This window comes from Sminthopsis crassicaudata, chromosome 2 (assembly GCF_048593235.1).
Source record: "Sminthopsis crassicaudata isolate SCR6 chromosome 2, ASM4859323v1, whole genome shotgun sequence".
NCBI classification, from domain to species: Eukaryota; Metazoa; Chordata; class Mammalia; order Dasyuromorphia; family Dasyuridae; genus Sminthopsis; species Sminthopsis crassicaudata.
Window position 1 is genome coordinate 301,102,292 of NC_133618.1, and position 72,089 is coordinate 301,174,380.

A 72,089-nucleotide genomic window follows, 5' to 3' on the forward strand; every position below is an offset into this window, starting at 1 on the left:
TTTGAGAATGATGGACAAACAGCAACAAGAAACCTACATTCATGCAAAACCGATAGCAATTATAGCCTAGAGGAAGGGAGCAAATTCCTCATGGTGTCTAGGAAATCCCATTTCATATGTGTATGATGTAGAAAGGGCAAATCTCAGAGTTGGAAGACACCTTAGATGCGATTAGAATTGGCTGTCTATACCTAAATAGCTTCTATGAAGACCTCAACTAGTAGTCATCCAACCTTCACTAGAAAACCTGTAATGATGGAAAATTCACTATATCCTGATATAGTAATCCCTCTTTTGGAGTGAACTTATTGTTGGGAAATCCCCACTCATCTACTACCTCTACTACATTGTGCACCAATCTGTCTTTGTGCACATTCTGTGTATTGTTCATATTTGCACCAATTGAGAATTTTGTGATTTTCCTCCAATTTGACAAATTTACAATGACTATTCTTAGTATATGATCACTTAGTGCTATCTGTTGCACCTAATTCTACTTTCATGTTGCTCACACATGCCCCTTTTCCATGAGGATATTATGAAATGGCCAAAAGCTAGGCATTTTATATGTATGAATTATTTCTCTAATCTAGTTGTTCAATTTACTGTGTTTCCAAAAAAAAAAAAAAAAAAAAAAAAAAAAGAATTGCATAATTTTGTTGTGATCTTTCACACTATTCTTTGTTCTTCATTATAAAATTCCTCCTTAAATGATCACAGACTATTCAAATAATAATATTCTATAATTTTACTAGAAATTTAACTCAAGCTATATCAACTATAGTATGAATATCATATCCTCTTCCCTTTCTTTGACAACTAGTGCATTTGTTCAGCAACAATTCTCAACACCTACTATTTCTTAATGACATTGCTCAATAATGATATCCAGCTGTCTTTTATGGGTCTTGTTTGTTTGTTTGTTTCCCACAGTCTTTTAAATACATGGGGTATGCTCTGATCCTCAGAAATCATTGGGGATCATGAGATTCTCTCTTGACAGTCTTCTCATTCAAATGAGGACAAACGTTTATTTTCTCCTTTCCTGTTCAAAAATCAGATAGGGCCAAAATAAGGATTTGCTATCCATTATTATTTTTTAATTATAATTACTCATTTCTAGCTTTTCTCCTTAGAATTAAAGCTCTTTGTTTTATTCTTTGTAATTTAGTGAATGAATGGATAAAGCATTTATCAAACACTTACTATGCACAAAGCACTGGAGATACAATCTTAAAAATAAGAAAAGCCTTGTTCTCAAGAAGCTTATATTCAAATATACTTGTTTTCTGACCATCTCATGTGGTGTCTCATACATTATTGATATTTAAGAAATTCTTATTAATTTTCTTATACCATTTAAAATGGTTGTATAATAAACTAAGCATTGTATTATATGCAGAAGGGAAGTGGAAGCTGAAAATTTAGAAAGAAAAGGATATTGAGCTGAATTTTTTTTAAAGTTGTGCATGAAATCAGAGTTCAAAAAGTATATATTTAATAACTTACAAATATAAAACAAAAACAAATTAATTCTATCATGTGCTCGTAGTAATGCTAACTTAAATTATGCTTATTATTGCTTTAATTTTAAGCTTTAGAATATGTTTTGTGAGGTAAAATCTTATTTTACTGAAGATTTCATTAATCTATGGGCTATGGCTTATTTTTTTTTTATCATGAAAAAAAGTAGTGCACTGATGAATCACTAAAGCTACCAAGAAAGATGTTAACAATTTTTAAATAGAATACTGAGGAGATTTTAAACCAATCCTAGGTGGCTATTTTGAACTGCAATTGCACATTTAAAAGATTTAATTCAAAGAACTGAATCATGTAAAATTTCAGTGGACAATTTTATTATTTAAAAATAAAATCATACTACTTTATTACCTGTCTCCATATTTTTGTTCTTAGATATTAAGTGAAACAGCAATGACCCTTAAAAGGTCAAATTTTTCATAAACTATGTCACTGGCCAACCCTCATGCCTAGAGTCCACATCCTCCCTAACCATTCCAGATGGAATTCATCTCTTTCTTAAAGCTTCAGCTCAAGTATCCCCTTTTACCTGTAATCTTTCCTGATTTAGTGTCCTCCTCATAAGTTATCGTATTTTAAGCTCATTTTTGTGTATTTAAAAAATGTTTTCCTCCATATATTTTTGTTTGTTCCTTCTTTCTCCTACCCCATTAAAACAGGAGATCTTTGCAAGTAGACATTATTATATTTTTCTATTTTGTACTTTTATTCCCAGGTCCTAGTCATGTTTTGCACATAATAATATTTTAATAAATGCTTGTTAATTGATTGTTTCATATTTATAATTCATATTGCTTATTCTATACACATACATATATATATACATATATATACGTATGCATTTATGTATGTATGAGTACACATACATGCATTTGATGATATGAGTATAATTTTTGCTTCCTTCCCAAATATTATCTCCCATGGACTATTGCCCATCCATCACTGTTATTTGGTTTTAGGTCATATCTGTTATTTTTGAGGTAGGGATTAAAGAAAAATTGGGGTTAGACTTATGACTTTCTTGATGTAGAAAACTTACAGATAAGAGAAACCCATTTACTAATGTAAGTTAGCACTTTTTTGGTAATACAAAATTCTCATGATTTTCCTTAAAAAAAATCATACTTCAAAAATGCAAATACAAGTTTAGAAATTTCTAACACAGAGGGGAACTGTAACAGGAAATCCTGACTCAGATCAGTTCCTTAACCTTGTATGTACATGTGTGTTTGTGTGTGTATAGATATACGTGTGTGTTTATGAGTAATACACTTCTTTACTAACCATTGAAACATATAGAACCATCTTTACAATAAAGAGACTGTATTAGGAGAAATAATTTAATTGGTAGAATTGCTTTGGTTTTAGGAACTCATGTTTACAAATAAGTGAGATGCTAACTTTCAGTTAGAAGTTAGTTTTATATATATATGTGTGTATACACATATGTGTATATGTATATATATACATGTATGTATATGTGTTTGTATGTATTGTGTGTATAGGTCTAAATATATGCATATATGTATGTATATATGACTCTATGTATGTGCAGGTATGTATATTTTCCCCTTCAAAGTTCACAAACCCCCCCCCCCCTGCAATCTGTCCACAGAATCCTTGGCAGGTGTATGAACTCCAGAATAAGAAACTCTGTTCTATTTTATAACCTTCTATCATTCAGTTTCGACAAAAGTTTATTCCGATCTTCCATCTCAAAGCCTTTCTTTTCTATTAACTCCTTAAAGTTTTTACATATTATTAAGGTAAGTTTCATTCTTTCCTAGAAACATCTTAGAAGAATGGATTCCTCCAGCACAATCATGTTCTTTTTTTTTTTTTTTTTTTTTTTTAGAAAGACCAATCTGCATTTATACCCATACAGTTGCGCATAAAAAAGAGCAAGCTAGATGACACAGTGTATAAAGTGCTAGCCCTGAAGATGGGAAGATTCATCTTCCTAAATTCAAATCCAGCTTCCATCTCTGACTTAGCTCTGTGATCCTTGGCAATTCACTTTACCTTGTTTGCCTCAGTTACCTAATCTGTAAAATGAGCTGAAGATAGATAGATCAAACTACTACAGTGTCTTTGCCAAGAAAACTCTCAATGGGTTTATGAAGGATTGGACATGACTGAAAAATAATCACCATAATAGTTGTTTAATATTCTAGAAGAAATGAAAACCTTATATATATAACAAAGCCACTCATAAATGTACCCTTTTCTGTTCTCCTATCAAATACTTAGGACAGCTGGTGGCACAGTGGACAAAATGCCACATCTGAGGTCAGGAAGACCCATTTTCATGAGTTCAAAATCTGGTCTCAGACACTGAGTAGCTGTGTGACCATGCACAAGTCATTTAACCTTGTTTGCCTCAGAAAAAAATGGAAAACTCCTCTAGTATCTTTGCCAAGAAAATCCCAAATGGGTCACAAAGAATAAAACACGACTGAAGAAATTAACACTTAAAGAAACTTGCATGACAGGACATCATTGAATTTAAAGGTATTGGTGAATAGGGGTACAGGAAGATTGCCAGTCTCAAACATCACAGGCAATTACTTTGTTTTCCCTCATAGGTGAAGGGTAAGAGAAAGTCATTTACTCTAACTCAATTGAGAAGTTTGGAGACCATTTGTATAGAGAAGTCTTATATCAACAGCTGAGGGATGGATGTTCATATATAGTTTCATATTTATCTACTTTGCCTAGATACAAGGTGGGAAGAAAGACAGACTAAAGAATATGATAGTAAATGTCCTCTGGGGTCATTTCTCAAAGAGGTAATTTTTTTTAAAAAGTTATGAATTATAGAACCTAGTTATGTAGCCTGAGAAACAATGCAATTTAATGGATAAAGCAAGATCAATGAATATGAGAATAATATACTTTTTGAATTATTATACATATAGTTTTTTTTTTAATTTAGAGGGGGAGTTATTGATGCACTAAACAGGTAATGTTTCCTCCTCCCAGATACACCCAAGGTAATATATTTGGGAATATGGCATGCTTAATTGACTGCCAAGAGGATGCTCCTCCCTTCTGCTCATTGTGCCAGAAAGATGATTACTTAAACGTCTTGCAATCTGAAAGTATGATACATTTCGATTAGACTGGCTACCTTTCTCCTGGAGTTGAAGCATGGTACGAATGCAGAAAAATATAAAATAAGTCTCATAATGATATTGTAATACCAAAGAAATTCTGCCAACTAAAATTTGATTATCCTAATAAGCCTTCTTCAGTAATCTGAATAAAAGTATCTGAATTTTCATGATCCCAATTGGATTTTTCTTGACAAAGATTCTGGAATGGTTTGCCATTTACTTCTTCAGCTCATTATACAGATAAGGAAACTGAAACTTAAGTGATTGCCTTAGAACACACAGCTAGTAAATATGTAAGGCCAGATTTGATATCCGAAGATGAGTCAGGCCAGCTGCTCTATCCATTGAAACACCTAGAACCATGACATCTAGTCTACTTATGAATGATATGTTCAGAGATGCCTGAGGTTTGCTTACTATACTTTGTTTCAATAGCAGCAGCAGCAGCAACAATAGTAATAGTAACAGTATTAAAAGCAGGAGTAACTTTAAAATGACATTTATATGGCACATTAAGCTTTTCAATTTATATATATATATATATATATATATATATATTAGTTGATTTGATCCTCATAATCTTATGGTATAGATGTTAATTTTACTAATTACAACTTTTTTGTAATTCAATTACCTGAATCATATTTATAATCATTTGTATGAAAGGAGGGTTTCATGTAAGAGGAATGGTAAATAAAAAAATGGTAAATTTTTATAAGAAACTGATGAAGAGAGAGGTTAAGTGATTTACCCTTAGTCACATAGCTAATAAAAAAAAAATCAACTTTACAATTGCCTTTGGAAAGCCAAGTTTCCCTGTTCTGTTATGTAGTTCAATTCATCATCCTAGTGATTTTCCAGACCACCTGGTCATTTTCCTCACCACCAATATTCTCTATGAACTGCCGTCTCTCCTCTCCTTCTCCCCAGTAGAGTGTAATTTCCCTGAAAGTAAGGACTGCCTTGCTTTCTGAATTAATGTCCCAGTGTCTGGTACAAAATAAGGAATTAAATTATTTTGTTCATCCAATCATTCATTCATTTCCATTGTAAGAAACAATGATTCTGGAGTATTTTTTCTCGTAAAATACTAAACATTACACCACCCTGATGATATAACATCTGCAGTACTTATTTTATAGCGTTATTATAAGACTCAGAAGAAAAATGTAAAGTACTTTAAAAAAAACTTTATCAAAGCACTCTCTCTATATACAATTTATTATTATGTAATAATAATCATTCACATCAGTTGAGTTGAAATCCTTATGCAACCCTATCAGCATCAAAAGGGACTTAAAACCTTTGCTTTGAAGAAAGCCTTAATATTTTCAAAGATAATACATTGGAAATTAGCCAGATGCTTTCCTATATTTAAATGATATTTTTGTAACTTCATTGTGCTAGACTTCAGATAAAGCAGATATTATTAATTGACAGTTGTTGTCTTATAGGGTAAAATAATAGCCTGAATGCAGAATTATATTTAATTAGCTTCAAAAATGACAAATATTGCTCATTCTATCTGTGTAACTACGTTAACATTGATCCATGTTTATAATCATATGTGTGAATGGAGCATTTCATACAAAAATAATGGTAAAACAGAACTTCATCTCATTGTGGATTCTATTCCAATTTTTCTCAAAATGTGCAGGTCTTCTGTAAAAGAATGACTCTTTTAGGCTATTATCTGTCCCCAGATTTATCCATATTACTAAGTGAATACCAACATCATGAATATGAAGATAGTAAATTAATATGAGGAATTCAGATTCAAATTCCACAGACAACAATGAAGGGAAATAATTTTTCCTCCCCAGAAAAGTGAGAATTAAAAGTCAGGGTGGTCTTATCCATCGAAATTTTTCCATATAAAAGACCACACAGAAAGACAGGAAAAAACTGAAGTATTTTATTGTATTAATAAAAACAAATCTTTTAACAATGGTATTGTAGTTGCTAGAATTTAATTGTTTGCTTCTGGATATGCTACTTTCCCTATATCAGGAAGTAATTATGTTTCTCATCAATTGCTTTAAAAATATTGTAAAATATGCTATTAGAAGAAAATATCAGTTTGAATGTTATTTTTCTTCTTTTAAAACCAAACCTCCCCTATCATTTTTGAGGTCTCTATTTTTGTTAATAGAATCATCATTTCTTTTCCCAAATTCAAAAACTTTTACTTTGACTCCTTCCTATAATACTTCCCACCTATAATACCTTAGTCATTATATAATTACATAACACATAATTATATATTTCTTTTGCTATATCTCTCAGATTTTTTCCCAATTGCCATTCTGTGCTGCCAATCTAGTTTAGCTCTTTTTCTAGTATTTACATAAATAATTGGTTAACAAGTTTCATTCTTTTCAATCCCTTCTTTCTACTAATCTTCTTATAATATCTCTCTAAAATCAAGTAAATCTACTTCAAGAACCATGTATTAGACCTTTAATGGCAGTCAGTCAAAAAACATTTATTAAACACTTACTATGTTCCCAATAATGTGCAAAGTTCTGGGGACTCTGTATTCAAAGAAAAAGGCACAGAGATCCAGTTTGGATGTTAACAAGACTTGAATTTCAGTCTTCCTCTGGTAAGAGTGATACAATTTGGTGGCTCAGTGTATATGTCTGGAATCAAGAAAATGTGTCTTCCTGAGTTCAAATCTAATCTCATACACTTATTAGTTGTGTGACTCTGGGCAAGTCATTTATCTTGAGTTAAGAACCATGAAGGGGTAGGTGAAGGGGCAGGTCAGTTCTCTAAGAACTTCTACAGCTGTGAATCATAAACTTGAAGGAGTTTGCAAAGCAGCCTTCGCAGATGTTCCTTGTGAATTGTGAATGGAATAAATTGGAGGCAGAGGGAAGAGGAGAGAGGTCAGAGAATGCAACTGCCTCTTAGTCTCCTTGTATCATCATCATCCTCTCACATGAAGGGATCTATTCTAAGGTCTGAGATAGACCTCAGCAGCCACTGGCACTTGGCTCCAGTATCACAACACCTTGTTAACCATAGTTTGCCTCATTTGTAAAATGAACTGGAGAAGGAATGGAAAATCAGCCCAGTATCTTTGCCAAAAAAAAAAAAAAAAAATCCAAATGCAAACTCTAAGAATTGGACGTAACTGAAACGACAGAACAAAAACTATTAATATTATCCATGTGACTCTGTAGAACCTCTTAATCTTTTAGTTCCCAATCTCTAAGAATCCCTAAAAATTTTTTGTAACTTGCTACTTGCCTGGATTATATACCATTTCTTTCTATATACCTTGTTTTTACACAAAATAATTTCCAACATGGATGAAATAAAATGTCTAAAATGTCTAGAATACACACACACATACATATGTGTTAATTTGTGCATATGCGTATACATTTTTTCTTGCCCTGATAGAGTCTAAATGCCATTCCCATGCTCAAAAACTTTGAATGTCTTCCAAATTGTCTAGTCTTCTTAACCTCACATCTATGTCTCTTTAAAATTAACAACAATATTTTTGTTATATATTTTTAACATGTTCAATATATATACTGGATTACTTGCCATTTAGGGGTGGTGTGGGAGAAGGGGGGAATTTAGAACATAAGGTTTTGTAAGGGTCATTGTTGAAAAATTATCCATGCATATGTTTTGAAAATAAAAAGCTTTAATAAAAAACAATATTTATGTTGTTATTTATCAATACCTAGCTTTGTGAGGTGACTAGGATAAAAAATGTTTTATGTCCATTTTAAGGATGGGGAAGAAGAAGCTCTGAGAAGCTAGATCTGCTTATATTCATGCAACTAATGATTCAGATTTTTCTGTTTGACTTATATCACTCCACCCTTCCACACAACCTTTCTACTCTAACCTCCCTGAATTCAACCTATATGTTAGTCCCACTACATAGTTCCTTGTAGATTCCTCTTAACACAAATTTCCTCAAACAACTTCCATCTTGAAAGTTCCTATTTTTAACCTGTTAAGATGAATTCATGTTTTTAAATTCCAACTAAAATTTCCCCTTTTCTCTGAAGCTTTTCATGTTACCAAATAGAAGTGAGCCTCTTGAAGTGAGCCTCTAGTACCTAGCATAGTACTTGGGACAGAATTGGCATTTAAAACATCCCTTCTGAATTCCATTTACTCCTACATTCACACACTCTGCTCAGGCCCTCCAAATCCTCACTCATATTTGCTTCCCAGAAATTGGGATTCAAGGTTTTAGATTCAAGGTAATCTATGAGTCTGCCGGATAAACACTAGAACTTACCACTTGTTATTGGAACATTTACCTTTAACAGTAAGTTCACACACACACACACACACACACACACACACACACACACACACACACACACACACACACACACAAGAGAACACATTGTAAGACCAGAAATTAAAAAAAAAAAAATTCCCACCATCAATCAAAATGGCCTTTTCCATGACTATGCGCATTATTCAGGGGAAGAGTGGACTCATGTCTAAAATATATAAATGTAAGTTTACATTTAAAGTGAACATATGGTCAAGGGAACTCATATCTCCAATATTATAGTTTCACAAAGGCAATTCTCTTCTTATGTTATTGATGTTCTTCATTCTTCATTTTAAAAGAGAACTGATGATATCCTGAAGGTGATATCTTGACTCACTGGAATTAGACTTAAGTGAGGGAGAGCTGTGCAAAGTCATCAGCTTCACTCTCTCATCCAGACACATTGCAGTCCAATGGCAAGACAAAAATCAAGATGAGTGATAATGACACAGCATGTAATGGATTACCTTTGCCTTTTGTGTGTGTGTGTGTGTGTGTGTGTGTGTGTGTGTGTGTGTGTGAGAGAGAGAGAGAGAGAGAGAGAGAGAGAGAGAGAGAGAGAGAGAGAGAGAGAGAGAGAGAGAGAGAGAGAGAGAGAGAGAGAGAGGGAGAGAGGGAGAGAGAGAGGGAGGGAAAGGGGAAAGGAAGAAAGGAGTGAAGGAGAGAGAGGGAGGGAGAGAGAGAGCGAGAGAAGAGAGCGAGAGAAGAGAGCGAGAGCAAGAGAAAGGGGGAGAGAGAAACAGAGAGAGAGAGCAAGAGAAGAGAGAGAGAGAGAGAGAGAGAGAGAGAGAGAGAGAGAGAGAGAGAGAGAGAAGAGGGGGGGAGGGAGAGGGGGGGAGGGAAAGAGGAGGAGGGAGGGGGAGAGAGAGTTCTGTTGTTGTCTTAGTGCTTAGATCAATGCCTAGAAGACAGTGAAACTTAACAAGCAATAGTTGATTTGACATCATATGCTTTATTCCAATCAAACTAATCTACTCTTTTACTACTCAAACTTTACTCCATTCACTATCTCTGTTTCTATGCCCTTATTTTCTCTCATCCTTTATTAAATCCCTTTTTTTTCTCTTTCTCATAGAAATGTTTTATTTCTTCAAGACAAAATTCAAGCATTATCTTCTACAAGTACTCTTTCTTGATGCCTCCAACTGCTAGTGCCCCCTCCTCTGTCTCTGTCTTTGTCTCTCCTTTTTCTTCTATCTCCCTCTCCCTCTCCCTCCCCCCCCCCTCTCTCTCTCTCTCTCTCTCTCTCTCTCTCTCTCTCTCTCTCTCTCTCTCTCTCTCTCTCTCTCTCTCTGTCTCTATCTCTCTCTCGTATTTACCTACTTATTGCACAAGTAAATATTTTCTTTACTGTTATATATTGTATTGAATTCAAATTCTGAACCAAGGGCATTAGATTAGCTTGATTTAGGTCACTAGAAATTGTTTATTATGATTTGTAGTAATAGCAGCAGCAGCTGCAGCAGTAATAGTACTTTCCTACTGGTACTAGCAATACTAGCAGTTGCAGTAGTAATAGTACTAATATTCCCTGTAGTTAGCACAGCATCTGGCACACTATTGGTTCTTCATAATGGCTATTGTTTTTTTGATTAAATAGCTTGTTTTCTTTATTACTCTTACCTTCTATAATTTCATGAATTGAACTAAGATGAAATCAACCACCTCTTACTGTAACTCATTTAGGAAGTGTCAGATGACTGAATATTATTTTCGTGCTTTGAACTCTTTTTGTTCTTTGTTCCATTCCATAGTATTTGACATGTTTCCTTTGCTTTTTCAGTTGTTTTCTTTTTGATACCAAAGACTGTTTCAGTCACCTTTATGCTCCATTTCCAACTCCAGTTCTCTCCCCCAAAACAGACTCTATCATAATGTTTTGCATATACTTTGTACTTAGAGCCTATTTGTGAAACATATGAATAAATATATCATCTACACAACATGTTTCAAAAGAAGTTCAGAGTAAAATCTCCTAACCTAAATGGATTCCGTCCATATATTCACATACAAAAATAGCTGTGTGAATACAGCAATGTGGGAATTGGTAAATTCCTTTCTATGCTTGTGTTAAATGTTAGAAGCCACAAGGTTGTGACTTCAGTTATTTTTCCTAACCACCTGTTTTGACACACACTGTACTGTGTGACATATATGTTTTTCCTTAGGTATTACTCAATGATCAGAAAGGTTAATAATGAAACATGACAGATGCAACCCAATGCCTGTTTCTCATCTGGAACATGCTAAGTTTCAGGCTGTTATTTTTCCTGATGAAATGACAGTAGAACTCTAGAGATTTAATACAATTTCCTTCTAGAGACAGGGACAGTGCATATTAACTGCCTCTGAAATTGTCCATTGAGAGATGGCACTTGTGATTACTCTGGAATATAAATGGAACCATATTTCTCTATTCATTTCTATTCTTTGCATTTTACATAGAACAAAATCTAGTTTTTCATTCATTTGTTTATACTCATCTACCTTCTTAGCAGAGTCATAAAGATGTGATTCCTTAAGAATGAAGTGATATACAAAAAAGCAGTCCCCCTTACCCTAGACATGATTGCAGCCCACACAGGGGGCCTAACCTAGGGAATTACTGGGATCATCTGTTATCCTATTCTATATTAATCATATGCATGGTGCATTCCTTAACAGAATGGGTAGCAATTACAATTTTCTAATGTTACATTGGAATTTAGCAATGATCCTCAAACACATGCTGGGGTCTGTGTTGATTACAAATGAAGGCCCAACTTCAAAGCAGTTGAGACTCACATTCAGCACTTCTCTATAGTTCTTTATGAACTGCTTTTAGTGAAATTCGATTCCTGACACATAATTTGTACTGTGAAAACATTATGCACTACATGGGGAGATTATAACTAGGCAGTAAATGCAGATTGTATTTTCTTTATAGGTCCCTAGACCTTAATCCAATTGAGTTAGTATGGCATCATAGGAAATGCAGCAACTCTGGGAGAAAGTCAAGTTTAGAGGATGAGCTGATCTCCTGTGAAAGATGCTTCAAAAAGCTCCTTATGTTGACTACATGTTCTTACCACATTAAACTATTCATTAAATGTTCTCTTATCAAGGAGGAAAAATGAATCATTGAAATGAAAAGTATTATCTATAGACCCACCACCATCATCAATCTGACCACCATTGCCATCAAACACTTTTAAACATTTGAAGAGGAAATTTTCATCAATTTGTGTTTGATGCTAATGGAAAGACTTATTTACATTAAAAATTTGAAGCATATAACTGAAAAGCTAGATGATTAAATTCATTGTATGCAAGCTTAATAGATATAATATATATCTTGATAAAAATCAAAGATTAATTTATTGCCTCATAAAATAATTAATTTGCCCTATTTATCTAATTTTTATTCATATATTTTAAACATTAAATGTCATTATTATTTTTTTATTTCTACAACTAGTTAAAATATCTCAGAAATATTGTATTACCTCACCAGAAATGCCCAAATAGATAGACACACATACACAAATAAACATGCAGAGAGAAGTTTGGCCTTTCCATATAATATGTTTGATTTCAAGTAAGAAAGACTATATCAGAAAGTGTGATTTCATCTTTTTTGGAGGGCATGAAAAAGAAAGAAACCTTATGATGAATTGTATAATATGTTATAGTGAGGAGTTCTTTTTTTAGATTAGATAGCTTCTAAAGATTCTACTGCCCTTAAGATTCTCTGATATTGTCAACAGAATCACTGTAATTTCCCCAAAATAATCCAATTCATTCCCTTTCCCAATTCTAACTTTATCCCAAGTCATTATTCTGGGCAGGGTCAACATAGTTTAGTCCCCTGGTTAGCAGGTCCAGGATTGAAATGCAGTGAAATTACTTATAGTATATATAAAACTCAATAAAAAAGAGATTTATTTAACAATAAAAAGATTTAAACAGGACATATTCATTGATTCAGATGAACACTATCCCATTTCACTCCATTTATTGTAGTAAATCAAGGAGATGTATTGACATGATTGACAATTAGAATTATATAGGACTTGAACCTGAGCCCTTAATAATTTGGGTGGCTATGAGTCTATGCCAATATTTCAAACTCTAATTCCCTGGACCAATTGGGGAATTTCTTTTCCATTAAGGAAAAATCATCTAAAACTACATTAAACAAATTTTGCTTTTACAATAATTGTCCATCTAAGATATATGCAATGATAGTCCAGTTCTATTGGCTATCCATCTAATAGCATATCAAAGTCTGGATAATAGGCATTCTCAATCTACTAGATTTTTCTGTTGGAAAGCTAGTTCAAATTATTTTAGTAAATTATAGATTCCTTTTAGGAGCCTCTGCAAACTTAAAAGATTTGTTGCAAGGAACATAATGTCATCAGCAAATAGTAACACTTGGATAACTTCACTATTTCTTAGAAATATTTCTATAATTTGTATTTTGAGTTGAACATGCACCACAACAGGGTAATATATTTTTGGTAATAATACATATTTCTGTTTATATTTCAATTAATAATTGAAAATGTGCTAAGTGCCCCAAGAGAGTTAAGAGGAATAATAAACAGATTCAAGATGGCACCAACTTCTAATGCAAGGATGACCATAGTACTTAACCCTATTTCATTCCAAAGTACAAAAATCTTATCTGGTCATCAAGAATTGTTTCATTTTTATTATACCTGATATTTGGAACTAGAAAATTAAATCCAGTCAGGGATAAACCAACCAAATTATTGGGAAAGAGAAATTGTTGTATAAAGGAGTGGACCTTCCTTTCTTTACTGATAGTAGATCATGTGTTTTCATGTGTAAAGGAGAGAAATTGATAGGAAACTTTTTTTAAATCTAAGTTTCTTCATATTTTGATATGAGAGGTAAAAAAGAAAAGTGTCTTGGCAATTCTTGCCAGGTAACTTAAAGGCAGTTCAATGACACTTTTATAGGCGAATAGATGAAATGGTGTTTCAAGCTTTACATAGTAAAATTCGTGCATTTTAGAAATTGTCCTCGCATTAAAAATTATCCACACTTCTATAAAATCTAATCATTTCTGACAGGGCATTTCATGAAGGCATATGCTCTGTTTTATCTAAACCAAACGAGGGAAATTTCTTCCCCCAATGCCACTCTTATTTCCAACCTTTCTCTTTTTCTTCTTTAAAAGAAATATTTACTTCATGAGAGGGATGTGTGTGCATGTGTGTGTGTGTGTGTGTGTGTGTGTGTGTGTGTGTGTATGTGTGTGTTATGAAATAGAGGAGGTCTGCACTGATAGAGAACACAGGTTTGGATTGGGATTAGTTGCTTTTTTCCTGTGTCACCTTGTATAAATCACTGAAAGTCTTTGGACCTCTTTTTCTTTGTTTTCTCATATGAACATTTTGAGGTTAACTGGACCAGCAGTTCTTAAGCTTAGTAGTTTTAGGAAAACTTTACATTTTAGTTTTAGGAAAACTTTACATTTTATACTCTTAAATAGTTTTTGTTTATGCCTATTTTGTTTATATCCATTTACTATATAATAGATTAACTATAAAATGTTAGTATTTTTATGAAAATAGTTTTGACCTTGGGGACTTCATGAGAGGGCCTTGGAGACCACTGAGGTGTTTCTGGACTTCACTTTGAGGACCATTGGATGAAATGAACTTAAAGTTTCTTCCATTACTATCATCTATTCCCCTGGATACCACACTCATCTGCCTTTTTTGGCTAAGTCTCTAGGCATTCCTATTTCACAAACTTTTGGAATACATGTAGCATAAATCTAAATAGCAATTTTCTGAATAGTATGTAGCTTCCATTTCGCCATTGTACACAGAAGTTGTCTGTTTCCCAAAGGGACAATCAGGCATTATCCTTCTCCTGGGACAAAGGAAAATCAAGCAAGCTTATTTAGTCCTGTGTTAAGTGCCAGTTAGCTAGTTTAGACCAGAGAAGAATGCTGCAGGGTCCCTATCTAACTCTTCCAACAGATGTGTTCAATCTGGGTACATTTGAGAGCATTTAGATGTAAAAATAGGAACTTTTTTTAAAAAAAGTAAACAGTGCCTTGAATCCCATGAATAACCATTCAAATACGATTGTACATTTCAAGTGTATTGTGTACTTTTAATAAAGAAAGAACACAAAAATGTGCATCATTCAAATGGAAATTTTTTCCTTTCCCCCAACTTCTAATCTTATCTAACATTATGGTGGTGGTTTTAAAGTAAAAGAATACTTTGTCAAAGCTAAGCTGGCCTGTAAGGATTTCTATATCAATTCTAAAATCTCTGTAAATACAAAACCTGCCTCCATTTAAAAGTAAAATAGTATTACAACCATAGGGAGGTGAAGAAGGGGGAATATAACAGTATCTTAAGTAAAAGTTAAATGAAAAATTGCTTTCTATGAAGGCAGGCTTTTTCAGATCTATTGAGATCTATATAAATATAGATAGATATCTTTATATATCTCTAGTCCTATATTTCTAATGATAGTTATAGACGAAATATATAAAGATGTCATCAAATTATAAGGATATATATAAGAATGAAGATGTTAATTTCTAAGATTTCATTTCATGAGATAAATTGAAAGATTGCTTTACTGTACTGTTTGGTAATTTCAATTATTTTCCCCCTGAGGGACAGATGAGTTTAAAAAAAAATAGGAGTTTATTGTATAAAATACAAACTATACTTTATTTGATTTTTGTCTGTTTTTTCTTAATTGTTTAAATTAGATGTTTGTATTATATTTTTGATGGAATTCTCATAATGAATCAGATGACTGGAAAAAAGATAACTTATTCTTTCCTACTCCCAGGATTGAATTTGCAGAATGACATGGAGAAGAATAGCAAAGGAGAGCCAGACATGAATAAGTTGTGATAATTGCTATGTCCCAGGTAAGTGTATCCACATTGTTGTTTATGGTCTACAAGATGATTAAATATCATTATTAGGTAAAACATAGACTATGTATAGAAGTAGTGACTTAATTAAAACATATAGTTTGTTCCTTTATCCAATACTTAAGTTCTCAATTATTCAACTGAACTCATTTTAAGAAATTTTATTTCAATTCAATTCTCAGTGGTATTTTTGTCATTCAAATATTCTGTTTATAAAATGTTAACTTCTTAATTCAGGAAATCAAGGCTTTAAAAGTTCATTTTTTTTCAACATTAAAAAAAAATAAAATAAAGATAAAATAAAAACATAAGAAAGTTTGCACTTTTTTTTGTAGAGATGTACACATGTATAGAATTCCATAACTTGTGCTCTCAGAAATATGACCCTGACCAAGTATTACCAGTAACGTATATCAAGCACTGAAGAAGTAACATCAAGGTTCATACTTGAGGGACACATCTGCACACATTGACAATGATACTAGCCCACCCACATGGCAGGAGAGACTATAAGTACCATGGATGAAAATTATGTGCTCTCTAACTATTGTCTCCACAATTCTAGATCTCTTGCCTTCTGGATTATTTCCAGTGCAGGTGTACAGAATCTTAAATTGCCTTAAGCAAAGTTGGAGCATATATAAGACTTCTAAATAAAGAAGGTCCATTCCTTGCATCTGAACTTCAGAGAAATAAAAACCTTCATTTTAAAGATGTGTTTGCTGTTCTCTTCTTCACTCTTTCATTTAAATTTATGGCTATTGTGACTACTGTGGTTGTTGTTCTTATTGTGGTTATGGTTATGGTTGTCAATATGAAAGGTAGGTGCTCCTATTACTCATTTTTCCCTCATAAATTTATTTATTTTTAAGACACATTATGAATAATTTTGGGAGAGAAAAAAAAAACAGAGCAAATGGGAAAAACCATGGGACATATAAGAAAACAGGAAAAAGGAAGGGAACAGGGAATGTAGCATGTGTTGATTTACATTGGTTCTTTTACAGATGGCATTTTCTGTCCAAAGTTTATCGAGATTGTTTTGGGATCATTAAACCATTGAGAAGAACCGGATCTTTCATAGTTGAACATTTTTGCTGTTATTGTGTATAATGTACTTCTGATTTTTCTTGTTTTGCTCAGCATCAGTTCGTGTAAGTCTTTCTAAGCCCTTCTAAAATTACCTTGTGTATCATTTTTTTAATAGACCAACAATATCCTATTATCTTCATATATCACAAGTTGTTCAGACATTCCCCAAATGATGGGCATCTATTCATTTTCAAATTCTTTGCTACCACAAAAAGAGCTACTACAAACATTTGTGCACATGTGAGTTCTTTTCTCTTCTTTATGATTTCCTTGGGATACAGATCCAGTAATGGTACTACTGGGTCATAGAGTATGCAGTTTTACAGCCCCTTGGGCATAGTTACAGATTGTTTTCCAGAATGGTTAGATCATTTCACAACTCCACCATCAATGTATTAGTGTCCCAATTTTACCACAATCTTGTCAACGTTTGTCATTATCTTTTCATGTCATCTTAGCCAATCTGAGAGGTGTGAGGTGGTACCTCAGAGTTGCTTTAATTTGCATTTCTCTAATCAATAGTGATTTAGAGCACAAGCTATAGTTGGCTTTGATTTTATTATTTGAAAATTGTCTGTTCATATTCTTTGACCATTTATCAATTGGGGAATAACTTGTATTCTTATAAATTTGACACAGTTCTTTATATATTTTAGAAATGACAGAAAACACTGGCTACAAAGATTTTTCCCATCTTTGTACTTCCCTTTTAATCTTGTGTCTGTTGGTTTTTTGTAACAAAACTTTTTAATTTAATGTAATCAAAGTTGTCCACATTTCCTTCCATAATGTTCTCTAGTTTTTTCTTTGGTCATAAATTCTTCCCTTCTCCAAAGATCTGATAGGTAAATTATCTCTTTCTCTCTGAATTTGTTTATGGTATTATCCTTTATACCCAAATCATGTACCCAGTTTGACTTTATTTTGGTATGGGGTTTAAGATGTACATCTATGTCAAGTTTCTGACTTATTATTTTCCAGTTTTCCAGAAATTTTTGTGAAATAATGAGCTCTTATTCCAGAAGCTAGAATTTCGTGGTTTATCAAATACCAGATTACTATACATCTTGATTATTGTGTCATGTTTATCTAATCTATTTTATTGATTTAATACTCTATTCAGCTACTAAATGGTTTTGATAACTACTGCTTTATAATATAGTTTTATATTATAAAAAGCCACCAGAGTTGTTTTTTTATTTGTTTGTTTATTTTGTTTTGTTTTGTTTTGTTTTTTTGTTCATTAATTTCCTCCTATCACTGATTTAGGGCAATGTTAATCTTTGTGTTGCCAGGGTTTTTCTGGGACAACAAAGTTTTGCTATTGAGCCCTGCCTTTTTACCTGCTCAATTAAAGAGGGAAGATCAATAATTATATAAGGTCTCTTCAAGAACTCATAGTTATCAATGGCTACTGATCACAGCTCTTTTCTAGAAGTCCTGAAATTTCTATTTAGAAAATAATATACAAAAAATTGCTGACTTGTGTTAAAATAGTTATTGACATGATAACAAATAGAAAGGCAAGAACTATCATGATAAATAAAAGTTTATCATGCTATTTCATAACCAGACACTCACAGCTACATTTTTGGATCTTTTTAGCTTTGGCAGTCATCTCTTTTTTAAACAATTGAAAGTTAATAAACAGAGAATCTATGATTTTTCCAATCTCGATACGTCTTCCTTCAATGATGTAAAAATAGACTGAGATCATTTTTTTCAGTATTGATCTGGATTTTATTTTTTGACCTGGTTTGAATGCTCTTTAAAACAAAACTCCTTTCAAATCTATCTGAAACTCATTCTCAAGTCAACAAACTTCAAATAAATGAACACACAAATAAATAAAGTCAGGTCAATAGTTTAACCTTCTAATTTGAGGAGTTATAATATATTAGGTACAAGATTCATGAATATCAGAGTTGGTGGAAAGACTGGACTGATATTTCTTTTTGTTGTTGAAAGCAAACTTTTTAATGACATAGTATAATGTTATGTTTTATATGTGCATGATTTACATCACTTATATATTTTAAAAACCTTCTGAAAGACACTTGGTTTACTACCAAAAATATCAATTTATTCAATACATTTTAGTATCTTCATTAGAATAAATGAACAAATTCAGTTTGGAGAGGGAGGGTGAAGATATAGATTTTAAAAGATATTTTTAAAAGTATTTTAAAGTCCACATTAACAGTTTCTGTTTAATTCTGTTCTAAATTTTTAAACCATGCAACATGGAAAATATTTTCTTGAAAAAGTTTTAGAAGAGATCTTTCTAGTTTCTTTCTTTCAATGATCTTCATCCCTGTCCTTGAGATATCTAATTAAATAGAATTAATTTACAAGCAATTTTGTATTTTAAATTTCAGCTTTAAAAACAGCACAAACTTGTAGTTTAAGAATAAAAAAATATATATAGATTGAAGCTGCAGAAATTTCTTCATTCTCTCTTGGAAAAAAATTAAGGAATAACTAACACAATATTGTAAGAGGAAGAAGGATGAGATTTATTTTTAAAACTGAAATGAAATTACTTGATTGATAATAGACAACTTAGTCTGACTTTTACAGACCTTAATACATAAGGATAAAACTTAGAGTAAGAATTGAATTAAGTATACTCTTTCACATTTGATTTTTAGGATTTCCTGTTTCCCAAAAAGGCCAGATATAGGAGGTTGAAAGGAAGCCAAAATAAAAGACATCAGAAGATATGACACAGATCATAGTTTCCATGTAAAGAAAAATGAGTGTGATTTTGTAAATAAATTCATCAAAACCCTCCCCAAATAAGAAAAAATAAAATGGGTCTTTGGGAAAACAGAAGTTCTTAATTTTCAAAATTGTTTTTCAGTATTTAATCATATAATCAATTTGCTGGATGATAAATCTTTTCACTCTAATCTTCCCTTGGGGAGAGAGAAGACCCAACCTTCAGGAGACTTTTTTTTTTCTTAATTTGCACGGAAAGGAAAGGATACTTCCAGGACATCTCCAAAAACATGTCCAATACCATCTATCATCTTTATGATTTTTACCTCTACCTACTCTATATATTCAGCCTTCCTCTACTGGAATATCAATACCCTCAGGGAGAGAGAGAATATATAATATAGTTCATATTCACAAAACATTAAAATGCAAAATCTAGCAATCATTGTATCATTCTGTTTAAGCAAACTATCAGCAGTCTTTTGGACAAATATTCTGTGATAACTTCTAAGCTTATTTACAAGTCATGTTTATTAGCTCTTAATAAATGATAAACATTAGATAAGTTTGTTAAGTCCTTGAAGGTATGTTGCAAATCATCTATTTTGGGGCAGCTAGGTGATACAGTGGATAGAGCACCCTCCCGCCCTGAAGTCAGTAGGACCTGAGTTCAAATCAGATATTTAACACTTCCTAGCTGTGTGATTAGGCAAGTCTCTTAATCCCAAATGCTTTAGCAAAAAAAAAAAAATAATAATAATAAATAAATAAATAAAATAAAATAAAAATAAAAATAAAAATAAAAATTAAAAAAATCATCTATTTCAAACCAGTGTGTAGAGTGAGATTACTCTTCATCTTGTCCCTTTCTTCAGAAGTTTTCTTAGGTCTCATTTCTTCTAGGGACCATATTTAGTTTACTCCAATTTGTTTCCAGATTTTTAAAACTATTTTAGAAGTATTTCATTCTCATTTATTCAATAATTACTTAGTATTTATGTACCATTATTATATAGTATTGTGTAGTAATATTATGCAGTATTTATAATTAAGGTAGCTATATAGATTGCTAAGTGACACTTTCCTCAAAATACCTCTAAGGGAGAAGGTAGAGGTTCAAATGAATCAGGGATTTATTTATGGCATGGACAAACATGTGACAGGTTGGTGAGAATGAAAGCATGGGCAGGAATAAAGCTGATTATATTCATATACCATAACTTATTCAGCCATTCCCCAATTAATGTGCATATACTCAATTTCCAATTCTTTGCCACTATGAAAAAAGGTACTACAAACATTTTTGTACATGTGAGTCTTTTTCCCTTTTTTATGACCTCTTTGGCATTTAGACCAAGTAGTGACACTATTGGATCAAAAGGTATACACAATTGAATAGCCCTTTGGGCATAGTTTCAAATTGTTCTCCAGAATGACAGAGCAAAAACACATTCGTGTTCTAATTTTCTCATATTCTTACAACATTTATCATTATTTTTTCCTCTCATCTTGGTCAATCAAATAGGTACGAATTGGTACTTCAGAAATAGGTATGAGTTGGTACCTCAGAAATAGATATGAGTTGGTATCCCAGAAGTGTTTTAATTTTCATTTCTCTAATCAATAGTGATTTAATTTTTTATAAGATTATAAATGGCTTTGTTTTTTTTTATCTGAAAATTTTCATATCCTTTAACAATTTATCTATTGGAGATTTACTTGCATTCTTACAATTTGACCCATTTATCTATATTTTTTCAGAAACACTGGCTGTAAAATGCTGTTTAGTGTGGGGAAATGCCGAAAAATAGGATATCCACAGTGTTACAAGCTGTGGATAGTGTTGAGTGGGTATCATTGACAAAGTGAGAGTTTTCAGAAAGTGAGAGTTAAGGAAGGTTAGGATTCACAGAACAATTAAGTGATCAATAGAAGGAAGCCTTGAGCAAGCAAGGAATTGGGGGAGCTAGGAAGACACAGGTGGATTCAGCCAATCAGAACTCATTCTGATTTTTGAGAAAACCACAAACTTAAGATAATAGTTGATCCAGCCCAAACTAGTTAGTGTCAATGACCAGACTTGACCAAATTACTGCCTGCTCAATAAGTTAATTGAATATTAAACAGCACACCCATAGGCGTTTTTCACCATTTTTTAACATAGAGGAGTGTATGATGGGGGGGGGGGGGAGAGATTTTATACATAGATTGAGGAAAAAGTGGGCATATCAGAAAGATTTTAACCAGATGAAACATACCAATCTGTTCTCTGAAGGGAAATTTATTATATTACAAGTCAAATTTATTATAAATCTAATAAAGTTTTGAGAACTAATTAAAAAGTAATAATCTTAGCATTCATAGTTAAAAGGAATAAATAGGATACGATCAGGCACTTTTCAGATGAAGACATTAAAATTATCCATCAGTCATAAGAAAAATGTTTAAATCACTATTGATTAGAAAAATGAAAATTAAAACAACTCTGAGGCACCACCTCATACATCTCAGATTGGGTAAGATGAAAGGAAAAGATAAAGATAAATACTGTAGGGGATATAAGAAAATGGGGGCACTAATGTATTGTTTGTGGAGTTGTGAAATGATCCAATCATTCTGGACAGCAATTTGGAATTTTGTCCAAAGAGCTATAAAATTATTGCAACCCAACAGTGCCACTACTGGGTCTATATCCTAAGGAAATCATAAAGAAAGAAAATGGACCCACATGTGTAAAAATATTTGTAGCAGCAATTTTTGTGAAGTCAAAGAATTGGAAAATGTATAGAAGACTATTAATTGGGGAATGTCTGATTAAGTTATGGTATATGAAAGTATTGGAATATTATTGTTCTATATAATGAAAAACAGGCTATTTTTAGAAAGGCTTGAAAAGATTTACATGAACTGATGCTGAGTGAAACCAAACAGAACCAGGAATACATTGTGTACAGTAACAGCAAGTTTATGCATTGATCAGTTATGAAAGACAGTTCTTTTCAGTGGTTTAGTAATACAAGGCAATCGCAATAAATTTTGGATGGAAAACACCATTGGCATCCAGAGAGAAAAAAAAAAAAATATTGAGTTTGATTGTAAATCAACACATACTGTGTTCACTTTTTAAAATTTTTTTCTTGTTTTTTTTTTTTTTTTTTTTTCTCTCTAATGGTTTTCCCCTTTTGGTCTGATTTTTCTGTCCTAATATGATAATAAGGAAATGTGCTTTTCTTTTAAATGAAGTACATGTAAAACCAGGAAAAATTTATAAAAAAGGAATAAATATTCCCTCTCAGCTATCAAGGTGATTTGTGATTATTATTTTTTTTCCTTTTTTTTTTCCCCCCCTGAGGCTGGGGTTAAGTGACTTGCCCAGGGTCACACAGCTAGGAAGTGTTAAGTGTCTGAGACTAGATTTGAACTCAGGTCCTCCTGAATTCAAGGCCGGTGCTCTATCCACTGTGCCACCTAGCTGCCCCTGATTTGTGATTATTATAATCTTTGAGCTGAAAGGTAAGACTTTCTTGGAGTATTATAGGAGATACAAATTCTGTAAGGCAAAAAATGATAAGTAGGAACCTGATAAGCAGTAATGAATTCAGACTCTCCTACTCAGTTTAATGAGCTGAGTTACAAAGAATAGACATCAGGGCTTCATAGAAGGCAGACAATGAAAGAAGGACTCATTTGAAGCAGGAAAAGGAAATTTTGACAAAAGTCATTGACCCTTATGTTATTTCAGAAAAGAAAAAAAAAAAAAAAAAAACTGAGTTTGACATTACTGTAACCATTTCTTTATTGACTGTGGGGAGTTCTAAGCAAAGATCTTTTCCCCACCAAGCTTGCTCTTTCTGATCGTATCCATTAATAGAAGTTGTAATATGTGCTACTCACTTCATTATTCAAACATTTCTAGTAATTTGAATTTTTTTCTTTAATCTGGAAGATATATAAATATATATGAAAAAGGAAAACAAAATCCCTTGAACCTGAGAACCTTTTTCATTACTAGACTTAAAAAATGAACTAATTGTAACCAGAAAATGTTCTTTCAATCTAAAGAGAGAAATGAGGAAGGAAGAAGAGATTGTTAATGATTATGGACTGACCAATATTTCTACAGGAAGGCCATAACCATTGTTCAAGTGTGTTTGTGGGTATGGGCATGTGTGTATATGTGTTTGTGTGTACTTCTATAAAACAAATTTGTGATTTCATGAATAATACTCTTCTTGATATTCTGTTTTATACATGAAAATACAAATTTTACTTTATATTTGTTCAAACTATAATAAAATAAAAAATATATTTTATGTCCTAGTATACCCCTTTTTTTTGGCTTAAAATTCTCCCATTGAATCTATCTGCCAAGGGAAAATCAGGAACTATATGAGCAAAACTATAAAACACTTTCCACACAAATAAAATCACATCTAAACAAATGGGAAAATATTAAGTGTTCTTGGATAAGTCAGGTGACTATAATAAAGATGACAATACTTTCTAAACTAATCTATTTTTTTAGTGCTATACCAATCAGACTCCCAAGAAACTTTTAATGACCTAGAAAAAAAATAACAACAAAATTCATCTGGAAGAATGAAAGATCAAGAATTAGAAGGGAATTAATGAAAAAAAAAAAAATGAAGGTGGCCTAGACATACCTGATTTAAAACTATATTATAAAGCAGCAGTCACCAAAACCGTTTGGTATCGGCTAAGAAATAGACTAGTTGATCAGTGGATAAGTAGGTTAGGTTCATAGGACAAAATAGTCAATAACTATAGCAATCTAGTATTTGACAAACCCAAAGACCCCAACTTTTTGGATAAGAATGCACTATTTGACAAAAAGTGCTGAGAAAATTGGAAATTAGTATGGCAGAAACTAGACACTTTACACCATACACCAAGATAAGCTCAAAATGGGTTCATGATCTAGATGTAAAGAATGATACTATAAACAAATTAGAAGAACATAGGATAGTTTACCTCTCAGATCTGGGGAGGAGGAAGGAATTTGTGACCAAAGAAGAACTAGAGATCTTTACACAAAATAGATAATTTTGATTTTATCAAGTTACAAGGCTTTTGTACAAACAAAATTAATGCAGACAAGATTAGAAGGGAAACAATAAACTGGGGAAACTTCTTTGCAGTTAAAGGTTCTGATAAAGGCCTCATTTCCAAAATATATAGAAAATTAACTCTAATTTATAAGAAATCAAGCCATTCTCCAATTGATAAATGGTCAAAGGATATGAACAGACACTTTTCAGATGATGAAATTAAAACTATATCCACTCACATGAAAGAGTGTTCCAAATCACTATTGATCAAAGAAATGCAAATTAAGACAACTCTGAGATATCACTACACACTTGTAAGGTTGGCTAAAATGACAGGAAAAGATAGTGATGAATATTGGAGGGGATGTGGGGAAACTGGGTCACTGATGCATTGTTGGTAGAACTGTGAACGGATCCAACCATTCTGGAGAGAAAGTTGGAACTATACTCAAAAAGTTATCAAATTGTTCATACCCTTTGATCCAGTAGTGTTATTACTGGGCTTATATCCCAAAGAGATATTTAAAAAGGGGAAAGGGATCCACATGCGCAAAAAATGTTTGTGGCAGCCCTTTTTGTAGTGGTTTGAAACTGGAAATTGAATGGATGCCCATCAATTGGAGATTGACTGGGTAAATTGTGGTATATGCATGCTATGGAATATTATTGTTCTGTAAGAAATGACCAGCAGAATGATTTCAAAAAGGCTTGGAAAGACTTACATGAACTGATGCTGAGTGAAATGAACAGAACTAGAATATCATTATACACTTCAACAACAGTACTCTATGGATCAGTTCTGATGGCCATGGCTCTCTTCAACAATGAGAGCCAAGTCGGTTCCAATTGATCAGTAATGAACAGAAGCAGCTACACTCAGCAAAAGAACGCTGAGAAATGAGTGTGGACTACAACATAGAATTTACACTCTTTTTATTATTGTTTGCTTGCATTTTTGTTTTTCTTCCTAGTTTATTTTTATTTTCTTTCTAAATCTGATTTTTTTTCATGTAGCAAGATAACTGTATAAATATGTATACATATATTATATTTAACATATACTTAACATATTTATCATATATGGGACTAACTGCCATCTAGGAGAGGGAGTGGAGGGAAGGAGGGGAAAAGTTAGAACAGAAGTGTTTGCAAGAGTCAATGTTGAAAAATTACCCATGCATATGTTTTGTCAATAAAAAGCTATAATAAAAATCAATCAATCAATACAGTTCTCTCACTAACAAATGATTCTCAAAAGAATTGCATCCTAAACATACCCCTATGAAAAATAACCTAGAAAGTTCAGTGCCCAGCCAGAAAACTGGAAAATATGATAATAAGTAGAAATAGTCATTGATGGAATATTTATGAGAAATCACTCATAGCAAATTTTATTGTTACTATAAATTAGTAACTAGTCTGTAAATCAAAATTAATTTATATAACTAAAATATATAAAATGTTCACAGCCTTTCACCCAGAGTTTGTATTATTAGCTATGAACTCTAAGGAGGCTGGGGACAAAAAGAAAACATAAATTCTCTCTATTCCTTTTCAAAGGTGGGAAGATCACTAGTATGGACCATACTATATATTTTGAGATCCCTCCCCACATATATTGATTAGTTTTATTGATTGCTTTTTCTCTTTCTTTTTTCTTTTTTCATGGAAAATGATTAATTATATAAGATAGTGATCTTGGAGAAACAAAAAAAGAGAAAGATATTTGGAGAAATTTAATCAATATAAAAACAAAATATATCAATAATAATTTATTTAAAAGAAAAATCTTTCCCTAACCAGAATTTTGCAAGGCATTTGACCCCTTTTTTACTTTCTTTTGTTGTTATGGTTGGTGTCTCTTGGATTCAGGTATTTTTTTCTCCTTATGATGATATATAGTATAAGCCAGTAGTCTAATTTCTGTCAACTTGCTTTTCATTTGTTCCATCGGTACTTTTTTTTTTTTTTTTAAAGGATCATTCTTCCAGTAAGTTACATTCTAGTGTTCATTTTTTTGATCATGTCCCTCCCAAACCCTTTTCCAATAAACTCCAAAGGCTTTTTATTCTCTCCAGAATAAAATACAAAATGCCCAAACCCTTAATAAATTAATTCCTTCCTAAGTTTCTAGTGTTCTTATCTCTCATTCTCTGGTTGTTCTATGAACAGAGTTCCATTTCATCCTTCTGGTCTTAGCTTTCTCTCTATCTCCTATTCCTGGAATGCTTTCCCTCTCCCACTAAGACTATTGAATCTTCCTGGATTCCTTTTAGTACCAACCAAAATCTTGCCTTCTAAAAGGAAGTCTTCTCTAGAGTGTTTTAATTACAGTGTCTTCCCTTTCCCATTTATCCTATAAAGAAGCTTGGTGAATGTGAGTGAGTGTGTGTGTGTGTGTGTGTGTGTTGTGTGTGTGTTTTTCTGGTATGTTTTTGATGGGGTATAACCCAATGAGGAGGTCTATGCCTAAATAAAATTAGGACTAAGTGAGGTCTAGTGGCAGGTTTGGGGTACAGGGAGTCCAATGGAGCTCTCCTGCAACCCCTTTGGATTCAGTGCAAGGATACAAAGTTAAATGAGATATAGTGGCAGCAAGAGTCCCCTGTAAATGAATTTATAGACCTGAAAACCTAGATGGTTAAAAAGAGGTTTATTGTAGGGTTTGGAAATAAGGTAAAAGTCTGGTTAGTAAAAGGTATTAGATAGAGGAAGAAATACACTAAAAGTGGCGGGACAGAGAGTCTGTGATGTAAAGCATGGTTGCCTGCATGTTTCAACTCTCTGCCAAGAGATGATTCCAGCTTGCCTCTTTTATTTGCTTGAAGGGGCCTAGGGTAGAACCCAGGTTGATTCCTAGATAGCCAGAACCCACCAGGTGGGGGGTTGGGAAACCTGAGCAGATCATTAGAATGGGAGCTAGGTACAAGCCCAAACTGGCTCAGATCCCGATCTCTCCCCTTGGAATACAAAATGGTGGTTTTGACCAGATCTTGTAACTCAAAGGTCAGTCCCAAAGGAAGTTGGAGATCAGAAAAGGAATCTTAAAGGGGGCTATACCCTCATCATTTTCTCCTCCATTAGATTAAGCCAGGAACTATCTTTACTTTGATGTTTTCTTTCTTTCTCTCTTTCTTTCTCTCTTCCTCTCTTTCTTTCTTTCTCTCTTTCTTTCTTTCTTTCTTTCTTTATCTCTCTCTTTCTTTCTCTCTTCCTCTCTTTCTTTCTTTCTCTCTTTCTTTCTTTCTTTATCTCTCTCTTTCTTTCTTTATCTCTCTCTTTCTTTCTTTCTCTCTTTCTTTCTCTCTTCCTCTCTTTCTTTCTCTCTTTCTCTCTTTCTTTCTCTCTTTCTTTCTCTCTTTCTTTCTTTCTCTCTTTCTCTCTTTCTCTCTTTCTTTCTCTCTCTCTTTCTTTCTTTCTCTCTTTCTTTCTTTCTTTCTCTCTCTCTCTCTCTCTCTTTCTTTCTTTCTTTCTTTCTTTCTTTCTTTCTTTCTTTCTTTCTTTCTTTCTTTCTTTCTTTCTTTCTTTCTTTCTTTCTTTCTTTCTTTCTTTCTTTCTTTCTTTCTTTTCTTCTAAAAGAATTTTATCCCTAATGTAATTTTTGTTTCCACATTATTTCTATTTTTTCCTTTAACCCAATTATTATTCAGAATGACATTACTAGTCTCTATTTGAGAGTTTCATGTATCTTTCTATGATTTGTAATTGTAATGTATAGATATATTTTATAATTTTAATTTATAATCGCTGAATTTCTACATTTGGGATATCTTGTGATATATATTACTTGTAGTGATGTGGTAGACACCTATCCCAAGGAAAATTCTGCTTATTCCATTTCCCCCTACTTCTAGATCATGAATTTTAAAACCAGTAAAATATCATACTGAATTCTAACTATACTTTCTACTCACCAGATGAAGCAGTGACCAGTTTCAAAGGTGGAGACAATTAGATAATCTATACATAACTTATGAGGGAACCTAGAACAAAATAATAATTTCCCCCCCTTTCCTTAGTTCTCCTCCAACCTCCCAAAAATATAGGTCTGGTTTGATGTTGAGTTACTTAAAGGAAAGAGGCAATGTATTGCAATTTGTAGCTTAGTCATCTTGTATTGTTTTCTTCAAAGGGAAAATAAGCAAATATGCAAATTTAAATTATTTAAATTCAGAATTCACTCAGGAACAAAGGAGAAAAAAAAAAGAAATAAGAGGAGTTGATTTATCTCTTTATGAAAAGTAACTATTCATACCTTTGTGAAAGTTCAGTAAGCCTGTGACAAAATGGCATTTTTTGCCAGACCAAAACAAAATAAACTTGTTGCCAGAGGCAGAGTTGGATGTAGTTGAGATTTTTATACTCTGAGATAGAGAAATGAAAACACAAACAAAAACAAACAAACAAACAAACAAACAAACAAAAAAAAAACAACCTGGCTTTGTAAAAACCTTTTTTTTTTTTTTTTTAATCAAACTGGATTGAGCTATGCTAATTTAGCTCATTAGTAAATTAGTCTCTTATTTCCTATATGTTTATATCAATAGCTATAGATGAAAGTGTCTTAGGTCAATGAAGCAACTAAGCCATTTGCTTGGTCCCTTCAACAGAATCATGGTTGGCTTGAATGCTCAAAATGAATACTGAAGGGCAGGGATTGTAATTCTTTAAACTGGCCCCTTTCAAAAGAAATGTGATAAGTGAGATCTGGCTACCTCCTAGTATACAGCTGGTATTGCTTTCCACAAGTGTCAGAGCATTTGCTGCAGTTTTCTAGCCAAGTTAAGAGTCTGGTATTAGACCTTAGATTGAAGCCAGAGGATCTGGAGTCAAATTGTATCCCTGCCTGTAAAATGTTAGGCAAGTTACTAAGCCTTTCTGGGTCTCAATTTTCCATCTCTAAAATGAAGGATTGGAACATCATTCATATCTCCATTTCTAAAATCCCTTCCAATTCTAAATTTATTATTCGATATCATTATTATTTGCCACTGTAACACCAGTTGTATTTTTAATTGTAATTACTATCTTCTATATATGTATATATACATATATACATATATATATATATATATATATATACATATACCATCATATGTATATATATGTGTATGTATATGTATTTGTGTATACACACACACACACACACACATATATATATATATATATATATACATGTGTGTATATATATATATATATATATATGTATGTATATATATAATGTGTGTATTGAGGCAGTTCTAGTGGTAAAGAATTGGTCTGTGAGAATATCCCTTCTGGTTGGCACACAAGTCCATCATGAAAGAATTTGTGAACCCGAAAAGTCTGAATGGCAAAAGGGATTTTTATTGGCACTGAGAAGACAGCTTTGCTAGGAAGACAGTCTCCTTAGTGTCAAGAGGCCTGTTAGAGAAATAAAGGTTATCACTGAGAAGAGGATATCTTCACAGTGGGAAAGAGTCCTACCAGAACGCTGTGCCAAGAAGAAAGGTCTCTTGGCAAAGCATAATCCTGCTTTGGATTTCTGCAGAGATTTGGAGTTCAACATTGTCTTTTATTGGTGGTCTGGGGCTAAATTCCAGTTGGAAAAAACAGTCAATGGCCCCAGGCCTAGATACTTATCTTGGAATTTCAAGCCACTCAATAGGAATATCAAGCGCATATCTCTAAATGAATAAAATCAGTTTGAAGACTTTTTTCCCAGAGCCTGGAATTTCCTGAAGAGGATCCAGGGTCACCCCAAAAGATCAATGGAGGGTGATTTGACCAAGATCTTCAATTGAATGACACAGCTTAACTTGGAAAAAGCTTGTCTGGGAAAGTATGCTTTTTTCCCATACTTTTTGGAGTCTGAGATCCTCAATCTAATTTCAGGGTTCACTCTGGTCATTATGGTCCCCTGACAAGTGGCACTGAGGCAGGTGCTTCAAAGAGGAACATAATCTACTTAAAAGTCATCAGGGCTTCTTTTGTATGAGTTTTCGAGAACATGAAAATAAGATGACTTTGGCTGAAATTAATGGGCACTAAATGTACAGCAAACAAAAGGAAATATTGCTTCCAATGGTATTTAAGCTGCATACTGAAATCCTAGTAATAGAAGGTCACATAATCAAATATGCTGTCTGAGTCTTTTAAAAGGTTTGGTAGTTTTATGACCATCAATAATGTTTGTAGTTATGTCTTCAGCTAAGGGTAATCAAATATCATGCTTTGAGGAGTGAACTAATCACTAATGAAATCAAGAAGGAATTTTTTCCTCCTACAAACTAAGACAGTGCTATCGAAGTGAAATAGATAATTGAAGCAATTATCTATGTAATTCAAGGCAAAAAAAAAAAAAACAAAAAACAAAAAACAAACTAATAGTTCAAATGAAAGTATGTTTCTGATGATTTTTTCTTCATAAAATGATTCTACTACCTTCCTTTACATTCCATATTACAATTGGGATGGGAATTTGGTTTTTATCATGCCAAATGAATGACAGTCTGGCCCAATTGTGTTGAAAATTAACTAATAACTTATAGACTTCCTTCAGTATCATCAAGGTCAGGATTACTTCCATAACATTGAAATAAATGACTGACACTTTTAATATTTTTCCAAGGTACAAAGAAGACAAACATCATTTTGCCATTTCAAAAACTTTGCCATTTACATGGTAGATGAAAAAAACATCAAAACAGTGTATATATGAATCAGTTATAACTTGTTCTTTTCACTATGATAATAAAGATAATAAGTAATGAGACTAACGTAACTGCTTCCCCCCTACTATTTTTATCTTAACCTTAACAAACATCAACAAAAGTAAGTACTCCCAAATACAAAGCAGAAAAGAGAGGTCTGTACATAAAAACCACGAATCTGTCTTATATAAAGTCTGAATTTCTTTTAAAGGATATAATAATTTCAATTTGTTGCCTTCAAAGCTGTCCTTCTTGCCTGTGATTCCTCTCAGCCTTCCATAAAGTATTTTAAAGATCCTACTTCCTTTATGGAGACATTTACAATGATATGTGATGAAAATTTTACATTGTTATTTTTATATATAAAGAAACAGAAAATGAAGGGAGTGGAGATAAGATGGCAGGGGCTCATCCCAAAAGCTCTCCAACACTCTTAAAATGATTCTAAAAGCAACTCCTAGAGCAACAAAAGCTAAAAAACAAACACACACACACACACACACACACACACAAAACATAAGCTAAAAGATAGAATGAAATAATTTTCTAGTCAAAAAAAAAAAAAAAATCATTGAAGGTCAGCAGCAAAGGCTTGTCACAGATAGTGAGCATACTCCAGTGCAGACTGTGCCAGCCCAGATCTAGATGGGACCCAGAACACCAGGAGCAGGCTTTGGGAGCCACTTGATCAGTCCACAAGTAGTAAAGGGGTTGAACAACTGGTCAGAAGGAGATTACAAAACTGAGGCAGGACTCTGCTTCTTTGCCCATACTCAGATCTGGGTTGCAGTTGTGATTGAGTGGCAGTCCCAGACTAAGTACAAGTCCTAAGACATCAGAGCTTGCAGCTCAGAAAAGAGTGCTCATGTTCGTTCACAGCCAAGAACACAAGAACCAGGAGAGTAAATACACTTCTCCATCAATCACACAACCCTGGAAGAATTGAAGACCTACAGGTCCCTAGAAGGATCTCAGAAAACAGCTGCACAAAATCGCTAAAGCTTGGGACCTTGGAAACATAACCCTACTATACTAGAGTTAAAAGTAAAAAAAAAAAAAAAAAAAAAAAAAAAAAAAATTAGTCTGGGAAAATGAGAAAGCAACAGAAAAAAATTCTGACCATAAAAAATTAACTACGGAGACAAAAAAGATAAAAACACACACTCAGAAAAAATAGCTCCTACATCCATCACAGCTTCCAAGAAAAAAATAAGAATTGACCTCAGGTCAAAGAAGAAAATCAAGTAAAAAGATAGAGGAAAAATTGTGAAGAGAAATGAGAGTGATTTAAGAAAATTCTGAGGGGCAGCTAGGTGGTGCAGTGAATAGAGCACCAGCCTGAATTCAGGAGGACCTGAGTTCAAATCTGGTCTCAGACACTTAACACTTCCTAGCTGTGTGACCCTGGGCAAGTTACTTAACCCCAGCCTCAGGGGGGAAAAAGAAAATTCTGAAAAAAGGGTCAATAGCTTAGTAAAATTCACATACACACACACACACACACACACACACACACACACACACACACACACACACCCCAATACTGAAGAAAATAACACCTTAAGAAATTGAGATTCAGTGAATGACAAAGAATAGTACCAGGTAAAGAAACACATTTATAGTAGGATTAGGACTGGAACATGGTCCTCCTGACATTAAATCATATTTACTATTTTCTAGATTGTACAAAATTATATTTAATCACAAACAAAAGTTCAGGGCACAAAGGGATCTCTGAGTTCATCTCATTCAATGTGTATCTCAATAAGAATCAACCCTATAATATAGTCATCAAGTCTCCAAGCTTAATTCAGTATGATCTTACAAGGTAGAGGGTTTAGATCAGAAAGGATCTTTGGAATTTGTAAATAGGCATTCTGGGTATTGGAGAAAACAAATAAAAACAGGACTTGATTAGAACAGTGAGGGAAAAGTACTACACTGTGTCCCCTAGAAAACAGGCAAATAGATTTACTATCATTTCTAGTCTTATTACAGAAATGGTGTTATTGTCTCTACCCTGAAATTAATTCTTGGAAATGAGAATGGACTAAGAAAACAAATATTTTTCCTGGAGACAGAGACAGACACACAGAGATGGACAAACAGAAAGATAAAAACAAATAGAGATAGATAGACAGACACACAGACAGAAAAATATAGAAACACACAGGGATAGAAAGATATAGATACACAGAGAGACAGAAGGAATGAGAAATACAACATAGAAAAATCCTTCCAACATTTGTTGCTTATTGTTGTTTACTTGCTTCAGTCATGTCTGGCTCTTCATGATCGCATCTGGGGTTTTCTGATATTAGAGAGGTTTGTCATTTCCTTCTCTAGATCATTTTATAAATACGGAACTGAGGCAAATAGGGTGAAGTGACATGCCTATGGACACACAGCTAACAAGTGCCTGAGGACAGAGTTGAACTCAGGAAGCTGAGTCTTTCTGAATTTCAGACCAGAATTCTATCCACTATACCATATAGTTGCCATCCTTCTAATATTAAAGCACTATCTTGAATTCCTTCAAATACTTATACCATTTTCATTTGTTTATTTTATATAGGAAAATAGAGCAAAAATAAATATGAACATGCGGTGAGCTACAATGCTATTTTTGATAAGTCAAGATTATAAATTTTGCCGGTTTCACATCTACTAAGTTTACCCAAGGAATATTTTCTTTATGACCTAAAAATGACGTCTTTCATGGATGCTCTTATAGATTTTAGCAGACAAGAAATGTGCAAAAGATTGGGATTATATAACATTTGCCCAAGTTATCCTGCTCCTTACTCATAACTTTGAAATTAGCACATTGTGTTTATATAAATGCTTGTTTGTAGTTTATCTCTCTGAAAGTGTGCATTTAGGTAATTAAAGTAAGTTTTTATTCACTGAGGTCCTTTTGAAAGAGCAATCATGAGAAAAAACTGCTTGTGCTTGAAATATGGTATATGAAAGTAACTATAAAGTTTCATTTATTGTAAAACTAGTGACCCCTTCCTGATATGGAGCAATTATGCATTATTGTATTTTTCTGTCTTTTCTTTGTCTTTAACAATACAGAGAAAGGGTAGTATGGACTTTTGTAGGCATTACTATTAAGGAATGTTGCCAGATCTGGGCTGATCTTGTGGTTAAAGCTAACATCTAGTTCTCCTATTATTGGTTTTTTATTGGCTTATTCACAGGATAAGAACTGTGAAACTAAAAGATACAGGCATCTCACCATTTGAAGTGGAACCAGAAAGGATATTCCCAGTATTCACTGCTGGAGATTTGGTCATCATATCTACTTAGAATCCAGCTAGGAGTTGAAAGTAGTTTTACAAAGGGCAAGTGATCAGAGAGTGGTCTGATAAAGAGATACAAGGACACTCTCAAGGTTTCTCTTAAAAACTTTAGAATCGATTGTGGGAGATGTGGGACATACTGGTGTGAGACTATCCAGAATGATGTGCCTTCATCAGAGAAGATATTATGCTCTATGAGCAAAGCAGAATTGAATAAGAGCAGAAGAAACATGAGTTAGTGTCCATCCGAAATGTTCGTAACGACTATCTATTCTAACCTGTGGCAGAACATTCTGAGCTCATCTTGGTCTAATGAGTCACAATCAAACACACTAACAATTATAACAAGGAGATGTCATTTTGGTCTTTTTCTAGAACAAAGGACAATAATCAACCAACCAATTATAAGGTCAAGTAAAAGGAGTTGGAAAGGGATAAGACAATTTTTCATCTCCTCAATGGTGTTGATTTTAGGTAAACTTGAAAGATTTTTATTTTGAGTTTTGCTTTGTTTTACTTATGAAGGTTTTTATGAAGAATTTTCCTGAGAAAGGAGAGAGACATGCCAAGACTGAGGAGAGGAGAAAAATCTGACTTTTAGTACAAGTAACTGGTGCTATCGCCATAATTTATATTAGAGCTTTATGTTTTCCTGTCAATTGTAATGTCATAAATACAATTTAACCTAAATATTGGTTGAGCAACATCCAAGAAATAGACATAGACAGGAGGGGCATCCTTGCTCCAGGAAAACAAGCTAAGGTGATGGAGGCAATGACCCTATTGAATTATAAGTAATTATCATGATATCTCTACCCTTAAATAGGAACCCAGGGAGTCACTAAAGAGATTCAGAGTTTGGGAAAGCTGGGAGATTAGTACACATTTAATGAAGGTTAGTAGTTAACAGGTGTGTTCACATCTGTTCATTTGAATGAACTGATAATACTCCAGACTACAACACTACTTGGCTCATACAGATAGGCTTTCATAGCAGATATTCTAGTAATATTCTTTAGTGAATGTAATAGAAATACTGTCTTTAATAAGAAATAGAATTTATTGTCTTTCATGGAAGCCAGAATATTACTTAAACAAAAATAATTTGAATTTAATTTAAACCAAATAAAAATGAATGTTATTGTTCTCCAAGACGAACAGAAAAACCAAAGATTGTACAAGGAACTGATTTTTTATTTTATAAAGCTTGATTTTGATATTAAATTTATAGCAAATTACACATTTAACTTTCAAAGTCTTGACTGTTTCCTTCTAATCTTTCTTTTATTTCTTTCTATGCACTAAGTATGTATTTCAATTATACAATATTATATATTTCAATTATATATATATATATATATATATATATATATATATATATATTGCAGGTCTCTTAACAAGGGGTATTTAAGTATATGGCAGTAATTATCTTTTTTTTAATCAAGTCAATTCTTTGTTGTTGCTGTTTTTCAGTTATTCAATTCTATTTCACTCTTCATGACCTTGCAGACTATAGCATGCCAATACTGTCTATGTAATTTTCTTGGAAAATATACTAGAGTGGTTTGCCATTCCCTCTGCAGCATATTAAGGCAAACATAGTTAAGTAACTTTCTCAGGGTCATACAGGTAGAAAGTGTCTTAGGCAAGATTTGAACTCAGATATTTCAAACTCACGACCCAGCACTCTATTCACTGAGTCACCTAGCTATAATATACACACACACACACACACACACACACACACACATATGTATATGTGTTTTTATATATACATACATTCATGTATATATCATATGTATGTGTGTTTATAGATAAATACATATACTCAATTCTTAGGTTATGCAATTTTGCCATCTGAATCTTGAAATGTGTTTCCTACTTTACATGTTTCCTTCCTCAATGTTTCTCGTATCCATAGAGATGAACCTGTTTTTTTTTTTTTTTTTTATATTGCCAAAAAAGTGTGTATATAAAGTGTGTGTATGTTTGTGTGCTTTCATTTGCCTACTTGGGGCATCACATAATGATATAGTTCTTGATTTTATTAGCTACCTGAGTACCAGTATCCTAAAAATTCCCAAACTCAGGGGTTTTGGCTTTCATCTTAGCCATGAGATTGAATAATTCAATAGAAAATTGTACTGCAGGCATGATATAGGGATGAAATTTGTAGTACTCTTGAATCTCACCAAGGGCAACTATAATGCTGTGGACAAAAAGGGCTACCAGAATCAATATTTAAGGAAAAGTTATGAAAGATGTGAAAGTCATAGAACATTTTGTATTTAAATCTCAAAATCAAGAAGAGTTTTTCATGTTGTAGTCTTATTCCACATAGTCCATGATCCACAAACCTTTCAGGTTCATATTGATTATTGAGAGGCTCAAGTAGTTAAGAGAATAAGGAGAAAGGTCCTTATTGAATCAGGTAACATTCATAACTACTGCCAATTGATCTGGTAGGTGCACATAAACAGAGTCCAAGAATAGTTGAAGTAGATTATCCCTGAGTTCTCATAAGCCTTCTTTTTCTATTTTTTCTCAGCATGAACACAATCAGATGACACTGGGGTGCTGTGCAACTGAGTCTGGTTAGATATAAAAAAGCCAATTAAATAAGGAAATTCATTGTCATAGTGAGAGCAACACACATGGATGGGCATGTTGGGATCTCCATTAGAGAAAAACTGCAAAGGGATATTGAGGTGGTTCCATCTAGGCAAAATTCAGGTTGTTCTTGATCATCTCAAATCTGTAAAAGAAATATCATTTCCAATTTCCCTTTCAGCAAAACTCCAAGAAGGAATCAGCATTATTTAGCAAAGTCTTCTTTTCTAATGTTCTGGCCACCACTTCTAGAAATACCTCAGAAGTTACCTTCATCTCCTGGGCTATTATTATGCTTCTTAACCTAAAAAGATTCCCAGGATTCAGCATGAGGATCAGGGTCACTAGGTGTTTGAATATTATCCATCCTAAGGAATGGTCAGCTCCTCCCAAGAAACCATAATCCTGTAGTTAAGGAATCTTGATGGCTTAGCATTTGGGAGACTCCAAAGGAAAGTGTGGGAGAGGAGAGGTATTAATTTATAATATAAATATGCTCACAAGGTGGCCAGAAAAAGCAATACAAGAACACTCTCCAGGTTTCTCTTGGGAACTTTAGAATTGATTACATGGCATGGGAGACATTGGCAAAGGACCACCCAGCATGGTGTGCCCTCAGTAGGGAAGTTGCTGTGCTTATAGAACACAATTCTTTTTTGTTTGTTTGTTTGTTTGTTTTTGTTTTTTTAATTTTATAATTATAAATTTTTTTGACAGTATATATGCATGAGTAAATTTTTTTATAACATTATCCCAAATTTTCCCCTCCCTCCCTCTACTCCCTTCCCTAGATGACAGGCAACACCATACATTTTACATGTGTAACAGTATAACCTAAAGACAATATATGTGTGTAAATACAATTTTCTTGTTGCACATTAAGTATTAGCTTCCAAAGGTATAAGTAACCTGGGTAGATAGACAGTAGTGCTAACAATTTACATTCACTTCTCAGTGTTCCTTCTCTGGGTGTAGTTGTTTCTGTCCATCATTGATCAACTGGAAGTGAGTTGGATCTTCTTTTTGTTGAAGACATCCACTTCCATCAGAATATATCTTCATACAGTATTGTTGTTGAAGTGTACAGTGATCTTCTGGTTCTGCTCATTTCACTCAGCATCAGTTGATGTAAGTCTCTCCAAACCTTTCTGAATTCATCCTGCTGGTCATTTCTTACAGAGCAATAATATTCCATAACCTTCATATGCCATAATTTACCCAACCATTCTCCAATTGATGGACAGCCATTCAACTTCCAGTTTCTAGCTACAACAAAAAGAGCTGCCACAAACATTTTGGCACATGCAGGTCCCTTTCCCCTCTTTAGTATTTTTTTGGGATATAAGCCCAATAACAGCACTGCTGGATCAAAGGGTATGCACAGTTTGATGACTTTTGGGGCATAATTCCAAATTGCTCTGCAGAATGGTTGGATTCTTTCACAGCTCCACCAACAATGTATTAGTGTCCCAGTTTTCCCACATCCCCTCCAACATTCATCATTATTTGTTCCTGTCATCTTAGCCAATCTGACAGGTGTGTAGTGGTATCTCAGAGTTGTCTTAATTTGCATTTCTCTGATCAGTAGTGATTTGGAACACTCTTTCATATGAGTTGATATAATTTCAATTTCATCAATCTGAGAATTGTCTGTTCATATCCTTTAACCATTTATCAATTGGAGAATGGTTTGATTTCTTATAAATTAGGATCAATTCTCTATATATTTTGGAAATGAGACCTTTATTGGAACCTTTAACTGTAAAAATATTTTCCCAATTTGTTACTTCCCTTCTAATCTTGTTTGCATTAGTATTGTTTGTACAGACACATTTTAGTTTGATGTAATCAAAATCTTCTATTTTGTGATCGATAATGATCTCTAGTTCTCCTCTGGTCATAAATTCCTTCCTCCTCCACAGGTCTGAGACTATCCTCTATTCCTCTAATCTATTTATGATCTCATTCTTTATGCCTAAATCATGGACCCATTTTGAGCTTATCTTGGTATATGATGTTAAGTGTGGATCCATATCTAATTTTTGCCATACTAATTTCCAGTTTTCCCAACAGTTTTTTTCAAATAATGAATTTTTATCCCTAATGTTGGTATCTTTGGGTTTGTCAAACACTAGATTGCTATAGAAGTACCCTTTTTTGTCCTTTGTACTTAATCTGTTCCACTGATCGACCGGTCTATTTCTTAGCCAATACCAAATGGTTTTGGTGACTGCTGCTATATAATATAGCTTTCAATCAGGTACACCTAGACCACCTTCATCTGACTTTTTTTTCGATTAGTTCCCTTGAAATTCTCAACCTTTTATTCTTCCATATGAATTTTGTTGTTATTTTTTCTAGGTCATTAAAATAGTTTCTTGGGAGTCTGATTGGTATAGCACTAAATAAATAGATTAGTTTGGGGAGTATTGTCATCTTTATTATATTCGCTTGTCCTATCCAAGAGCACTGAATGTCTTTCCAATTATTTAAATCTGACTTTATTTTTGTGGCAAGTGTTTTGTAATTTTGCTCATATAATTCCTGACTTTTCTTTGGTAGATGGATTCCCAAATATTTTATACTCTCAAAAGTTGTTTGGAATGGAATTTCTCTTTGTATCTCTTGCTATTGAATTTTGTTGGTGATGTACAAAAATGCTGAGGATTTATGCGGATTTATTTTGTATGCAGCAATTTTGCTAAAGTTGTGAATTATTTCTAATAACTTTTTATTAGAATCTCTGGGGTTTTCTAAGTATACCATCATATCATCTGCAAAGAGTGACAGTTTGATTTCCTCATTACCTACTCTTATTCCTTTAATCTCTTTCTGGACTCTTATTGCTGAGGCTAGTGTTTCTAGTACTATATTGAATAGTAATGGTGATAGTGGGCAACCTTGTTTCACTCCTGATCTTACTGGGAAAGGTTCCAATTTATCTCCATTACATATTATGCTTACTGAAGGTCGTAAATATATGCTCCTGATTTTTCTAAGGAATAGTGCATTTATTCCTATACTCTCAAGCGTTTTTAGTAGGAATGGATGTTGGATTTTATCAAATGCTTTTTCTGCATCTATTGAGATGATCATATGGTTCTTATCAATTTGATTATTAATATGGTCAATTATACTAATAGTTTTCCTAATATTAAACCAGCCCTGCATTCCTGGTATGAATCCTACTTGATCATAGTGTATTATCCTCGGGATGATTTTCTGAAGTCTTTTTGCTAATATCTTATTTAAGATTTTAGCATCAATATTCATTAAGGAAATTGGTCTATAGTTTTCTTTCTCAGTTTTCAATCTACTTGGTTTAGGTATCAGTACCATGCCTGTGTCATAAAAGGAGTTTGGTAGGACTCCTTCATCCCCTATTCTTTTCAAATAGTTTATATAACATTGGGGCTAATTGTTCTTTAAATGTTTGGTAGAATTCATATGTAAATCCATCTGGTCCTGGGGATTTTTTTCCTGGAGAGTTGATTAATAGCTTGTTCTATTTCTTTTTCTGAAATGGGACTATTTAAGCAATTTGTCTCCTCCTCTGTTAATCTAGGAAGCCTATATTTTTGGAGGAAGTCATCCATTTCACTTAAGTTATCAAATTTATTGGCATAAAGTTGGGCAAAGTAACTCCTTATTATTTCTCTAATTTCCTCTTCATTTGTGGAAAGATCCCCCTTTTCATTTGTAAGACTAACAATTTGAATTTCCTCTTTCCTTTTTCTGATCAGATTTACCAAAGGTTTATCTATTTTATTGGTTTTTTCATAAAACCAACTTTTGGTTTTATTTATCAATTCAATAGTTTTTTTACTTTCAATATTATTGATTTCTCTTTTTAATTTTAGTATTTCAAGTTTGATTTTTGGTTGGGGGTTTATTTGGTCTTTTTTTACCTTTATTTTAAGTTGTAGGCCCAATTCATTAATCTTCTCTTTCTCTATTTTCTTCAAATAAGCCTCTAAAGATATAAAATGTCCCCTTCTTACTGCTTTAGCTGCATCCCACAGATTTTGGTATAATGTCTCATCATTGTCATTATCTTTGGTGAAATTATTAATTGTTTCTATAATTTGCTTTTTCACCCAGTCATTCTTTAAGATGAGATTATTCAGTTTCCAATTACTTTTTGGTCTATTTACCCCTAACTTCTTATTGAATGTAGTTTTTTTGCATTGTTATCTGATAAGAAGGCATTTATTATTTCTGCCTTCCTGCATTTAATTTTGAGATCTTTATGTCCTAATATATGGTCAATTTTTGTATAGGTTCCATGAACTGTTGAGAAAAAAGTATATTCCTTTCTATCACCATTCAGTTTTTTCCAAAGGTCTATCATACCTAGTTTTTCTAATGTTCTATTTACCTTTTTAATTTCTTTCTTATTTGTTTTGTGGTTTGATTTGTCTAAATCTGAGAGTGCAATGTTGAGATCTCCCACTATTATAGTTTTACTGTCTATTTCTTCTTGCAACTCTCTTAACTTTTCCTTTAGAAAGTTAGATGCTAAACCATTTGGTGCATATATGTTTAGTATTGATATGTCTTCATTGTTTATGCTACCTTTTAGCAGGATATAGTTTCCTTCCTTATCTTTTTTAACTAGATCAACTTCTGCTTTTGCTTGATCTGAGATAAGGATAGCTACCCCTGCTTTTTTGGCTTTACCTGAAGCATAATAGATTCTGCTCCAACCTTTTACCTTTATTTTGTATGTATCTCCCTGCTTTAAGTGTGTTTCCTATAAACAACATATTGTAGGGTTTTGACTTTTGATCCAGTCTGCTATCCATCTCTGTTTGATGGGAGAGTTATAGAACACAATTCAAACCAGAATTGAATAAGCCCAATAGAAATATGGGATAAGCAAAGTTAGAGAAGGTACCCCAGATGTTCATAGGAATCAGTTGTATCTTACCTGTGGCAAACAGATCCAGAGTTGGACACACTCTAACATAATAATATCATTTTGGATCTCTTTGAAAATGAAGGACAACAACCAACTAATCCTATATATGTATGTATGTGTATATATACATATATATATATATACATACATATATATATATATATGTATGTATATATATATATACACACAGAGATATATAAATAATTACACTATATATGTATATATGTGTGTGCATATATACATATATACATTTGTGCATATGTATACATATGTATAAATATAGTCATATAGATAGTAATGTACATCCAGCTTTTTTGAAAACATCTTTAACTGAAAACCCTATAGACATCTTAAGTGCAATAAGCCCAAAGTCTTTTAAAAAGAGAAAAAAATATTTCCCTTCAAAACTATTTTGTTCTTCCATAATTACTTATTAATATAGAAGATATTCTTATTATAGCCATCCAATGCTCTTGATCCCTCATTTCACTCATCCAACATATACAATTCATTTACAAACTTCATTGTTTCTTTCTTTATAACATTTCTTAAACATGTATCCTCTTCAGTTATATAATCCTAACCCTAGTTTAGTTTCTTTTTATTTAAACTTCCGCTGGAGCCTTCTACTGATTTCCATGTCTTTATTTTCTTATGTCCTTCTTGTAAAATATCACTTGAGCAGCCAGGTTTGTACCAATAATCAAAAGAAAGCTTTTTAACAAGTATTCATGGCCTAGATGAGTTAATTAGTCATATTTTCTCATTAAATGTACCCATAGGTTGCTGAATGAATGATACATTAAATTGAAATAGAAATGTGAAATCTTTGTATTAATTAATCATAAATCTGGAATGAACCTTATATAGCATCTAGTCTTGTTTTCTAATTTTTATGAATTAGTTACTAAGTCCAAGAGCCTGAGGTAAAGGCTTAATGAAGTGTACATTTTACATAATAGCATTTGAAATTATCCTTGATTTTACTGAAAACTTCATTCACCAAATCAGACAGAAAGCCTTTCAGCTGTTCTTCAAGATTTGTGGAGGCCATCCTCTTAAAGGCAAATTCCTGGCAACAAATCTGTGAATTTAGACTTTTTTTTTTGCAATCTACTATAAAACTCATATACTAAAGACTGCTTTATGTGATAGGACCAGATAAGAATTATCTTATTTCAAACATTTATAGAGAATTCTTTGTCATGTCTATATTATGATGAACTGTGGGTCATGGAGAAGTCACAATACTACGCCAAAATCCACATTTCCTTACTTGTATTTCAGATTATTTTCTACTACACTATACTGATATTATCTTTTAAAAATAAAACAGCAAGTGTCTACAAATCACAGGCATCTCAAATTAGAAGGCCAGTAGACACTAAATATATCCTAAGCTAAATATGTCCAAAATGGAACTCTCTAAGCTATCCTCTGTGACTACAGAGTGCAACATGATCTTCCCATTCTCCCATTCTCCCATTCTCTCATCTCAGAACCTAGCAGTGTTTCTGAACTCCTCACAATTTTTCACTCCCCATATCCAACCTGTTGCCAAAACCTGTCAGTTACATTTCCATCATTTTCCAAATATACCCCCTGCTTTGCTTTAACACACTTAGGGCCCTCAACACTTCATATCTAGATTCTTGAAATAGTTTAATGATGAATCTGCTTTCCACAAATTTCTCCCCATTCCAATCCACCCTCCATTCAGTCACTAAAGTAACTTTTTCCCAAAACACAGGTCCAATCATGTCAGATCCCTTAGTCAATAAATTCTTGTGTCTCCCTATAGCCTTCAGGATCAAATGCAAAATCCTCTGATATTCAAATCCTTTCAACACCTACCTTTCTAGTCTTCTTCTTCCTTATTCCCCAACATGTGTTCTTTAATGTTGTAACACTAGCCTCCTGAGTCTTCAATATCTAAGAAACTTGATTTCTTGTTTCTGGGCATTTTTCCCCTAGTTGTCCCTTTGTCTGGAATTCTCAACCCTCCTCTTCTTAGAGTACTGACCTCCCTGGATTCCATTAAGTCCCAATTAAAATCCATCCTACAATAAGCCTTCCTTAATTCTTGTCAATTCCAGTGATTTGTCTCTTTAATGATTTCCTATTTATTCTTATATAATTTGCTTTGTGTATATTTCTTTGCATTTTCTTCCCCCATTATATTGTAAGCTCCTTGAGGACAGGGCTATTTTTTGCCTATTTTTATATCCCTAGCACTTAGCACAGTGCCTGGCACATAATACAAATGTAGGGTTTCTTTAGAGAACAAGTTGAGAAAGTACTGATATTTGATAATATATCATTTTTCAATGTTAAGATTAAAAATAATTCTTTAACCACATACCAAATTATGCTCAAAATGGGTATGTGCTTTGGGCATAAAGAATGATAAAAACAAATTTGCAGAACAAGGGATAATTTGCAGATGAGATATTTGGAGAAAGGAAGAATTTATGACCAGAGAAGAATTAGAAAACATTATGAAAAGCAAAATGGACAACTTTGACTACATTCAATTAAAAAAAACTTTTCTCACAAACAAAACCAATAGAAATAATATTATAAGAGAAATACAAAACTGGGGAAAATTCATACAGCCAGTGTTTTTGATAAATATCTCATTTCTAAAAATATATTATGAGCTGTGTCAAATTTATAAGAATGCAAAAGTCACTCCCCAAATGATAAATGGTCAAAAATATGAACAATTTTCAGATAATGAAATTAAAACTATGTATAGTCTTATGGAAAAAAAAAAAAAGTTCTAAATCATTATTGATCAGTGAAATGCAAACTAAAACAACTCTGATGTACCACCTGACAACTCCCAGATTGGGTAAGATGATAGGAAGAGATAATGGTTATTATTGGAGGGAATATGGGAAAACTGGGACACTGATGCATTGTTGGTAAAGTTGTGACATGATCCAACCAGATTGAGAGCAATCTGGAGCTATGCCCAAGGGGATACCTGTGGTACATACACTGTGTATACCCTTTGACCCATCAGTGCCACTAATGGGTCTGTAACCCAGGGAAATCATAAAGGAGGGGAAAGGGAAAATGTTTATAGCAGCTCTTTTTGGAAGTAATAAACATTGGGAAATGAGTATATGCCAATCAGTTGGGTAATGGAGGAATAAGCTGTAATATGTGAAGTTAACAAAATATTATTCTTCTATAAAAATGTTGAACAAGCTGACTTTAGAAAGGCTGGGAAAGATTTACATGAATTGATGCTATGCAAAACAAGAAGAACCAGGAATGTATTGTGTACTGTTCTCCTTTGGTTTTCTGGATGTCTCTGGAGCAGCTTCCTTTCAGTAGAGTAATCACCACAAGAATAGCCTTTATTATCTCCTTCACAATCTACTTTCCTTGCCTGGGGCTGGGGATTGCCCAGTCATGTGACTCAGCCTAGTTTCATTTGTTTTTGTTATTTTATTTTTAATCTTTCCTTCCTTACCCCCAATAACTTAAAAAGGCAAAGAACCAGGTCCTGGTAGCTAATCATTAATCCCTGACTACCTCTTCTTGCTGGCTTCTCTCTACATTGATTTAGCTTTCTGGTTCTCAAAGAGCATAAAATACCTACCCACTTATGGACAGGGCCTTTCAGACTTGGTGGATGTCTTGAGATTCCCAAAGTCAGCTCACTTTCCCCTGGAAAACAGACACTTCTACGTGAAAGAATGTTTCTTCAATCTGTGTGCTATTTTGTCCTTGTTGAGCACCCTTTTTATATAGTGGCTGAATAAACTTTATTTTGTTAACTGCTGAATGACCTTCAAGTGTCTCATTTCATTCCAACACCAAGCATAAGCTAACAGGGAGCCTGATTGAATCAGTCTTGCTCAATGCACTGCCCTGTCTTGTATTTGTAGTAACAAAAGGGATATATTTGCAAATTGCATCTGGACCAGACTTTAGGGGAAAAGATAATTCGGCACCAGTAGTTCACAATACTAATAGCACAATATAATTGAAATTGACTTTGGGGTTCAGTGAGAGAAAATGCCTTTGGTTGCAAGGTTTGTAATATCACAAATTTGATCACCAGCTGGGATACTGAAATCTGTCTTGATGCAGCTCTGGAAACAGAATACACTCAGGTGTGCCAACCGTCTAGAAAGACAGACTTGCTGGTGTGCCTTTGAAAATCAACATGAAACATTTTATTTTGTTGTCCTTCAGAGAAAAAGAAAATGATGCATGCTCTAATAGAATGATATGGCTGTCAAACATGTAGTATCTCCAACACTCTCAATAAATAGGATTATGGAAAATTCTAGAGGACTTTGGGGAAGCTAAAGAGAACAAGGACAGAAAAATCATTTTGCTTTAAATAGTTTTTTGTTTTTATTTTTTCCAACCCAAAAGTATCACAACTTTGAAGAATTTGGGAAATGCCATAATAACCTTCTAGAACAAAGATTGTTGCTTGAAATCAGCTGTCAAATGCAAACACACACACACACACACACACACACACACACACACACAATCCTCTCTAGATGAAAAATTTAATTTGGAGCTTTTTAAACATGACTTTATTAATGTGATTATTAAATTTTGAAGCAAATAGTAAAAGATATGTTTTAACATTTCTTTTTATCATACTATGGAATATATTTGAAAAGAAGACACTCCTATATAGGCCAATAAGTAGTTTATGTTTGAACCTCTGAATTCAGGAAAATATAACAATAATAAGTATAAAGATTTTATATACACATTGTTTTTTTACCTCTATTCACACACACACACACAATTGATATTATTATTCCCTGAATTTCTTAGCCTTTATAGTGCCAATTGTGTATGTGTAAGTATGGTTTGTTTTGGGGGGACAATGGAAAGAGATTTTGAGAATGTGGGATTTGAGAAAATGTGTATCATTCACAGATCCAGATACCACCATTTTCTTCTTCTCGGTTTCATTACTTGATTCAATGATTCTCCTAATAACCTCTGCCATCAACCCATCCTACAGCCTAAGTTATATATAATCAACTTTACTTGAGAAATGGCACAGGTTTCAAGCTTTCCCACAATTTAGAAAATATGAAAGGAACTACACAATTCATTTAATACATCACATAAGCCCAACACATCAACAAGGATCCTTGATTCTCCATATTTATTTTGCATTATCTTGATGAATTAAAATGATTACAAATCCTCTACCTTCATAACTCTGTCTGATTTAAGAAAATTTTGCTGGAACATTTTTTCCCAAAGGAAAAAGGAAAAATGTTCCCTCTTATATGGGTTACTCTGTGTATTCTATGCATTGCTTCTAGTATTGTCTTTTCAAGAAAAGCAAAGCAAGATGTCATTCACCATGTCCACAGAAATCATTCTAATAATTGACATTTATCCTCCTCCATCTCCATACTCCTATAAATGTAATTCTCTCTAGGATAAACATTCCCAGATCTTTCTCTAGATCATCAGTATTCTGGGTAACATTCTGTGGGATATACCCCAGTTTATTAATATTACTTCTAAAGTATTACTATTCAAATTGAACATAGTCAACTAACTGTGGTCTGGCCAAACCAGAAATGGGCTATTATATTTCTCCTTCTGGGTACTTTCTTTTAATGTAGTCAAGATTTTGCCAATTTTTAGATTTCTATGTCTTCAGTTGTATTACATACAATTTTCCCCTTTGATTATGTTTTCTAATTATTTCACAATCAGTAATATATACATATTTTAAAATAACAAAGAAAATAAGAAAATCATATAGTTATGTTGAATGTCTTTATTAATATTGGAGGAGGCCCTGACATGGGGGAGAAAAAAAAAAAAAAAAAAAAAAAAAACAGAAAACATAGTTAGACATTGAACTTTCTCAATCAAAACAATATAGATTTCGAGGATTTTTAACCTGGGACTACATTGGAAATCTACATAATTGTGTATCCTTTTAAATATTTAACATAAATTAGCAATCATGAATCAAAACATTTCCCTCTCTGGCCCACAAAGATTCCCCCCCTCCACTCTTATCCTAGACATTTTCTAATAGCCTGTTTGCTCTCATGTTGGGACTCAGACTTTTCATATCTTTTCACTCTCTGCCCACACTAGGTTGCTGGAAGTAAATTCATTAGGTAACAATAAATTATTCCACCTTTTATCTAAAACTTGACTTCTTTCACTTGTAAGCCTAAATCCTCACAAATATCAAGTACCTTGACATGCATTCAGTTACCCCCTAGCATTTATAACCCTTCCTTCCTTCCTGTGGTATAAACACACACACACACACACACACACACACAAACAAACACACTTCTTACATCTCTTTCTATTTCAAAAATTCACATACCCTGTTGCATTTTCTACTTAGTTCCTGATTCTTATCTCAGGGTCACCTCTAGCTATTTGCAGAGTGGAGTGAATGGATAGGCCCTATGCTCAGGGCCTTTCTACTATTCTTGGCCTCAGGTTAATAGCTCCACTGACTTCCTCAGACTATCTTTGATGTTTTATACTCAGATGCCCTTCACACTAAGGAGGTGACATTCTCAAAATCCTAATACTATAGTTTTACAATATAAAACTTTCTTTAAACATACATTCAGACTAAAAGACAATTTCCTTGAATAGAAAGAGAAGACTTTTTTCTGTCAAAATTCCCCACTGCCTTTTCACCTCATGTGAACCTCATTTTTCCCATTCCATTTGAAATTAATCTGTATGTTCCTCCATCAGTTATATCCTCTTTCTTCTGCTGCTATTCAGTTGCTGGAAAGCTAATTTCAATACTGGTTGGGAATTCAAGGCAAGGACCTCAAACATGTGCTTTGTCCAAATTAGTGCATTATGCAAGTTTCTATATTAATCAAAACTAATCAGCATTACTATTGATACTGCAAGTTATTTTGGGAATCTGTTTTCCTGTTGAAAAATAAGACCTTACTGAGCAAGTTAATATATTTCAGTTCATCACTTATTAAAAAAATTATATGAAGTAAAATAAGAATATTTTTGATATCTTGGGTAAATTTGTAAAATCTTTCATGCTTTCTTTTGGCATATATACAAGGAATCAATCCTTAATTTGCTGGCTGAAAAAATAAGATTATACTGCTAGTATTTTGCTGGTCCCTATAATTGTCCCTTCTCTCCCCAGCCATTTTGGATTACAAATTTAACATGGATTGAATGTCATGTCTATAAAATAATATATCATCATTTAATGCACTTTGCTCATTTAATAGGAGAAAAAAAAAAGGTGAGTTGATTGTCGGATTTCATGTAGATATTGCCTTTTTAAAAAGTGAAAAGAAAGAGAAGGAAAGATGGTTGGTATACACTTATGGTTTGACTTATTCCCAATTTTTCAACTAATTGTTCTACTAGTAAAATAGCATAGTTTGACTCTTGGGAATATAAACAAAAGACATTTTGTAGAAAGATAAATACAATACTGTAATAGCTATGGAGCTATGAATTGATCTAATTCTTCTGTAAAAAATTTAGAATATAGAAAAGTTACCAAGCTGTACAATCCTTTGAATAACAAAATCAAAGACAGAAGAAAATGTCTCACATATATTTGATAGGGAAGGAAAAAGAAGAAAAAAAAAAAGAAAGAAAGAAAAAGAGGAAAGTAAACAGGCAGATAGATAGATAAATCTTGTTCTTTCTTATATTTATGTCATTCATTGACAGTTTTCTATGTTTCTTTCCAATTTTCCCTAAGGAAATCCTCCCATATGGTTCCAAGTGTTTTAGATGGACTTGTATGTATTCGTGTATGTTGGTGTGCATATATGTATCAGTGCTTTTTATAGTAGGAAAGAAATGGAAGTCAACTGGATACATACCAAATGAGAAAAGAGTAAGAAAATTTTGACATATGATTACAATGGAATATTATTGCATTATGTAAGAGAAGGCAAATATGGAAAAAAATAAGAGCAATATGATAACAAGAAGTAAAGCAAAATAAGCAGAAACAGTATTATTATTTACATGATAGAAGCAATGATATAAAGGACTTCAGTTACTTATCATGTTATTAGTAGAATGATAATGATAATGCAGTCTACTGTAGAAAATAATTTGCAAAAGTTGGTTGTTATAGTTTTAAATATTCCAAAGTATTAATGAGAGAAAAGCAGATTATAATATGTCTGCGGTTCTATCTCACACTCATCACATTGGCAAAGAAAAAAAATGATGAAAAGAAAAAGAAATGGGTAATAGATGGAATGATTACTTTGAAAATAACCATAGTATGGTACTAGAGTTAGAGCTATGAATTAGCCCAATTCTTCTGAAAAACATCTTGGAATAGCTGAAAAAGTTACTAAATCATATCACTTTCCTTAGATTGTGTTACCATTATTAGGTTTATAACCAAAAATAAGTTAAAAGCAAAAAGTACACATATTTATATTTATGTTTATATTTATTTTTAATAATATTTTTCCACAAAATAAATGTAAATCAAATAGTTTATTTTCAATTAGGGAATGATTGAACAAGTTATAGTAAATGAATGTAACACAATTTAATGCTGTTATAAGAAATGATAAAAAAAAAAGTTTTAGGGAGCAAAAACTGCAAAGATTTATTTGTCTTAACTGACATAGAATGATGTAAGCAGAATATTTAGGACAATTTATACCATCACTGAAACAATGTAGGAAAAATATTTTGAAAAATCAGAGAACTCTGATCAATACAATTACTCACCAATAATGACTACATAAGACTGATGATGAAACATGCATCTCATCTCTCGGCAGAAATGTAATAGACTATATGCACAAACAAAACATATTGAGACATCAGCAGTACAATGTGAATTTGCTTTTCATGACAATAATTATTTTTTAAAGAAAGACTTTTATGGAAAAGGAGATTGTTTTGTATGTTTCTCTATGTTTGAAGTATATAGTAGTGATAATGATAAAAAAGAAGAAAATAAAGAAGTATCAACATATGAGAGTACAAAGGTTAGAAATGGATGTATAAAGATGTATAAAATGGTAGATTTTATACTATAATTTTTATTTAATGTGCAGTTAAAATTACAGAATAGAAATTCAGTTTCATGTAAAATTTTCTTTTTCTTTTCTTATTGTATTGACATGCTCATGTTTGTTAAGGCTTATATTCAATATTACCCCTGAGGCATACTGGCTGTTTGTCTCTGGCCAAATCACTTAACCTCTCATTCTAAACCACTTTTGAAGACTGAACATTGCAGAGAAAATGCTGACCTGAACTGGTAGGAAAAATGTCTCATAGGGAATCTCTCTATGCCAGTGAAATCACAATTCTAGTTTCTATCCTGCCTCACTACCCAGTTAATGTTTCCATATTGATTATAAAAAGTAAGCTGCGATAGAAATTTCATATAGCACAGTTTAGTATTCTCCTTGGCCTGTTTTTCAGTCTGCACATATGCACAGTCTTTCATGTGGAATTTGTGGATAATTTTTGTCGTTTGTCTATCTCAGTGGGAATGCTAACACTGTATTTTTCTGGGAAAGAAGGAACTTAACCATCTAATAAAATATATCATTTTTCATGGCAAGACATTATTGAAAGGAGTTGAGAAGTTCCTTTTGCCTTTGAGCTATTAAAAAATAATAAGTTTTAGTAGTCTATACTCAGCACAATACTCTATACACAGTAGGTATTAGAAAAAATTTCTGTTGGTGACACAAAGGAGATTTGTTGACTCTTGTGTAAAGAACAATGTACTTGGAGCTAGAACACCTCATTTGAATCTATGTTATGTATTTCTGAGTAAGTTAATATTTCTTGGCCTTCTTAATCTCATCTATAAAATGTGAAGGTTAGATTAGACTTCTTAAATTCCCTTCCAATTCTAAATCTGAGTCTCTGATAGTGGGATTACACACAAACAAATGCTCAGATACACACCTGCCATTATTTTCAGCAAGACTATAGGCAACAATTCATAAAACAAGGATAAGGAGTAGATGTAAGCCTTTCTGAACTTGTATTTGGAAATAAGGCCAATCTATATCTTTATCTTTCACTGTATGAGCGGGCCACATTATTATCATATATGCAGAAACTAAAATATAGATATGCTTAGATAGGCAGGGTCAAGACACAGTGGAGACTTAAAGTAGTACTTACAGAAGAGAGGGGGAAAATTGGAAAAAAGTGATTACTATAATACTGAAAATCCAAAGAGGGAACTTAACCTCATAGAAACCTCTGAGCTGTGACTACACACTCATGTAGACTGTGCTAGTGAAGAGTTATATTATCCCCATAGTGCTAAATATCTTTTCAGAGAAAACCCAGTTGGGAAAGCAAAAGGGGTGTTTATGGGCTGACTGTGCTAATGTTGGCCAGAAACAAAGTTTGTGAGTCAGATTTATGTTGTTGTTGTTGTTGAGAATGAAGGATGAGAATCAGCAATCAACAAAAGTATTCAGAACAAAGTGATTTCAACTTAGTCCTTATCCTAGTTTCATAAACAAAGACACATTGACAACTATTGTTTCTCCTAGACTGAAATCACTTTCCTCAGAACTTAATAGAATATATTTTCTTTTTTTAAAGCATATATTGTTAAAATAAATGATAGTGATCGATATGATACTCACTGAACTATTCTTGATCTTTCTTACATTATACACACATGCACACATACATACATACTTATACAAATATTCAATAAAAGGATACATGTATGCATATATATGTATGTGTATATATGTGAATACATGGATAAATATACATGTGTTTATATAAACATGAATATACCTGTACTTCTTGTAGTTACTGATTTCTGATTTTTTTGGAAACATTTCTTTTACTTTGGACTAATGTGATAGGTAATGAATATTAATAGGATCAGTGGTTTTTAAAAGTTTTATTTTAAGGGAAAGTGGTTGACGAAGGTTAATTTATTGATTGATTTGAACATTACCTCCACAAGTACAAATTGGCTGAATAAACCTGGAAATTTTTACTATGAAGAAAAGAAATCTCAAGGTAAGGATGTGATAATCTTTTTTCAAGTAATTAAAGGGCTATGTCATATTGAAAAGCTATTAGAATAATTGTGAGTTAGATAGGATGCTGAACTAGAGTCAAAAAGACCAAAATATAAATGTGGCCTCAGATTTAGCTGTGGAACTCTGGAAAATTATTTAGCTTCTTGCTATCTCAGTTTTTATATGTATAAAATGAAAAGAAAAATAAGCATTTACTCAATAGGATAAAATAATATTTATAAAATTATTTGCAAACTTAAAATGCTGTATCAATGCTAGCTATTATTATTACTGTTGTTATTATATCAATTGATCCGATGTTTATCAAGTAATGACTATTAGCAAAAAGTGTTGCATAGTGGATGTAGAGCTGGTCTTATTGACAGAAAGACTCAGATAGATTCAAGTCCTATGTAAGATTCAGAGTTAACTGTAAGATCACAAATAAGGCATTTAACCAGTCAATAGATTTATATATTAACTAGTCAGTATATTTTTCTTAGATAGAAAGGTTAACAAGTAAACAACCTTGTTGTTAAAGTGCTTCACTGGAAAGAGTTTCCAAAATAATAGGTGTTTTTTGTTTTTGTTTTTCTTTATTTGGAAAAAATAAGTAAAATCATAGACCTACAACAAGAAAGGACAGTGTTAAGACATTATGCTAGGTACAAAGGATCAGAAAGTCAAACATGCATTTCCATTTTAAGGAAACAAGGCATATCCAGCTAAATTAGTAAAAACTACGTTAGTTTTTTTTTTTTTTTTTTTTTTTTTGCAAGGCTATTGGGATTAAATGACTTGCTTAGGGTCACACTGCTAGTAAGTATTAACTGTCTGAGACTGGATTTGAACTCTGGTCCTATGACTTCAGGGTTGATACTCTATGCACTGTGCCATCTAGCTGCCCCTGTACAAAATCATTTTAGAGGTAGAAAAAGTGCTAAGGGCTAAGATAACCAGGAAAATCCTGGTACATGAAGTTAAAGTCATACTAAAGGAAGGACACAAAGGATGTTGGGATTCCAAGAGGCAGAAATGAGGAGGGGAAATACTCTAGGAAAAAGTATTGGCTTTTGAATAGGTATGGAGAACAGATATGGCATGTTGGGTATAGACAACAAGGCCAGCTTTTCAAGACACAAGTTTTGTTTTTTTGTTTTTGTTTTGTAAAAAATATGAAATCAATCTAGAAAGATAAATCAGAGCTAAATCATAAGGATTTCTATGCCAGAGAAGTTTCTATTGTATCCTGCAGACAAAAAGGGATTGCTCTAATTTTTTGCCCAGAGGAGTTATATAGTCTGTTTTGTGCTTGCTGATTTTAAATTTACTACTATGTGGAAGAGGTTTAGAGGAAAGACTAGAGATAGGGAATAGATCAGTAAAAACCAAATTTTATTCCAACTGTATATGATTGACTGTCTAATCATTCACCTATTCATGTCTTAAGGTATATTTGTTTGTTTGTTTGTTTTTTCCTGCTTCATTTTATGTTTCCCTGGGATTCGTTTTTTTAAGCTCCTGGCTTTCCAACCAAAGATAAGTGAAGCATGTGTTAGTTCCATTCCAAATTCTTACTTTTGTGCCATTTATAGATGTTTCATGCAAGACCTGATAAGGAGAATTTTTCATGAAATAGTGACAAACTCCCTTTTACATTCTGAGAAGTAGCCAAGGCAAAGTCAGGAATGGGCTAAAAGTATGAGTACCTTTTCATCTAGTTCATCTAACTATTTCTTAGTTGGGAGGTTTTTAATCATTTAATACTTGGAAACACAGTTTCTAATACCAATTGTTTTTAATATGTGGTCCCAGGATGGCTGTACCTCCCGAAGGATCTTTTAGAGGTAGAATTGGGGTTGGGTGAGTATAATATTTGAGATTAATGTTACATTATTAATAACAATATCAAGGACTTTATAATTTCCAATAAAATAAATATTACACATATACAAAATTTCTTTGAGCTCCTTTTTACTTTTTCAAACTGTGAAAGTCCTTTAAGCCAAACAATGAGAAATGCTAGTGATCATTCTATGATAATTCTCATTGTACATTGATAGTATCTGTTTTCATCTCAATAATTAGAATGCATGGTTTGAGAATATTATTTTGCTATTTGAGTTCACAGTCCAGGACTTAAACAGAGCTAGATCCACTAGTAAAAAGCAACGTCTTCCTAAGGATCTATGAAATAATCATTTCTTCACCTGATAATTTTATCAGTAGTCTCCCTCATATCATCATTCATAGACTTTTAGACTTTTACTTTAGCATGCATTAATTCTGTTTGCCTCAGAAAGCATAATTAGGAACAAGTGAGAGGCATAGAGACATAGATTTAGACTTCCTGTAGAAAAATTTTAAAAATAGAAAACTTTGAATAATAGAACAGTTTAAAGGTAGAATGGACTCCCACTTGTTTTTTGGAATTGTAATGACACTTGTTTTAATGGGAGTAGTTGCTTGCAAAAGAGAGTCCGATGTACCTTAGAAAATAATACTTTATATTTGAAGAGTACAGAGTGAAATAGAGACACACATGTACAAGAGACAGTCCCTCCTGTTGTTCTTCATTGCTTTTGCTTTCTTATGTTCTCAGTATATACATTACAGTATATACAATAGACCAAATATTTTTAAACGATCATAATATGTAATGAATTCTTCATTTGAGATCTTTTGACAGAGGATGGATGATAACTTACTGAGGATATTGTAGAAAGAATTTCTGGTCAGATATGTATTGCATTAGATGATCTCTGAGGTCCCCTGAAGCTTTGAGATTCTGTAGTTCTAGGATCCCAATCCAGTCATAATTTTTCATCTTGTGTGATTCTTTTGTCTTTTCATAATTCCTCCACAGACATTCTACCTAGGCCAGTGGGAATCATCTTGTTTGCTTTTCTTTATTTGTTTTGTTGTTTGCTTTTTTTCTTAAGCCTCCTGGGCTTTTGGCCATGATTGGATCATTCAGACTACCAGCCAATTGTACTTTGTCTTAGACACATGGCTTTCCTATGTCCTTTTCCCTAGACTTAAAGCAAATAAATCAAAGACAGTAACAACAACATAATGCCAAAGAAAAGCTCCATGCTTCTATTGAAGGTTCAATTTGACTACTTTTCAGTTCTCAACTAATATCACTCATTGATAATGAAAGGCAAATAGTCTGAAAAATGCTTGGAGAGCACAAGTTTGCACAGAACCTACTTCCAATGAACAGCAAGCTTTAATGATATCAATATGCATTTTTGTCTGGATGATTATTAATAAAAATATTGAAAATACACATTTAACCTCACTGGCAAACAATTTGTTTTTTCATCAGGTTTTTGAGAATCGCTTCAGCATGTATTGGTACAGAGTTACCACATGGATTTGGGCTTCTAAAGGGTGAGTTTTGCAGGGAGGAATAGTTTGTGTTTCATTTTTTTTAACAGCTGTAAAAGATGCAAAATTTTAAATTAAAAATAACCTTTCAGCTGATTCCTTGCATAATTGCTATCTTGTTTTGCTAATGCTGGGGCTGAATTATAACTTGCTGAAACCCCCGAGATTTGCATGCTGGTTTGGCTGCCTGAATTTACATTGACATGCTTTTCAGTCAAGTGAGTAACTAAATCCTATGGCCACAAGTGAGCCTGTCAGTATTTGCATTGAAAATCAGTAAGAGATTAGAGGAAGAATGACTGGATGCTTTCTCTCTGTTTTCCCCTTAAATAGATTCAGTGATGAAATTTTGGTTGTCTCAAAATGCTGCTCTCTTTCATTAACCGACTGTGGCTGATATATAAGCAATTGCTTCAAAAAGACTAGAAATGACAAATGGAAACAAACAAAAAAAATAAGTAAATAAATAATGCTAGCAACATATAAAATTCACAGTCTGATAACACTAGTTTAAAAGTTCATTAATCATGTAACTTCTAAATGAATAAACTGAGAATTTTTTTATGGGGGGGACTGAGGGGTGAGGGTTGGTATTGTAAGCTAAAGGATCCTGCAGTTGAAGAAATATGGTTTTGGAGATAGAGGATCTGAGTTTGAATTCCAGTTCAGCCAATTGCTGTTTGCATTATCTTGGATAAGTTACTTAATCCATCTTCTGCCTCAATTTCCTAAGTCTGTAAAATTAAAACTGGGACTATATGACCTATAGTGTCCCAAATTTTATGATCCTACACAAGAATTCATGAAAATTGATTTTTCTGATGCAAAAGTAGTTGATTTTCTAATCAGACAATACATTAATAAGATGATTTTTGAGATTATTCTATTACTTAATTAGCCATTTTATTTCTTTAGAACATATGTTTACTAATTTATATTATCCTATCTTAATAAATTCCACTTAAACACCATAATAAACATTGAATATGTGCAGAGCAACACTTTGAAGATTGGGGGAGATATAAATTTCATTTGAAATCCCTGCTCTCTTGAAGCTTACAACAGAATGGGATGAGATATCAAAATGGCACACATTACTAGAATGAAATGTAACTAGAATAAAGTATAGAATAAAAGTAACAGGGGATGTGAATGTGTTTTATGAGAACACACAAAAGGGGTGTGTGTATGTGTGTGTGTGAAAGATTTGAGGATGAGGTTACCCACTAGAAGTGGACAGCAAAATATCCAGTAGATTGTAAATGTCTTGAAGTAAGGAGTTTTTTCTTTATGTCCCCAGTGCCTAGCACACTGTCTTGTCCATGGCAGGCACTTAATAAATCCATGTTTCAATGAAGGAGGTACAATGGAAAATGTGTTAGATTTAAAGCTAGATGTCCTGTGTTCAAATCCTTTCTTTCTTTTTTCTTTATTATATATGTGACCTTAAGCAAATTACTTGCCTCTCCTGACCTCTATTCCACATACATAAAATGAAAGGTTAGACCAGAAAGTCTTCAAGTCCCTTATAGCTCTAAATTTTTAATATGAGGAATTGATTTGAATGTCACAACAAAGAAAATAACATTAGTATTGACTTTAAAGTTAGGATTCAATAGACTATAATTAGAAATTAGATAGAAAGAATTAAAGATGATTTCCAGGAATTATAATGGTATGAGTAAAAATAAAATTTTGAAAAGTGGAGGCTACTACTTAGAAATAGAAAAGGAATAGTAGAATGCAACTAGGTTGTAGGGTGTAAGAACGAAAATAGTATACGTTAAATCTGGTAATATAAAATGATGTCAAATTGTGGAGGGTCTTAAATTTTAGGACCAAAAGTTTAAATTTTATTTGGTATGTAACTAAGAAAACCAAAAGCTTTTGAAAAGAATGACAAAATTGATGATGATGGTGATAGTGATAATTGGCATTTATATTTCTACAAAATGAAAAACATTTCCATAAAATCTCATTTGATATACTCAGATATCATCTTAAGAAAAGTTATTCTAGTTACAGCAGGAAGCATAGAAAAGAATGGAAAGAAAATGAAGATATTAGGACCTATTAGGGTTTTGTTACATTTGTCTAATCAAGAAGTTAGGGCTTGCATTAGGGTGATAACAATATGGGTAGAGTAGAATAAGATGCTTAATAATTTTGAAATAGAATAGATAAGAGTAGATTAGAACTGAAGGAAAGGAAGGGAAGCATCCTGTCTCTATATCTTATGACCCTGATTCTATTATCCAATAATCTAAATAGTTAATCTATCTAGATAATTATGTTACCTAATCCCAACTAGTCCCTCTCCCAGAAGTATGCTGTTGTGATCTCCACAGTGGCTGTCCCAAATATTCTCATCTTTATAAAATATTCCACAATACTCCTTACCTGGTTTAGGTATCAGTACCATGTCTCTGTCATAAAAGGAATTTGGTAGGACTCCTTCAATCCCTATTTTTTCAAATAGTTTATATAGCATTGGAGTTAGTTGTTCTTTAAATGTTTGGTAGAATTCACATGTGAATCCATCTGGTCCTGGGGATTTTTTCTTAAGCAGTTGGTTAATAGCTTGTTCTATTTCTTTTTCTGAGATGGGACTATTTAGACTACTTACTTCTTCCTCTGTTAATCTGGGCAAGCTATATTTTTGAAGGTATTCTTCCATTTCATTTAAGTTATCGAATTTATTGGCATAAAGTTGAGCAAAGTAGCTCCTAACTATTGTTCTAATTTCCTCTTCATTAGTGGTGAGTTCTCCCTTTTCATTTTCAAGACTAACAATTTGCTTTTTCTCTTTCCTTTTTTTAATCAGGTTTACTAAGGGTTTGTCTATTTTGTTGGTTTTTTCATAGAACCAACTCTTAGTTTTATTAATTAATTCAATAGTTTTTTTACTTTCAATTTTATTAATCTCACCTTTTATTTTTTGAATTTCAACTTTTGTGTTTGTCTGGGGGTTTTTAATTTGTTCCTTTTCTAGAAATTTTAGTTGTAAGCACAATTCGTTGGCCCTCTCTTTCTCTATTTTATGCAAGTAGGCCTTTAGAGATATAAAACTTCCCCTAATTACTGCTTTGGCTGTATCCCACACATTTTGGTATGATGTCTCATTATTGTCATTTTCTTGGGTGAAGTTATTAATAATGTCTATGATTTGTTGTTTTACCCAATCATTCTTTAGTATGAGATTATTTAGTTTCCAATTATTTTTTGGTCTATTTTCACCTGGCATTTTATTAAATGTAATTTTAATTGCATTGTGGTCTGAAAAATATGCATTTACTATTTCTGCCTTACTGCATTTGATTTTGAGGTTTTTATGTCCTAGTATATGGTCAATTTTTGTATAGGTTCCATGAACTGCTGAGAAGAAAGTATATTCCTTTCTGTCTCCATTTAGCTTTCGCCAAAGATCTATCATATCAAACTTTTCTAATATTCTATTTACCTCTTTGACTTCTTTCTTATTTACTTTGTGGTTTATCTAATTCTGAGAGTGCAAGGTTGAGATCTCCCAGTATTATAGTTTTTCTGTCTATTTCTTCTTGCAGCTCTCTTAATTTCTCTTTTAAGAATTTAGATGCTGCACCACTTGGTGCATATATGTTTAATATTGATACTGCTTCATTTTTGATGCTACCCTTTAGCAGGATATAATGCCCTTCCTTATCTCTTTTAATTAGATCAATTTTTGTTTTTGCTTGATCTGAGATGAGGATGGCTACCCCTGTTTTTTTGGCTTTCCCTGAAGCATAGTAGATTCTGCTACACCCTTTTACATTTAGTTTGAATGTATCACCCTGTTTCAGGTGTGTTTTCTGTAAACAACACATATAATAGGATTCTGACTTATGATCCAATCTGCTAACTGCTTCCTCTTTATGAGGGAGTTTACCCCATTCACATTTATGGTTAGAATGACTAATTCTATATTGCTTGCCATCCTGTTAACCCCTGCTTATGCTTTTCTCCTTTCCTTCCCTCTTACCCCTCTACCCAGTATTAAACTTGTGAACACCACTTGCTTTTCACAGCCCTCCCTTTTTAGTATCCCTCCCCCACCTTAAAGTTACTTCCCTTATTTTACCCCTTTTCTTCACAATTTCTGTATTCCCTTCTGATCATTCTTCAATATCCTTTACTGAATCTTCATCCATATTATACTAATTGTAAGTATCCACAAAGTACTTGTACAAGGCTCTGTCCTTGACTTTCTTCTATTTTTGCTCTATATTGTTTTACTTGCTAATTTCTCAGTATTATTTAGTTTCACTGATTTCACTTTAAATAATGAAAGACTTATTGTGATAAATACAATGATTCACAATTCTAGAATCTTTATGAAGAATACTATGTCCCTCCAGAGAGAATGAGAGCTTTGAATATAGATTGAAGCATATTTTTCTCACTTTTTCGTATTTTGTTTTGTCAATATGGCTAATATTAAAATATGTTTTGTATGATATCACATGTAAAATGGCTACCATATTGCTTGTCTTCTCAATAGGTACATAAGATGCTTGAAGGAATGAGAGAATTTGGAATTCAAATAAAAAAAAAAAGAGTAAGGGATAAAATGTTAATATATTTTTTAAAATATCCAGTTGTTAAAAATTTGCAAGTACATCCCAATGTTTCTTGCCTCTTGGAACCATTTTATTCCTTCAAAATGTAAGTACCACCATCTTCTAGATTTCTCCTTATTCTTTCATGTGCTTCTCCTTTGGTGTATTTATTTTGTATGTGTGTGTATATATATATATATATATATATATATACATATATATATACATATATATCTATATCTATAGATATAGATATAGATATAGATATTGCATCTATAAATATATATATATTGTATCTATCTATATATCTATCTATATATAGATATTGTATCTATCAATATATAAATGTATTGTATAGCTGTAGTAGAATGAAGATCTTTCAGGATGCCGACTATTTTAATTTTGCATTTTATCTCCAGCACTTAGCAGAATGTATGACAAATAACTGATATTTAAATTCACATAGATTGAGACATGATTCTTGTGCCAGACTTTCAGAATTTTTAAAACAACTTGGCATTAGAAAAACTTTTCAGGTGTTCTTCACTTATTTAAGAAAAATAAATGAATAACAATGAATAAACAAAAAAATAAATGGAGTTACTGGGGAATAGTTCGTAAATATTCTTTTGTGAAAGAGTAAAAGATTTCAAAGAACAGTAATAAGTTCAGGCTAGGAAAAACTAACTTTTTTTTGTTTTTTTTTTTTTTGTTTGTTTGTTTTTGTTTTTCAATTAATTAATTATTTTTTTTTTAAAAATTCATTTTTTCAAATTATCCCCTCCCTCCCTCCACTCCCTCCCCGCGATGACAGGTAATACCATACATTTTACATGTGTTACAATATAACCTAGATACAATATATGTGTATAAATACCATTTTCTTGTTGCACATTAAGTATTAGCTTCTGAAGGTATAAGTAACCTGGTTAGATAGACAGTAGTGCTAAGAATTTACATTCACTTCCCAGTGTTCCTTCTTTGGGTGTAGTTATTTCTGTCCATCATTGATAAACTGGAAGTGACTTGGATCTTCTTTATGTTGAAGATATCCACTTCCATCAGAATACCTCTTCATACAGCATTCAAGTGTACAGTGATCTTCTGGTTCTGTTCTTTTCACTCAGCATCGGTTGATGTAAGTCTCTCCAAGCCTCTCTGTATTCCTCCTGTTGGTCATTTCTTACAGAGCAATAATATTCCATAACCTTCATATACCACAATTTACCCAACCATTCTCCAATTGATGGACATCCATTCATCTTCCAGTTTCTAGCTACAACAAAAAGAGCTGCCACAAACATTTTGGCACATACAGATCCCTTTCCGCTCTTTAGTATTTCTTTGGGATATAAGCCCAATAACAGCAATGCTGGGTCCAAGGGTATGCACAGTTTGATAACCTTTTGGGGCATAATTCCAAATTGCTCTGCAGAATGGTTGGATTCTTTCACAGCTCCACCAAGAATGTATTAGTGTCCCAGTTTTCCCACATCCCCTCCAACATTCATCATTATTTGTTCCTGTCATCTTAGCCAATCTGACAGGTGTGTAGTGGTATCTCAGAGTTGTCTTAATTTGCATTTCTCTGATCAGTAGTGATTTGGAACACTCTTTCATATGAGTGGATATAATTTCAATTTCATCATCTGAGAATTGTCTATTCATATCCCTTGAACATTTATCAATTGGAAAATGGTTTGGTTTCCTATAAATTAGGGTCAGTTCTCTATATATTTTGGAAATGAGACCTTTGTCAGAACCTTTACTTTTAAAAATATTTTCCCAATTTGTTACTTCCCTTCTAATCTTGTTTCCATTAGTATTGTTTGTACAGAAACTTTTTAGTTTGATGTAATCAAAATCTTCTATTTTGTGATCAATAATGATCTCTACCTCCTCTGGTCATAAATTCCTTCCTCCTCCACAGGTCTGAGAGGTAGGCTATTCTCTGTTCCTCTAATCTATTTATGATCTCATTCTTTATGCCTAAATCATGGACCCATTTTGATCTTATCTTGGTATTTGGTGTTAAGTGTGGATCCATATCTAATTTTTGTCATACTAATTTCCAGTTTTCCCAACATTTTTTTTCAAATAATGAATTTTTGTCCCTAATGTTGGTATCTTTGGGTTTGTCAAAAATTAGATTGCTATAGATGTACCCTTTTTTGTCCTTTGTAGCTAATCTGTTCCACTGATCTACCGGTCTATTTCTTAGCCAGTACCAAATGGTTTTGGTGACTGCTGCTATATAATATAGCTTTAGATCAGGTACACTTAGACCACCTTCCTCTGAGTTTTTTTTTATTAGTTCCCTTGCAATTCTCAACCTTTTATTCTTCCATATGAATTTTGTTGTTATTTTTTCTAGGTCATGAAAATAGTTTCTTGGAAGTCTGATAGGTATAGCACTAAATAAATAGATTAGTTTGGGGAGTATTGTCATCTTTATTATATTCGCTCAGCCTATCCAAGAGCACTGAATGTCTTTCCAATTATTTAAATCTGACTTTATTTTTTTGGCAAGTTTTTTGTAATTTTTCTCATAAAATTCCTGACTATTCTTTGCTAGATGGATTCCCAAATAATTTATACTCTCAACATTTCTTTGGAATGGAATTTCTCTTTGTATCTCTTGCTGTTGCATTTTGTTGGTGATATATAAGAATGCTGAGGATTTATGTGGATTTATTTTGTATCCTGCCACTTTGCTAAAATTCTGAATTATTTTTAATAGCTTTATAGCAGAGTCTTTGGGGTTCTCTAAGTATACCATCATGTCATCTGCAAAGAGTGATAGTTTGATTTCCTCATTTCCTACTCTAATTCCTTGAATCTCTTTCTCGGCTCTTATTGCCAAGGGTAGCATTTCTAGTACTATATTGAATAGTAATGGTGATAGTGGGCAACCTTGTTTCACTCCTGATCTTACTGGGAAAGGTTGCAGTTTATTTCTATTGCATATTATGCTTAATGACGGTCTTAAATATATGCTCCTGATTATTCTAAGGAATAATCCATTTATTCCTATACTCTCAAGAGTTTTTAGTAGGAATGGATGTTGGATTTTGTCAGATGCTTTTTCTGCATCTATTGAGATGATCAAATGGTTTTTATTAATTTGTTTATTAATATGGTCAATTATACTAATAGTTTTCCTAATATTAAACCAGCCCTGCATTCCTGGTATGAATCCTACTTGATCATAGTGTATTATCCTCGGGATGATTTTCTGAAGTCTTTTTGCTAATATCTTATTTAAGATTTTAGCATCAATATTCATTAAAGAAATTGGTCTATAATTTTCTTTCTCAGTTTTCAATCGACCTGGTTTAGGTATCAGTACCATGCCTGTGTCATAAAAGGAGGTTGGTAGGACTCCTTCATCCCCTATTTTTTCAAATAGTTTATATAGCATTGGGGCTAATTGTTCTTTAAATGTTTGGTAGAATTCACATGTAAATCCATCTGGTTCTGGGGATTTTTTTCCTGGGGAGTTGATTAATAGCTTGTTCTATTTCTTTTTCTGAAATGGGACTATTTAAGCAATTTATTTCCTCCTCTGTTAATCTAGGAAGCCTATATTTTTGGAGGAAGTCATCCATTTCACTTGAGTTATCAAATTTATTGGCATAAAGTTGGGCAACGTAACTCCTTATTATTTCTCTAATTTCCTCTTTATTGGTGGAAAGATCCCCCTTTTCATTTGTAAGACTAACAATTTGATTTTCCTCTTTCTTTTTTCTGATCAGATTTACCAAAGGTTTATCTATTTTATTGGCTTTTTCATAAAACCAACTCTTGGTTTTATTTATTAATTCAATAGTTTTTTTACTTTCAATATTATTGATTTCTCCTTTTAATTTTTGTATTTCAAGTTTCATTTTTGGTAGGGGGTTTTTAATTTGGTTGCAAGCCCAATTCGTTAATCTTTTCTTTCTCTATTTTCTTCAAATAAGCCTCTAAAGATATAAAATTTCCCCTTATTACTGCTTTAGCTGCATCCCACAGATTTTGGTATGATGTCTCATCATTGTCATTATCTTGGGTGAAATTATTAATTGCTTCTATAATTTGCTGTTTCACCCAATCATTCTTTAAGAGGAGATTATTCAGTTTCCAATTACTTTTTGGTCTATTTACCCCTAACTTTTTACTGAATGTAGCTTTTATTGCATTGTGGTCTGAGAAGAAGGCATTTATTATTTCTGCCTTCCTACATTTAATTTTGAGATCTTTATGTCCTAATATATGGTCAATTTTTGTATAGGATCCATGAACTGCTGAGAAGAAAGTATATTCCTTTCTATTGCCATTCAGTTTTCTCCAAAGGTCTATTATACTTAGTTTTTCTAATGTTCTATTTACTTTTTTAATTTCTTTCTTATTTGTTTTGTGGTTTGATTTGTCTAAATCTGAGAGTGCAATGTTGAGATCTCCCACTATTATAGTTTTACTGTCTATTTCTTCTTGCAACTCTCTTAACTTTTCCTTTAGAAAGTTAGATGCTATACCACTTGTTGCATATATGTTTAATATTGATATGGCTTCATTATTTATGCTACCTTTCAGCAGGTTATAGTTTGCTTCCTTAGCTCTTTTAACTAGATCAACTTCTGCTTTTGCTTGATCTGAGATAAGGATAGCTACCCCTGCTTTTTTGGCTTTACCTGAAGCATAATAGATTCTGCTCCAACCTTTTACCTTTACTCTATATGTATCTCCCTGCTTTAAGTGTGTTTCCTGTAAACAACATAATGTAGAGTTCTGATTTTTGATCCAGTCTGCTATCCGTCTCCATTTGATGGGAGCATTCATCCCATTCTTATTTACAGTTAAAATGACTAATTCTGTATTTCCTGCCATCATATCATCCCCAGATTATTATTTTTCCCTTGACCCCCCTGAACCCCTTCCCCAATATTTAATTTATAGGCCCCCCTTGTGACGCACAGCCCTCCCTTTTTTTTTAGTATCCCTCACCCCTCCCTCCACGTCCCTTCCCTTATTCTCCTTTTCCTTTTCCCTTTTCCTCTCCCCCCTTTTAATGAGGTGATAGAGAATTCTCTGAAAAACAAATGTGTCAATTATTTACTCTTTGAGCCTCTTCTGATGAGAGTAAGATTTACACAATGATTCTCCCCCTCTCTAAATTCCCTCAGATATGGTGTATTTTCTATGCCTCTTCCTGGGATTTAGTTTCCCTCTTTTTATCACTCCCTCCCCTTTTTCTGATACTACACCCTTCCCTTTACTATACCCCCTCCTTTTCTTTTTCTTTTATATCAGTAAAATCAAATTATCCATATGTACTTTCTATATACCCACAACAGAGATACATTTCTCAAGGGTTCTGTGTACCTTTTTCTGTTTCTCTTCAGTCTTGTGGATGTAGATCAAATTTTTTGTTTAAGTCTGATTTTTTTTCTTAGAAACATATAGAATTCCTCTATTTCATTGAATGACCATCTTCTTCCATGGAAAAAGATTCTAAATTTAGCTGGGTAGTTTATTCTTGGTTGCAATCCTTGATCTTTTGCCTTACGGAATATCAGGTTCCAGGCCCTTCTATCTTTTAATGTGGAGGCAGCCAGATCTTCTGTGACCCTTATTGTGGCACCTTGGTATTTAAATTGTTTTTTTTTTCTAGCTGCTTGCAGGATTTTCTCCTTTGTGTGGTAATTCTGCAGCTTAGCTACAATATTCCGTGGTGTTCTTTTTTTAGGGTCTATTTCAGAAGGAGTTCGATGAATTCTTTCAACATCTACTTTCCCTTCTGTTTCTATTATCTCTGGACAGTTCTCTTTGATAATTTCCTGTAAAATAGAATCTAGGCTCTTTTTTTTGTCATAGTTTTCTGGAAGTCCAATGATCCACAGATTATCTCTCCTAGATCTATTTTCCAGGTTTATAGATTTTCCAAGTAAGTATTTGACGTTATTCTCCAGGTTTTCTTTTTTTGTTGTTTTGTTTGACTGATTCTTGGGTTCTCAATGAATCATTCATTTCTATTTGTTCCATCCTGAATTTTAAGGAGTTATTTTCTTCATTCACAGTTTTTAGTTCTTTTTGTAAATGCCCAATTTCGTTTTTAAATGAATTATTTTGCTCTATTGAATTTTTTTCCATTTCCCTAATATTTTTTGAGAATTATTTTCTTTTTCCAATTCAGAAATCCTATTTTCTTGAGACTTTTTTATCTTCTCCAATTCAGAAATCCTACTTTCCTGTGATTTTTTTACCTTTTCTAATTTACTAATTTTGTTTCCCTGCATCTCCTGTGAATTCTTTATTTTTTCCAACTCCAATTTCAGAACGTTGTTATTCTCTATCAAAGCTTCTCTTTCCTTTCCCCATTTTTCTTCAAACTCGTAACTTTTTAATAGTCTCTTCTAGGAGAGAGTTATGTGATGGGGGGCAGGAATCATTCCCCTTTAGGTTGTTATCTGCTGACTCTGTGCTGTTAACTTCCTAGGGGTTGGATACCTGCTTTTTCTCTGTGTAGAAGGAATCTATAGTTTTTCTTGGCTTTTTGCTCATACTTAACAAATCTTTGGGGGTCTGTCCCTGGGGTAGGAAATTATTTATTTCTTTACCAGCTTCCTCCCAGACTGGATGGATGCAGCAGCCCCTGCGCCTGAGCTAAAAGAGAGCTCTGGGAGAGAGTTCCCCACCCCCTCCCTGGAAGTGCCTCACAGGTGATCAGCACTGCTGTGCCCTGAGGGCGCTGTGTTCTAGCGGCTTCCCTGAGGTTTGAGACTGAACAGTAAAGGCAACACAAAGCCCAGCCTATGTGTCCCAGTGGGGCGTGGATGTCAGAACCAGGTGACCTGAAAAGCCCCTGTGCTCAAACTGGAAGTGTCTGCCAGAAACCGCGGTCCCTAGTTCAAAGGTTGTGCTTCTCTGGGACTTCCGTTCCACAGCCTCCAGCCAGCCAAGCCAGGCACTATGAGTTACCGCCCCGCCCACTCTTCAATCTCTTAACTACCCTGAGGCGAAAGCCTGGATTGCCTATGTCGGCCACACCCCCCAGTGCCTAGATCTGCTGAGTCACCCCTGGCATCTGGGAAGATCCAATCTAATTTCAAATTTTAAAGTGGCTTATATTTCTCCTCTGAACTGCTGTTTTATAAGCAGAGAAGAGCTAACAGCCTGTGCCAGATTCCTCTATCTCAGTGGCTTCTCTGCTCCCAGAGCCCTCCCCAGTGCGATCGGCGCAACGTGCCAGCACCCAGCCATCTGTGCTGGCCTTTCTTCTTCCTCCCCTGGGGACTGACCTTTCCTATTGAAACTCCAGATTCTCTTCAGCTGGCAAGTCGTGCTTCCAGTCCTTGTGGATTCTATCAGTCCAGCGCTATTTCTGGGGCTGATTATATCTAGTTGGTGGTGAGGGAATAAAGGAGCTTAAAGAATCGCATGTATCTTCTCCGCCATCTTGGCTCCGCCCCCCCCAACTTGGTTTTAAAAATATTATACATTATTTTCACTGAGACAAGATTTACAGGTGAGAAAAGTTAGGTAATATATGACTTTAATGACAAAAAAGTTAAAAATTCTCATCCAAATAATACAGCATTTAAATTTAAAATGTCAGTATATCAAAATATCTAACAAAAGGAATTCATAATTTGTGACAAATAAGTGATACAGATAATAAATAAAATGAGTTCATAGGGGAAAACAATGAAAAGTAAAGTAGTAAAGAAAGATTAATTTTTGGGGTCCATTTAATTAATTAATCAATTCAATTTTTTTTTCTTTTTTTATTATAGTTTTTATTGCCAAAACATATGCATTAATAATTTTTTAACACTGATCCTTGCAAATATTTCTGTTCCAACTTTTCCCCTTATTCCCTCCACCCCCTCCACTAGATGGCAGGTATTCCCATACATGGTAAATATGTTAAATACAATATATGTATATATATTTATACAATTGTCTTGCTCCATGAGAAAAATAGGATTTGGAAAGAAGGTAAAAATAGCCTGGGAAGAAAACAAAAGTGCAAGCAAACAATAATAGAAAGAGTGTAAATGCTATGTTGGGGTCCACAATCATTTCCTAGTGTTCTTTTGTTGGGTGTAGCTGGTTCTGTTCATTACTGGTCAATTGGAACTGATTTGGATCCTCTCATTGTTGAAGATAGCCACTTCCATCAGAATTGATCCTCATATAGCACTGTTGTTGAAGTATGTAATTATCTCTTGGTTCTGCTCATTTCACTTAGCATTAGTTCATATATGTCTCTCCAAACTTCTCTGTATTAATCCTGTTGGTCATTTAATTTTTTAAATATATATTTTAATATATTTTATATATTTAATATACAGTAATACTTTATATATTTTTAATATATATTATAATTTAAGATATATGCCTGGGTAATTTTACAACATTGAAAATTGCCAAACCTTTTGTTCTAATTTTTCCCTTCCTTCCTCCCCTCTTCAGATGGCAGGTTGACCAATAGATGTTAAATATGTTAGAGTATAAATAAAATACCATATATGTATACATGTCCATACAGTTGTTTTGCTGTACAAAAAGAATTGGACTTTGAAATAGCCTGTGAAGGAAATCCAAAATGCAAGCAGACAAAATTAGAGGGACTGGGAATTCTATGTAGAGGTTCATAATCATCTCCTAGAGTTCTTTTGCTGGGTGTAGCTGGTTCAGTTCATTACTGCTTTATTGGAACTGATTTGGTTCATCTCATTGTTGAAGATGGCCACATCCATCAGAATTGATTATCATATGGTATTGTTATTGAAGTATACAATGATCTCCTTGGTCCTGCTTATTTCACTCCTGCTGGTCATTTCTTACAGAACAATTATATTTCATAACAGTCATATATCACAATTTACCTCACCATTCTCCACTGATGGGCCTCCATTCAATTTCCAGTTTCTAGCCACTATGAAAAGGGCTGCCACATACATTTTGGCACATACAGATCCCTTTCCCTTATTTAGTATTTCTTTGGGATATGAGCCTAGTAGTAATACTGCTAGATCAAAGGGTATGCATAGTTTGATAACATTTTGAGTATAGTTCCAAATTGTTCTCCAGAATGGTTGGATCCATTCACAAATCCACCAACAATACATCAGTGTCCCAGTTTTCCCACATCCCCTCCAACATTCAGCAATATCTTTTATTGTCATCTTAACCAATCTGAGAAGTTTGTAGTGGTATTTCAGAGTTGTCTTAATTTGCATTTCTCTGATTAATAATGATTTGGAACACCTTTTCATATGGGTAGAAATAGTTTCAATTTCATCATCTGAAAATTGTCTGTTCATATCTTTTGACAATTTATCAATTAGAGAGTGGCTTGATTTCTTATATATGAGAGTCAATTCTCTATATATAATTTTGGAAATGAGGCCTTTATTAGAACCTTTAACTATAAAGATGTTTTCTCAGTATTTTGCTTCCCTTCTAATCTTGTCTGCATTAGTTTTGTTTGTACAAAAGCTTTGTAACTTGTTATGATCAAAATTATCTATTTTGTGATCAATAATGACCTCTAGTTCTTCTTTGGTCAAAAATTCCTTTCTTCTCCACAAGTCTGAGAGGTTAAACTATCCTATGTTCTTTTAATTTATTTATAATCTCATTCTTTATGCCTAGATCATGAACCCATTTTGACCTTATCTTGGTGCATGGTGTAAAGTGTGGGCAAATGCCTAGTTTCTGCCATACTAATTTCCAATTTTCCCAGCAGTTTTTGTTAAATAGTACATTCTTATCCCAAAAGTTGAGATCTTTGGGTTTGCCAAACACTAGATTGCTATAGTTATTGATTATTTTGTCCTATGATCCTAACCTATTCCACTGGTCAACTAGTCTATTTCTTAGCCAATATAAATAGTTTTGATGACCATTAATTTATAATATAGTTTTAGATCTGGTACATCTAGGCCACCTTCATTTCATATTTTTCCCATTAATGGGAAATTCTTGGCCTTTTGTTCTTCTAGATTAATTTTGTTATTTTTTCTAGGTTATTAAAATAGTTTCTTGGGCATTTGATTGGTATATAACTTAAAAAAAATAGATTAGTTTAGGGAGTATTGTCATCTTTATTATATTCACTCTACCTATCCAAGAGCACTTAATATTTTCCCCATTGTTTAGATCTGACTTTATTTGTGTAGAAAGTATATTATAGTTTTGCTCATATAATTCCTGACTTTCCCTTGGAAGAGAGATTCCCAAATATTTTATACTATCAACAATTATTTTAAATTGATTTTTCTTTGTATCTCTTGTTATTGGATTTTTTTAGTGATGTACAAAAATGCTGATGGCTTATGTGGATTCATTTTGTATCCTGTAACTTTGCTGAAGTTGTGGATTATTTCTAATAGCTTTTTAGTAGAATCACTGTGGTTCTCTAAGCATACCATCATGTCATCTGCAAAGAATAATAATTTGATTTCCTCATTTCCTATTGTAATTACTTTAATCTCTTTCTCATCCCTTATTGCTGAAGCTAGCATTTCTAACATTATTGAATAGTAATAGCAATAGTGGGCAACCTTGTTTCACTCCTGATTTTCTTGGGAATGGTTCCAGTTTATCCCCATTATATATGATGCTTACTGATGATTTTAAATAGATAATATTGACTATTGTAAGAAAGAGTACATTTATTCCTATATTGTTTAGTGTTTTTAATAGGAAAGGGAATTGTATTTTATCAGATGCTTTTTTCTGCATTTATTGAGATGATCATATTTTTTATGTTAATTTGGTTATTGATATAGTCA